The sequence below is a fragment of the Rhinoderma darwinii genome, chromosome 1 (assembly GCF_050947455.1).
Source record: "Rhinoderma darwinii isolate aRhiDar2 chromosome 1, aRhiDar2.hap1, whole genome shotgun sequence".
Lineage (NCBI taxonomy): Eukaryota > Metazoa > Chordata > Amphibia > Anura > Rhinodermatidae > Rhinoderma > Rhinoderma darwinii.
Genome location: NC_134687.1, coordinates 44905611 through 44977699, shown reverse-complemented (window position 1 = coordinate 44977699; position 72089 = coordinate 44905611). Strand labels below are relative to the sequence as shown.

Here is a 72089-nt window from a genome sequence, read left to right as displayed (position 1 = left end):
GTCTCTCCATCATCCTGTAATGGCAGGAAGGAGGTGAAGGGAAAGTGAGCCCTAATCTACCCACCGCCCTGTCCCTGCCTACTTGCAACGACCCGCCCTAGGCGACGGGGTACAACTGGGCGGCGGTCCCTACGCTGTCTAAGTGCACGGGAGAACAAACAGGGAACACGCAAGGGAAGGGGCAGTAGCCACGGAACGCCGCGAGGAAACGGAGCGGTGAATGAGTAGTCAGGACCAGGATGAAGTGGAGTATACCAAAGTGAGCACGGAGAAGGAAGCAAGCCAGGGGCAAAGCAAAGCAGGTTAAGCGGAACTGCAGCAAGGCAGAAGCACGGCAGAAGCAGGCTGGAGCAAGCAGCAGTGAGGCCAGGAATCCAGAAGAATTACAAGCACTGAGGAAGAGAACACGGCAGGTAATAAAGGACAGGGGGCGGAGCTAACTCCGACTGACCAGGCCGCGATAGGCTCTCCCACTCCTGAGCCTGCCACCCTGGTTGGTGGGAGATGGTGTCAGTCGAACAGGTCTGGCCTCAGGTGTGGATTGATTAATCCCAGGAGTATACCTAGACGTAGTACCTGGCAGATCCCTAACAGTACTCCCCCTTTTATGAGGGGCCACCGGACCCTTACTAAGAGGACCCGGTTTAGTAGGGAAGAGAAGGTGGAACCTCCTGATCAATACCCCAGCGTGAACATCACGGGCAGGTACCCAAGTCCTCTCCTCCGGCCCGTATCCTCTCCAATGGACCAGGTACTGGAGGGAGCCCTGGACCATCCTACTGTCCATAATCTTGGCCACCTCGAATTCCACCCCCTCAGGGGTGAGAACGGGAACAGGAGGTTTCCTCGAAGGAGACCAGGACGGGGAGCAGCGTTTAAGGAGGGAGGCATGGAAGACGTCATGTATGCGAAAGGATGGGGGCAGCTCCAGACGGAAGGATACAGGGTTGAGGACTTCAATGATCTTATAAGGTCCAATAAATCGGGGAGCAAACTTCCTGGACGGGACCTTAAGGCGCAAGTTCCTGGACGACAACCAGACCAAATCCCCGACGACAAATCGGGGGTTAGCAGAACGTCTACTATCCGCCTGAATCTTTTGTGCGCTCTGGGACGCCTCTAGGTTCTTCTGAACCTGGGCCCAGACAGTGCACAGTTCCCGATGAACATCCTCTACCTCAGGATTATTGGAACAACCAGGGGAAACGGAGGAGAACCTTGGGTTAAACCCGAAATTACAGAAAAACGGGGAGACCCCTGACGAGGTACTGACCCGGTTATTCAGGGAAAATTCAGCAAGGGGAAGGAATGAGACCCAATCGAATTGACAGTCAGATATGAAACACCTTAAATATTGTTCCAGGGATTGGTTAGTCCTTTCCGTTTGGCCATTAGTTTCGGGATGGAAGGCGGAGGAGAAGGACAGATCAATCTCCAACTTTTTACAAAAAGCTCTCCAAAATAAGGAAACAAATTGTACCCCTCTGTCAGAAACGATATTGACTGGGGCCCCATGGAGACGCAGGATGTGTTTCACAAACAAAGAAGCTAACATCTTGGCGTTAGGTAGCTTCTTAAGGGGCACAAAGTGGCACATCTTGCTGAAGCGGTCTACTACCACCCACACCACCGACTTGCCCTGAGATGGAGGCAAATCGGTGATAAAATCCATGGAGATATGGGTCCAAGGTCTCTGGGGAATGGGCAAGGAACGTAGTAGGCCCGCAGGTCGGGACCTAGGGGTTTTGGACCTAGCACAAACCTCACAAACGGCGACGTAAGCCCTAACGTCTTTAGGCAACCCAGGCCACCAATAGTTTCTGGTAATGAGGTGTTTGGTGCCCAAGATGCCAGGATGACCAGATAGAGCGGAGTCATTGTTTTCCCTGAGTACCCTTAGCCGGTATTGCAGGGGAACAAACAGTTTGTCCCCAGGGACGTTCCCGGGAGCTGCACCCTGATCAGCCGCGATATCAGAAGCTAAATCAGAATCCGTGGCAGAAATGATTATACCAGGGGGTAAAATACAAGCAGGATCCTTCTCGGAAGGAGGATTGGCCATGAAACTACGTGACAGAGCATCAGCCTTAATATTCTTGGACCCAGCCCTATAGGTAACCAAGAAATTAAATCTGGTAAAGAATAGTGCCCACCGAGCTTGTCTAGGATTAAGCCTCCGGGCCGATTCTAGGAAAACCAGATTCTTGTGATCCGTAAGGACCGTTACCTGGTGTCTGGCCCCCTCCAGGAAGTGCCGCCACTCTTCAAAAGCCCATTTAATGGCTAGAATTTCGCGGTTGCCAATATCATAGTTACTCTCCGTGGGCGAAAACTTCCTAGAGAAGTAAGCACAGGGGCGGAGATGGGTGAGGGAGCTGGTACCCTGGGACAAGACGGCCCCCACTCCCACCTCGGATGCGTCAACCTCCACAATAAATGGCTCCTCTTGGTTTGGCTGAATCAGCACGGGGGCCGAGATAAAGCACTTCTTGAGGGTCTCAAAGGCCTGGACGGCCTCAGGGGGCCAATGGATTACATCAGCACCCTTGCGAGTAAGGTCCGTAAGAGGCTTAGCGACGACCGAGAAGTTGGCAATAAATCTCCTGTAATAGTTGGCGAACCCTAAAAAACACTGTAACGCCTTAACCCCTTCCCGCTCCTTGACGTACTATTACGTCATGGCAGCTGTATCGTTCGCGCTCCATGCCGTAATAGTACGTCTCGGGAGTAACGGCCGTTTCGGCCGTCCTCCCGACACATACAGGAGCTGTGACGCTGCTGTCTTGTTCAGCAGCTGTCACAGCTCCTACAGCGGGGACCGATCGCTGTGTCCCCGCTGATTAACCCCTTAAAAGCCGCGTTCTATAGAGATCGCGGCTTTTTAGGGGTTAAGCTGCCATCGCCGGCCTGCTACGCGATAGCGGCCGGCGATGGTGACTATGGCAACCGGACACCAAACAATGGCGTCCGGCTATGCCATAGACGGAAGCCTAGTGGGTCCTGACAACGTCAGGACCCACTATGCTTGCTGTCAGTGAGTAGCTGACAGTTCTAATACACTGCACTACGCATGTAGTGCAGTGTATTAGAATAGCGATCAGGGCCTCCTGCCCTCATGTCCCCTAGTGGGACAAAGTAATAAAGTAAAAAAAAAGTTAAAAAAAGATGTGTAAAAATAAGAAAATAAAAGTTTTAAAAGTAATAAAAGTAAAAGTCCCACTTTTTCCCTTATCAGGCCTTTATTATTAATAAAAATATATAAACAAACAAATAAACTATACATAATTGGTATCGCCGCGTCCGTAACGGCCTGAACTACAAAATTATTTTGTTATTTATCCCGCACGGTGAACGCCGTAAAAAAAAATATTAATAAACCGTACCACAATCACAATTGTTTGGTCACTTCACCTCCCAAAAAATGGAATAAAAAGAGATCAAAAAGTCGCATGTACCGAAAAATGGTACTGATGGAAAATACAGTTCGTTACGCAAAAAATAAGTCCTCGCACGGCTTTATTGATTGAAAAATAAAAACGTTCCGGCTCTTAGAATAAGGTACCACAAAAAGTGAATGATTGTTTACAAAACGTATTTTATTGTGCAAACGCCATAAGACATCAAAAAAAACTATAAACATCTGGTATCGCCGTGATCGTATCGCCCCGCAGAATAAAGTTAATATATCATTTATAGCGCACGGTGAACGCTGTAAAAAAAAAGTATACAAAAACAATAGTAGAATTGCTGTTTTTTAGTCACCACGCCACCTAAAAATGGAATAAAAACTGATCAAAAAGCCGCATGCACCCCATGAAAACTACAATGGATTCCTCAAGGGGTCTAGTTTCCAAATTGGGGTCACTTTTGGGGGGTTTCCAATGTTTTGGCACCACAAGACCTCTTCAAACCGGACATGGTGCCTAATAAAAAAGAGGGCTCAAAATCCGCTAGGTGCTCCTTTGCTTCGGAGGCCGGCGCTTCAGTCCATTACCGCCCGAGGGTCACATGTGGGATATTTCTCTAAACTGCAGAATCTGGGCAATAAATATTAAGTTGCGTTTCTCTGATAAATCCTTTTGTGTTATAAAAAAAATGGTATAAAGAGGATTTTCTGACAAAAAAAAATGTAAATTTCACCTCTACTTTGCTCTAAATTTTTGTGAAACACCTAAAGGGTTCATAAACTTTCTAAATGCTGTTGGGAATACTTTGAGGGGTCTAGTTTCTAAAATGGGGTGTTTGATAGGGGTTTCTAATATATGGGCCCCTCAAAGCAACTTCAGAAATGAACTGGAACCTAAAAAAATAAATAAATGAGGCAATACTTCGCTTCTTACATTATACTGATAATGAGTCGTGCCCACTCCGAGATGACCCCAGTTTTGACCGTTTGTATAAACGGAGACCCCTATTAGACCGTTCCAGTGCCCGGTTTTCCCAAGCATTCACCCCCGAGAAGTGTTTTTCTATTGATGAGTCCCTGGTACATTTTAAAGGGAGGGTTCAATTCCGCCAGTACCTGCCAGGTAAGAGGGCAAGGTATGGCGTGAAGATGTATAAGCTGCGAGAGTGCATCAGGGTATACCTACAGGTTTAGGATATATGAAGGAAAGGCCACCCCCAAACCAGACTGCATCCTGGACTACAATAGGTACATGGGAGGGATGGACTTGTCAAATCAAGTCCTGAAGCCCTACAGCGCCATGCGGTGTAGTATAAGAAGCTGGCCGGGCACATCATACAGATGGCATTGTACAATGCGTATGTGCTACGTCGATGTGCAGGCCAGAGGGGAACTTTCCTGGAATTTCAAGATCTAATCTTTAGGGACCAGGAAGGGGGGGCGCATCGTACCAGGGCAACACTTTCCAGGAGAAGGTCCCCAAACCGGTGGAAAGGGAAAGAGTCAAAAGAGGTGCAGAGTCTGCTATAAGAGGGGGATAAGGAAGAACACAATATACCAATGTGACACGTGTCCCGAAAAACCAGGGCTCTGTATAAAAGATTGTTTTAAAATGTATCATACATCCCTTGATTTTCAATTTACCCTGATGCACTCCGCACAGCTTACCCCCTCATCTTTCCCTTCTGAGCCCTGCCGTATGCCCAGGCAGCTGATAACAGCCACATGTAGGGTATTGTCGTACCCAGGAGAACCCACATTACAATTTAAGGGGTGTATATCTCCGGTGGCGCATGCTGGGCACACTATATTGGACACTGAAATGGCATATACATATATAAAATTGCAAATCTCACACTGCACCATCTGCTGCGCATTATCTTTTACACAGTACCTGTGGGGTCAAAATGCTCACTACACCTCTAGATGAATGTCTTAAGGGGTGTAGTTTTTAAAATGGGGTCACTTCTCGGGGGTTTCAACTGTACTGGTACCTCAGGGGCTTCTGCACACATGACTTAGCACCAGAAAAGCTCCAGTAGGCCAAATGGTGGTCCTTTCCTTCTGAGCCCTCCCATGGGCCCAAAGGGCAGTTTATCACCACAAATGGGGTATTGCCGCACTAAGGACAAATTGGGCAACAAAATGGGGTATGTTGTTCCTTGTGAAAATAAGAAATTTTGATCAAAAATGACATCTTATTGGAAAAAATATAATTTTTTTCATTTCACAGCCCAATTCAAATAGGTGCTGTGAAAAACCTGTGCGGTCAAAATGATAACAAAAACCATAAATGAATTCCTTGAGGGGTGTAGTTTCCAAAATGGGGTCACTTCTGGTGGGTTTCCATTGCTTTGATACCTCTGGGGCTCTGCAAATGCGACATGGCACCCGAAAACCAATCCAGCAAAATCTGGACTCCAACAAACACATAGCGCTCCTTTCCTTCTGAGCCCTCCCATGGGCCCAAACGGCAGTTTATCACCACAAATGGGGTATTGCCGCACTAAGGACAAATTGGGCAACAAAATGGGGTATGTTGTTCCCTGTGAAAATAAGAAAATTTGATCAAAAATGACATTTTATTGGAAAAAATATCATTTTTTTCATTTCACAGCCCAATTCAAATAGGTGCTGTGAAAAAACTGTGCGGTCAAAATGATAACAAAAACCATAAATGAATTCCTTGAGGGGTGTAATTTCCAAAATGGGGTCACTTCTGGTGGGTTTCCATTGTTTTGATACCTCAACGCCTCTTCAAACCTGGCATGCTGCCTAAAATATATTCTAATAAAAAAGAGGCCTCAAAATGCACTAGGTGCTTCCTTGCTTCTAGGGCTTGTGTTTTAGTCCACGAGCGCAGTAGGGCCACATGTGGGACATTTCAAAAAACTGCAGAATCTGGACAATACATATTTAGTAGTGTTTCTCTGGTAAAACCTTCTCTGTTACTAAAAAAAAATTGAATAAAATTGAAATTCAGCAGAAAAAATGAAATTTGCAAATTTAATTTCCACTTTGCTTTAATTCCTGTGAAATGCCTGAAGGGTTAAAAAACTTTCTATATGCTGTTTTGAATACTTTGAGGGGTCTAGTTTTTAAAATGGGGTGTTTTATGGGGGTTTCTAATACATAGGCCCCTCAAATCCACTTCAGAACTGAACTGGCACCTTCAAAAAAAGGCTTTTGAAATTTTCTTAAGAATATGAGAAATTGCTGTTTATGTTCTAAACCTTGTAACGTCCAAGAAAAATAAAAGAATGTTCAAAAAACGATGCCAATCTAAAGTAGACATATGGGAAATGTGAACTAGTAACTATTTTGGGTGGTATAACCGTCTGTTTTTCAAGCAGATGCATTTAAATTCTGAAAAATGCTATTTTTTGTAAATTTTCTCTAAATTTTGCAATTTTTCACAAATAAAGACTGAATATATCGACCAAATTTTACCACGAACATGAAGCCCAAAGTGTCACGAGAAAACAATCTCAGAATCGCTTGGATAGGTTTAAGCATTCCGACGTTATTACCACATAAAGTGAAATATGTCAGATTTGAAAAATGGGCTCTGAGCCTTAAGGCCCAAACTAGGCTGCGTCCTTAAGGGGTTAAGGGAGGCAGGTTGGACCCATTCCGCCACAGCCTGAACCTTGGCAGGGTCCATGCGGAATTCATGAGGAGTGAGGATTTGCCCTAAAAATGGTATCTCCTGTACCCCAAAGACACATTTTTCAGTCTTAGCAAACAGATTATTCTCCCGAAGGACCTGGAGCACCTTCCTGACATGCTCCACGTGGGAGGACCAGTCCTTGGAAAACACCAGTATGTCATCAAGGTACACAACAAGAAAATTACCCAGGTAATCTCTCAGGATTTCATTAATAAAATTCTGGAAGACAGCTGGGGCATTACACAACCCAAAGGGCATGACCAGGTATTCAAAATGACCCTCGGGTGTGTTGAACGCAGTTTTCCACTCATCCCCCTCTTTGATGCGGATAAGGTTATATGCCCCCCGTAGATCGAACTTAGAGAACCATTGGGCTCCCTCAACCTGATTAAAAAGATCCGGAATCAAAGGAAGTGGGTACTGGTTCCTTACGGTGACCTTATTCAGGTTACGATAATCAATGCACGGCCTAAGACCACCATCCTTCTTCCCCACGAAGAAGAAGCCAGCACCTACAGGAGAAGTCGAGGGGCGAATGAAACCCTTGGCCAGGCATTCTTGGATATACACCCTCATAGCTTCACGTTCAGGACATGAAAGATTAAATATCCTACCCTTAGGAAGCTTGGCACCAGGCACCAAATCGATGGCGCAATCGTAATCTCTATGGGGGGGCAACACCTCGGAGGCCTCCTTAGAAAACACATCGGCGAAGTCCTGAACAAACTCAGGAAGCGTGTTTACCTCCTCCCGGGGAGAAATAGAGTTAACAGAAAGACATGACATAAGACATTCATTACCCCATTTGGTAAGCTCCCCAGTATTCCAATCAAACGTGGGATTATGCAACTGCAACCAGGGAAGACCTAATACCAGATCAGACGATAATCCCTGCATCACCAGTACAGAGCACTGCTCCAAATGCATGGAGCCAACCAGGAGTTCAAAAACAGGAGTATGCTGAGTAAAATAACCATTAGCAAGGGGAGTTGAGTCGATACCTACTACAGGGATAGGATAAGGTAAATCAATAAAAGGCATCTTTAGAGACATAGCAAATTCCACAGACATGATATTAGCAGATGAGCCAGAATACACGAAAGCACTGCCCGTGGCAGACCGGCCAGCAAACGAGACCTGAAAGGGAAGCAAAATTTTATTGCGTTTCACATTAACGGGAAATACCTGTGCGCCCAAGTGACCTCCCCGATGATCACTTAGGCGCGGAAGTTTTCCGGCTTCTTATTCTTGCGCCTGGGACAGGTGTTCAGTAGATGCTTGTCGTCCCCACAGTAGAAGCAGAGACCATTCAAACTGCGAAACTCCCTACGTTGTCGAGGGGACATGGAGGCCCCGAGTTGCATAGGTACCTCCGAGTCCTCCGTGGAGGGGCGAGGAGACGGGACCTCGGGGGGGATCGCAGAAAAGTCAGAGGGGAGCACATTGAAGCGTTCAAGCTGACGTTCCCTGAGACGTCGGTCAAGTCGTACTGCTAGGGCCATAACCTGGTCAAGGGAGTCAGAAGAGGGGTAGCTAACCAGCAGATCCTTCAGGGCGTCAGATAATCCTAACCTAAACTGGCACCTTAGGGCCGGATCGTTCCGCCGAGAAGCTACGCACCACTTTCTAAAATCAGAACAGTATTCCTCAACCGGTCTCCTACCCTGACGTAAGGTCACCAGTTGACTCTCGGCTAAAGCAGTCCTGTCAGTCTCGTCGTAAATGAGTCCGAGGGCAGAGAAAAAACGATCAACAGAGGAAAGTTCAGGGGCGTCAGGAGCCAAGGAGAAGGCCCACTCTTGGGGCCCTTCCTGGAGTCGGGATATGATGATACCCACCCGCTGGTTCTCGGAACCTGAGGAGTGGGGTTTTAGGCAGAAATACAGTCTGCAACTCTCCCGGAAGGAGAGAAACGTCTTACGGTCCCCTGAGAACCGGTCAGGTAACTTGAGGTCGGGTTCTAGAGGTGAGGTGAGGGGTACTACTAAGGCAGCGTCACCCTGGTTGACCCTCTGGGCCAGGGCCTGGACCTGTAGGGAGAGGCCCTGCATCTGCTGGGTCAGGGTCTCAAGGGGGTCCATGATAGCGTCAGCGTAGGAGAAATGGTAGACTAGGTATGGGCTTGTAATTATGTAATGGCAGGAAGGAGGTGAAGGGAAAGTGAGCCCTAATCTACCCACCGCCCTGTCCCTGCCTACTTGCAACGACCCGCCCTAGGCGACGGGGTACAACTGGGCGGCGGTCCCTACGCTGTCTAAGTGCACGGGAGAACAAACAGGGAACACGCAAGGGAAGGGGCAGTAGCCACGGAACGCCGCGAGGAAACGGAGCGGTGAATGAGTAGTCAGGACCAGGATGAAGTGGAGTATACCAAAGTGAGCACGGAGAAGGAAGCAAGCCAGGGGCAAAGCAAAGCAGGTTAAGCGGAACTGCAGCAAGGCAGAAGCACGGCAGAAGCAGGCTGGAGCAAGCAGCAGTGAGGCCAGGAATCCAGAAGAATTACAAGCACTGAGGAAGAGAACACGGCAGGTAATAAAGGACAGGGGGCGGAGCTAACTATGACTGACCAGGCCGCGATAGGCACTCCCACTCCTGAGCCTGCCACCCTGGTTGGTGGGAGATGGTGTCAGTCGAGCAGGTCTGGCCTCAGGTGTGGATTGATTAATCCCAGGAGTATACCCAGGGCCGCCATCAGGGGGGGACTGGGGGTACTGCAGTGAGGGGCCCGGGCATAAATTTTAAAGAAAGGGGCCCGCACTCTGCCGCTGGAATTAATATACTCACGGCAGTGTGACTCTTACGATTTCATTTCGGTGAAAGGAACAGGTCCCATCACGAAGCAGGGGCCCGTTCATTACATCAGAATAAAATCGTAAGGGCCCGCTGGAGAGTGACATGTGCCTGCCCCTCCTCCTCCGCAACAGTGTGACAGCGTGTGGGGAGGAGACAAGGGGTGGAGACATCACAGCAGCGGGAGTTATGAGCTCAGCCTCGGAGGATACGTCCAGCAGCAGCAGCAGTCGTCGTCTTCTTCTTCAGACACAGTGAGTACTAAGTTATGTCTGTGTCCGGCTGCTGCTGCCCGGAGACTCCTGAAAAGATCTCCTCCTGCCCCCATAGAAAGTAAATATCTTCCCCACCTCTGTATTATGTTAACACCGCAGCATAGGATTGTATCAGCTCTGCGGCTCTTATCTCCCGTCCTGTGTAACATGTGGCAATAAACCTGTCTTCTCCCTCTGTTTACACAGGACAGGAGAAAAGAGCCGTCGTGGAGCTGATAGTGATACAATCCTATGCTGCAGTGTGAACCAATACAGACGTGCTTTCTATGGGGAGGGGGTAGAGTTAGATGATAATGGGGGCAGGGAGATGATAATGGGGGCAGGGAGATGATAATGGGGGCAGGGAGATGATAATGGGGGCAGGGAGATGATAATAGGGCAGGGAGATGATAATGGGGCAGGGAGATGATAATGGGGGCAGGGAGATGATAATGGGGCAGGGAGATGATAATGGGGGCAGGGAGATGATAATGGGGGCAGCGAGATGATAATGGGGCAGATAGATGATAATGGGGGCAGGGAGATGATAATGGGGGCAGGGAGATGATAATGGGGGCAGGGAGATGATAATAGGGCAGGGAGATGATAATGGGGGCAGGGAGATGATAATGGGGGCAGGGAGATGATAATGGGGGCAGGGAGATGATAATGGGGGCAGCGAGATGATAATGGGGGCAGATAGATGATAATGGGGGCAGGGAGATGATAATGGGGGCAGGGAGATGATAATGGGGCAGGGAGATGATAATGGGGGCAGGGAGATGATAATGGGGCAGGGAGATGATAATGGGGGCAGGGAGATGATAATGGGGCAGGGAGATGATAATGGGGGCAGGGAGATGATAATGGGGGCAGCGAGATGATAATGGGGGCAGATAGATGATAATGGGGGCAGGGAGATGATAATGGGGCAGGGAGATAATAATGGGGGCAGGGAGATGATAATGGGGGCAGGGAGATGATAATGGGGGCAGGGAGATGATAATGGGGGCAGGGAGATGATAATGGGGCAGGGAGATGATAATGGGGCAGGGAGATGATAATGGGGGCAGGGAGATGATAATGGGGGCAGGGAGATGATAATGGGGGCAGCGAGATGGCATTGGGTAGGGAGGGAAATGATGCTAGAGTGGGAAGGAGATAATAATGGAGGGAGGATGGCACTTGAGTAGGGATGCACGATGCATCAAAACTTCGATACGGTTTCGATACCGTGCACCCCCAAACGGTTCAATACCGTTATTTCATGTATTTCGATACTAAGCTGTGCGGCCGCACAGCTCAATATTGTAATACATGAATGTATGAGAGCGGAGCTGCGGCTGTGTGACACAGTCACGGCCCTGCTCCGGAGTCCTGACATGTGCGCGCCGCCAGGATTATGTGATGCGGCCAGCGCTGCACTAATGAGCGGCGGCACTGAAAACAGAACATGGCGGGCGCACTACAAAACACCCCCACATCTTCTGTCTTCAGTGCCTGAACCGCCGCTCATTAGTGCAGTGCCGCCCACATCACCTCGTGCTGACCGCGTGTGGGGCGGGGCAATGGTTGTATTACACAGCCGCAGTCCCACTCTATAAAGGCAGAGATCAAAGAAACCTCTCATCTCTGTCGCTATTCCCCTGAATGCTGCGATCACAGCTGACTGCAGCATTCAGGGGAATATAAGAAGGGGGGATGCCCCTTGGATCACGTCACAGGAATCCCTGTGACGCGATTGAGGGACATACCATATATGGGCAGACAGCCCAAGGTCCAATGAAGGACCCCAGGGCTGTCTTACCATATTTCCTGTTAGGGCATACTCAGGTCTGTCCTAACAACTGCCTGTGTACTATGCGTATATAGATATATACCAGTACATTAAAGTTTCAAAAAGAAAGTAAAAACATAAAGTAATGTTAAATTTAAAAAAAATACACATACACCTTTTTTACAAAACACATTAAAATAAGTCTCAATACATAAAATATACACATTCATTATTGGCGCGGCTGTAATAACCTGCACAACAATTTTTTTGCATCATTTATGATGTGTACGTTGTAAAAAATAAAATAAAAACTTCTTTCACTTATTAATGTGAGGCACGAGGTATTATGAATTTTGAACCTCCATGTGCCTCACATTAATAGTAATTAACCCCATCATGTACCTTACACATTAACCCATTATAATTGAGGAACATGATGGGGTTAATTACTATTAATGTGAGGCACATGGAGGTTAAATTTACCATCACACCTCGCGCCTCACATAAGAAATGGAAGAACTGTTTTGTTTTTTTATTACTGTTGGCAAAGTATCGCTTTGTTATCGAAATCGCAATACTACACAAAGCATCGGTACCGAAGTCCAAATTATGGTATCGTGACATCCCTCCACTGGAGGAGGCATTATACAATGGGGGGGGGGGGTAATAATTGGGTGAAAAGTGATGATATCTGAAGGGAGGGGAGAAATTATACATGGGGAGGGGTAGAGGAAGGAGAGAGTATACCTGGGTAGGGGGAGAAAGCTTATACCGGAGGCATAGTTAGCAACAGTCCTGAATTTGCAGGGACTGTCCTGAATCTAAAGAGGCAGTCCCGGCAAATTACTGTCCCAGACGTGTCTCAGCCACTGCCATATTCAATTGTATCTGCGTCCACAGGATGCAGATACAATTGAATACTATGGCAGAGCAGGAAAGTATCAGCTTCCTGCTCTGCCATTCACCCATCCAGGAGCGAAATCCCCGGCCAGAGAGTTGCCGACACTCTGGTCGGGGATTCCTCTCCTAGAGGTAGCCCCTGAGGTCACTGTCCATATATGGACAGTGAGGTCAGGGTCTCCTCCTGGACTGGAATCCCCTGTAGTCAGCGCCGAACATACCCCCTGTAGATAGCGCCACACACACACACCCCTGTAGATAGTGTCACACACTGCCCCCTGTAGATAGCACCACACAATCCCATGTAGATAGCGTCACACAATCCCATGTAGATAGCGCCACACCCACCCTGTAGATAGCGCCACACACCCCCCTGTAGATAGCGCCTCACCCACCCCTGCAGATAGCGCCACACACAGCCCCCTGTAGATAGCGCTACACACAGATAACGTGTGTGCAGCGTGTGAAGAGAATGCAAAAGCATCATCCAGACATGCCCGTGGCGGTGGGAGATCTTAGGGACTACATTTTGGTGAGTGACTCTGCTGTGTATAGGGCTTCAGTGCAATGATTTTTGTTTATATTGCCCTCCTACACCCTGACAGATTCCACATACACACACACACACATACACACACACTCACTTTCCCTTTTTGCCCCCCACAGAGCCGCTGTCTCTTGTCTCTTCCTTGTCACTCCACAGAGCCCCTGTGAGGTTGCGTCTCCCCCCTGGGTACCACTGCTACCTTCAGTTCTCCCAGCCCTGGGACTTAGTTTCTCCCCTTTGCCCTCCGACACCCACCTCCTGTCTCTGCCCTGCTCCTCCAAAGAGTTTTATTTTTAATGTGCCCTACCTGCCGCCCCTTTACATTTCACCCCCCCTCCTAATAACGAGGGGGGCGGGGGCCCAGACTCATTGGCAGTATGGGGCCCAGAAATTCCTGATGGCAGCCCTGAGTATACCTAGACGTAGTACCTGGCAGATCCCTAACACATCCTTCCCTCATGTGCTGGGGCCTGCATTGCTGCCTTCTACCTCTCCTACAGATATGGCTATTCATCCCTCATTTCCACTGGGAGTTTCTACTGTCCTAGGGGATGATTTACAGGGCTTGAGATGACAGTTATCAGCATTACCCACTAAGCAGGACATGGAGCGTTATGTTAACCGTCTTGAGACGACGTACAAGTCAGAGATACAATCTCTTACCACCAATCTATCCCAATTGTCCGATCAAGTGCAGCGTATGGAAAGCGATGTTTCAGTTATTTCACAACAGCAAGTTTCTCATGATGCCCGATTGGATCAACACTCTCATCAGATTCATGCGTTATTTAACCTTGCTGAGGATTATGAGAATCGGAACCGCCGCAATAATATTCGGCTTCGGGGCATTCCTGAGGATATCTCTCCGGGTCAACTCATCCCTGCTTTACAGTCTCTATTTAACACCTTACTGGGGCGCCCTGCTGATGACCCATTGGAGCTGGATAGAGCCCACAGGACACTGGGCCCTCGGAACCCGGATCCTGATAGGCCTAGAGATGTGCTATGCCGTGTCCATTTATTTTCTCTCAAGGAGCAGATAATGAGGAAGGCCCGAGATAAAGGCGAGGTTTTATTACAGGGGGTCAAGATTCAGCTGCTATCTGATTTGTCCAGGATGACTCTGGATAAGCGCAGAGTGCTACGTCCTTTGCTGGATGTGTTGAGGGAGCATGAGATCTCTTATTCTTGGGGTCACCCCTTCCAGCTGCAGGTTCGCAGGGATGGGACATTACTGAGTGTTCGGGACCCAGGGGATGTTCCGGACTTCTGCGCTGCTCTCCGTTTACCTCGAGTCTCCATACCTGATTGGCCTTATGTTCCCGTTCCGCCGCCGCGTCCACGGTCGCGCAGGCGAGGTCGTTCTCCTGCTTCTCCTATGCGGCGTCATGAGGGTCGCCCCGCCGAGCCGATCTGATATCCTTCTTATGTCATCTTGCGGTCTGTTGTCAGAGTTCAATGCAACAGCTATTGTGTTCCTCATCTGAAGCAATTGCATTCTGTGTTTCTTATAGCCATTGCTGTCTGTGTTTACCTCTCGTTATAAATGATTGCTGCTGGAGATCTGATAGCTAATTGGTGTAGGTCGATTGCTGTTAATGCGCTACAAATGCGAATGCTTAATATTTCTATAAATTCCATGTATTGCTAACCTGTATGCGCACTTATGATGACATTGAATGTATCCAGGAGTGTTCTCCACTGAGGTATATTTAGGTCTATACTAATGCTGCATACCTTTGTCTCACTACTATTGGGTATCATGCGAAGTGCCTTGGTTTTCCTTTCTCTTATGTTCTATCGTTATTTGCTTTATTGTAATTTGCCGGGTTGGGGGGTGCGGGGCACTGGCTAGTCCTTGTCCTGACACTTCTCCTCTTAGGGACTCACTGGTTGACTCCGATGTCTATTAGATTGTTTCTCCTTGAGTAGCTCAAGGAGTGGGTGATTATTTCGCCCGTTCGTTTGTCTTTGTTGTCGTGTCTCCCCTCCTTGTCTGTCTTGTTCTATTCACCACTGCTTTAGCGCATTCTATTTGTGTGTTCCTCTGGTTGGAGGAAGTGATGGCACAATTGAAAGTCTGTACCTTAAATGCTAGGGGGCTTAATGTCCCGGAAAAACGCTCGCAAATTTTATATAACATGCACAAAGAGTGAGTACATATCTTGTTCCTACAGGAGACTCACTTCCAGGTGGGCCATACGCCACAATTTACAAATCAATATTTTCCGACTTGGTTTCACAGTGCCAACCCGGAATCCAAGTCCAAAGGGGCTAGTATATGTCTCCACAAGTCACTCTCTCATAAACTCATTGATGTTTTGGTTGACCCAGGAGGTCGGTATGTTTTTCTCAAATTGTCCATACGCAATAAGATTTTTACTCTGGCTAACTTGTACCTCCCCAATCAGGACCAGGCTAGAGTGGGTCGCTTGTTTTTGAAGAAATTGGAAGAGTTTACCGAGGGCATTTTAATTGTGGGAGGAGATCGTAATCTGACTTTTGATTCCAGGCTTGATACCTCCTCGGGCAGGTCTACTGTTCCTAAATCGCACTTGGGGGCACTAAAGACTATGATGCATTCCATGCAATTGATTGACGTGTGGAGGATTCTACACCCTCAGGTAAGAGAGTATACTTACTTCTCCCCATTGCATAATATGTACAGTCGGATAGACGCTTTTTTGATTAGTCACCATTTGCTTACCTGGCATCCTACTACTAATGTGGGTCCCATGATCTAGTCAGATCATGCCCCGGTGTTTCTGACTCTTACGTTTCCTGACTCGGTCCCGAATTTTCAGTCTTGGAAACTTAATGACAATCTATTACGGGATACAGTGTGTGTGTCGGCTCTTAAGGACTCGCTTTCCGGGTTTCTCGAGGTCCATGAACATGACCCTACCCCCTTGCCACTCCAGTGGGAGGCACTGAAATGTGTCATTAGAGGAGTCCTAATACAACACGGGGCACGTTTGAAGCAAGAGAATGGGGTAACTATTGCGCGTCTCCTGACTCAGATTCGGGATTTGGAATCATGTCATAAACGAATTCCATCTTCACAGGTTTTTGTGGATCTTACTACAGCGAGAGAATCCTTACGCTCCCTCATAGATCAGTCCCAAGCCCGGTTTAGGGATCGGATGAGGAAGCACTCCTACGAATTTGCAGACAAGTGTGGTAGGTCTTTGGCGCGGATATTGCATCCCCGTACACAAGCGTCCTACATCCCTAAAATTCTATCTCCCTCGGGCAACGAGGTTCATGACCCGGCGGGTATTACTGATTGCTTTAGACATTATTACTCGGCCTTATATAATATTAAAGGTCAATTTCACGATATGCAGGCTGAGGCGTTGCGGTATAAAATCGATCATTATGTGCACAATACTGCGTTGCCGTCTTTGGAGTATGGGGAGGCTTCGGGGCTCGAGGAAGATTTTGTGGAATCAGAAGTGGAGCGTGCTATTGGAGACTCACCCTTGGGCAAGAGTCCAGGGCCCAATGGGTTTAACAACAAATTTTATAAGACATTTAAGGCTCAACTGGCTCCCTTTTTGACGAAAGTCTTTAATTCTGTGTCTTCCTTGTGTCCCTTTGCGCCCCACTGTTCCTCGAGGCTCACATCACCCTTTTACCCTTTTACCCTTTTACCAAAGCCAGGCAAGGATCCAACTTCAGACCCATTTCACTAATTAATATAGATGTAAAACTTTTCGCGAAGTTGCTTGCCTCTCGTTTGTCACCGTTGTTGCCTGGCCTGATACTGGATGATCAGGTGGGGTTCGTATGTGGTCGGGAAGCGCGGGATAACACTAACAAAACTCTCCTTTTAACATCATACTGCCAATCCCGTAAGATACCGATGTGCTTACTCTCGGTAGATGCCGAAAAACATTTGACAGAGTGCACTGGGTGTTCCTCCGCAGTGTCCTGGCGCAGGTTGGCCTTGGCACTACTATGGTGGATAGGATAATGGCATTATACCATAGACCTACGGCTCGGGTTTGTGTTAATGGACTTCTATCTGATTCCTTGTCTATTGCTAATGGCACGAGACAGGGGTGCCCACTCTCGCCCCTATTATATGTTCTGGTCATGGAACACCTGGCCGTGGCACTGCGGAGCAACCCTAATGTTAATGGTGTACGTATTGGATCACAGCATCATAAACTGGTGCTTTATGCAGACGATCTCCTTGTATACATTACAACTCCCATGATTTCTTTGCCATCTTTGACTGAGGAATTTGAGCGTTTTGGTCATCTAAGCAGTTTTAAAGTTAATTACTCTAAATCTGAGGCCTTGAATATATCTCTTGATGCTCCTCTGGCTACCCATCTCGCTCGGGTTTTCCCATTCAAATGGCAAACTATGTCCTTAAAATACCTGGGGGTGCATGTTCCCACGCAACAGGCAGACCTGTTCGCCTTGAATTACACGCCTATTCTGCAGCGTACTTTGAAGGAATTGGCAGAGTATGGTGGGAACCGTATGTCATGGTTTGGGCGTATCAACGCGGTCAAAATGGATATTTTGCCCAAATTTTTATACCTTTTCCAGACCGTCCCTATTGTAGTACCATCGGGCTTTTTCAAGACCTTACACAGGGCCATAACTAAATTTGTGTGGGGCTCCTCTAAGCCTCGCATCCGTTTTGCTGTCCTTAGTCGTCTAAAAGTAGATGGGGGCGCGGGTCTTCCAGACTTTAAACGATACCATCAAGCTGCATTGATTATGAGGGTAGTGGATTGGTTCCGCTCGGAAACAGGTAAGCAATGGGTGCGCATCGAAAGAGACATGTCTCCTCTTGCATTGTCCTCTCTGCCGTGGTTGACTGTCCTACAGCGCCATATGCTATCTTTGCCTTTCCTCACACGTCAGTTTCTTGTAGTCTGGGAGCGAATCTTTGGTGCTGCGGGCCTTGTTCATCGCCCGGGTCCTCTGACTCCTCTCTTTGACAACCCCTCCTTCCCTCCGGCGGTGGGTGTTGACACATTCCTCTGTTGGGAGAGAGGAGAGGGTGGATATTTGGCTGAGACCCTTACTCCTGAAGGGGCCATCTTATCAATGAATGTTGTCTCTGAGGCCTGCCCGGGGAGACGATCAACCTGGTGGTCATACTTACAGTTGCGTTCCTATCTCTCTTCCATGGAAGACTGTCTGGTGTTGTTACAGGATAGGACTCCTTTGGAACATTATTTGTCTTTATCAACTGCCCCTTCTCATGTCTTGTCCTATTTACATGGGATTCTCCTGCCCAAATTTTCTTTCTCTCAACTGTCCTTCACTACTGCATGGGACGAAGAAATGGGGGTTCAACATTCTGAAGAGGAATGGGGTACTTCTTTCTTTTTAGCTCACAAACTACCAACGTCTTGTTTTGCTCAAGAAAAAAACTACAAAATACTCACCCGGTGGTATCGTTGTCCTGCTTTGTTGCATAGGATATTTCCTGAAGTGTCTGCTGATTGTTGGAGGTGTGGGGAGGCTCCTGGAACAATGTTGCATATTTGGTGGGACTGTTCCAGGATACGTCCCTTCTGGGGAAAGATTTTTGACTTGGGCAACAAGCTCTTTCACACTTTCACACTGAGGTTCACACTGAGGATTACTCTCCATGGTTCCTGGATCACTCCCACACCTCAAAAGGGGTGTCTTTAGGCATTTCCTGACTGCGGCGAGAACGGTGATACCTCGTCACTGGAAGTCTCATACTGTTCCTTCTTTGACGGAATGGGTAACAGAGGTGAACGGGATTATGAGGATGGAGGAATTGCTGTCCGCTGACAGGGGCAAGTCTGTGCTCTTCGTCCAAACTTGGGCAGTGTGGTCTGGATTCCGGGGTGGTACTGATCTACCTCTCTGGCTGGATGGAAGGTTCTGAGCAACTTCTGTGATCTTATGCCATGCGCTATGTCTGTCTGTGTTTCCCTTTGTTGTCTGGTGTCTTGTGTTGGTGTTATAATATATTTGTGCCACTTATACGTACCAACTCTTACTTCACTGGGGCCTGGTCCCCATGTTTATTGCACTATCTTGATGTGAACATGGTACAGTTAGTACCACTGTATTTTGATTAATACGCACTTTAGATGGCTGGGAGGTTACCTCCCATTGGTGTTCATGCATTTTATATACTGTTCATATACTATAAAAATCTGTATTTTATATTGCGTGCAATTTTTTTGGCAATGTTGTACAATGTTTTATATGCTGTAATCTTTTTTTGCAAAATAAAAATCTTGATAAAGAAAAAAAAAAAAAATGTCTTAGGACGCGTGTGCACTGCCTTGCCATTTCTGAAAGGCTCAGCGTGCGCATATACAATCTGTCCCCAAACAATCCCTGATGCTCAGTACAAATTTACAGCAACCTCACTGGTCACATGATGCCTGAGCAACGTTGGTGCAACCTTAGTTTGTTCCTGCAAAGGTTCCAGTCCATATCCTGCTACTTGCTACCAGTCTGTATCCTGCTGCCTGATAGGAGCCTGTGGCCTACTACCTGTTGCCAACCTGTATCCTGCTTCGACCCACTACCTGCTACGAATCCGTGACCTTTGAGCGATACCTGTCTTTTTACGGTATCATCTGCCTGTACCTGAACCCCACGGTGTTCTTCACTGTTGTCTACTGGCCATTGGGCCAGCTGCTACTCACACCGGGACCACCTCATGAGGTAGCGACCTGGTAGTCTCCCCGCAGAGAATTCCAGATCCCCATACGGGTGTTAAAGGCTGAATAACGGGGAGCCTACTTACACTACACCCTTAGAGTTGGCCCTAAGTCCAACCAGTTGAGTAGCACAGTGGGTCCGCAACCCGCTGGTTATTACAGTCCTAATACTTACAGTATTGTTAATGTTTCCCCATAATGTGGATATTCCACACCTAGGATTTTGTTCTTCCTTCAGTTAGGCCTTGATCTGAGATTTGGATTATCTTCCCTAAATGCTGAGTATCTGCTCTGCTCAATTTTCTCAGCGGAATTTGGCCTCAAGCTAAATTTTTTCCCAAGGAGTGGCTCATGCGGCCCCCTGTTTAGGCATCCCACTGAACCTTGGGAACTCAATTTGGTTCTTGGGGCTCTTCAGGTTGCTCTATTTAAACCCCCTGAGGGACAATTTGGTTGATTTCCTTCATGGAAGTTTGACTTTATGGAACTGGCTGCCCTATCCTGCAAGTCTCCTTTTTTGTACATTCATAGGGATAAGGTAGTTTTCTGACCTGTCCCATCCTTCCTCCCATAGGTCGTCTCGGCTTTTCATATCAATGAAGAGATTGTCCTCCCTCCGTTTTGCCTTGCCCAATCTCACGAGAGGCAACGGGTTTTACATTGCCTTGATGTGGTGAGAACAGTCGTTTTCAGCACCCCTTTTTCTTTTTTTGTCGTTCCTGAAGGGCCACGTAAGGTATTGGCAACATCTAAAGCCACCATTGTGCATTCGATCCAGTTATGATTACGGTGGCCTTTCGATCCAAGGGCAGAGTTCCTCACCTTTGGATCACGGCCCATTCTGCCAGGCATCAAGCCTCAGTTGCTCAGGTCTGCAAGGATGCTACCTGGACTTTGGTGCACACCTTCACCAAATTTTTCCAGATTCATACTTTTTTCCTCCTCAGATGCAAGTCTCGGTCGCAAGGTGCTGCAGACAGCCATGCATTAGGTGGGTCACATAGCTGTACTTTTTCTTTACGTTTTTCAAACTCTCTGGGACTGCTTTAGGACATCCTATTTTGTCCCCGATGATATAAACGAGAAAATATGTTTTTGTACTCCCTGTAAAATCTTTTTCTCGTTGTATTCAGTGTGGGACACATATCCCACCCTCTTTTTGGTTTGTTCCAGGACCAGAACTGTTGTTCTGACTGTTTGGTTAGTCTTTCTCCCAGGAATGTGGACATGTTGTTGCTTCTTTTTTGTCTTCTACTGCTTTCTGTACAAAACCGATTTAGCCACTGTCTGTGGAAAGGGTAGGGCCTGACTGGGCAGAGCCAAGACTTCTTCCTACGTAGTGTCAGCCTCCTATTGGCAAGGGCCTATACTCATCGGGCTGTCCCACCCCCAAAAAAAAACAATGAGAAAAAGCTTTTACGTTAAGTATAAAAATCCAATTATTTTGTGTATACCATTCCTGTGGACACCTAAGTGTCTCCATAGTAACAGATAACAAACAAACCTTGTGTAGTGTGATACAGCATGTTAAAGAAGATTTTGGCATTCACTGATCTGTTAAAACAAATTCTTTATTTCACTTGTTAAAAGAAACAGCGTGTTAGATACAGCTAACATAGGGGTCCACGTCAGAAGGCTGTATTTACCATGCTGTATCTTTTAACAAGTGAAATAAACTGTCTGTTTTAACGGACTGGTGAGTGCCGCAATCTTCTTTTGCACTGTATTGCTGTATTGGACTGCATTGAGTTTGTTTCTTTTGCAGAGTACCACCTGTTGATACCCCTGACTAATGGTGTTTTTTGGAGAGTACCAGTGATCTTTGAGACCTGTGTAGTCTGATCCGGCACTCACACTCCCATCTTCCCCCTACTTCTTAATAATGTACATTTGGCGGGTTAGTAAGAAGTAGGGGATAGATGTAAGTCTACACAGGTTGGTTTATAATTATAAAGATGCATAGGACTGCATGTGCTTCAGACACAAAACTAGAATAATTTTAATCAAGAGTTTTAGATGCATCGGAGCAATCAATAGAATAAACCAAAGGGGTACAAGGGGTTTTATCATCACAGACATTTTTCAGACTCCTGAAGTCCCCTTGTAAACTGCTAATTGTGTTGGCGTTAGCCATGGTCAACCAAGGGAAATGTAGTTTTACATGGCAGCCATTCAGATAAATGGCTGTCCACGTAAGACTTGGACAACCCAAGTTAACCAAAGCTAGAGCTACCGAGCCCCTTCTAAGATGTCCATATTTCGTAATAGGCATATGTCTCATCGCACCTCAACTATGTGCAGAATACCTTGGTACATGTGAAAAAGCATACAAATACTTCAATAATGCAATGCATTTAATGCACATATACATATTTTAGATAGTAAAGACATAAATATATACAATGTATACAGAGAACATTTGGATAATTATCTTAATTTCACTAATAAGCCATATCCGCCTATGCATCATCCAGGACCCACGGCATTAGTATGGGTTTCCTTTTTAACAGGGCTGTAGTCCTCACAAGTGGATACTTTTCCTTGAAAACTGGGACTGTACAGGATAAGATTTTTACATTATAGGGAAACAAGGATATGCATTCACGAGCCCTGAGATTTTAAATACACTCCTCAACATTGAAATTACAACACCAAGAAGGAAAAGTTTTGGAATTGTGGAAATCACAGGATCAATAGTCATGTTAATGATATACAAATGATAAAAAGATGGATCAAAATATTCCAAACATCTTGATTTATGCAGTATCGAGCATGAGCGCTAAGCTCAGAAATAAACGCACTTACACGCCTTGGCATGCTATAATTGAGTTTATTAATGGTTGTCTGAGGAATGTTATGCCACGATGAATGCACTTACGCAAGTCATCAAGCTTGGCTGCTGGCAGCTCACTTTGCAATTTCTGACAAATGACATCCCAGATGTGCTCGATGTGAGACGAGTCCGGAAACGCTGCAGGCCATGGTAGCACGCTTAGGCCACGCAGGCTGCTCGCAGCAGCACGAGCAACATACGGCCTGGCGTTGTCCTGTTGAAAAATGGCTTCTGGGACATTTTAGAGATGGCCGTACCACTAGTTCCACGATCAAATCAATGTAAGCCGAGCTGTTAGTGCACCTGAAATGAAGGCTAGAGTGGTCCGGCTACTGTACATTATGCCACCCCAAACCATAATCCCAGGAGTAGGACCGGAGTGACGTTCCCTTGTGAAGGCCTCTTCATGGCATTCCCCACGTGGTCTCCAGACCAATTTCCGGCTATCATTGCATCCGAGACAAAAGTGTGACTCATCGCTGAAGAGGATAGACCTCCATTCCAGCCCCCATTGACGTCTTGCTGTGCACCATGATGGCCTTTGAGAGCAGTGGCGTGTGGTCAATGGAACACCTGTAGCTGGACCTCTGGTTCGTAGGCCAATGTCGTGCAAATGCCTTCTGATGGTTTGTGTCGACACTGGTTGCCGCCTTAGGCTTGGGATGCGACATCCAATTTCACTTGCACTACAGAATTGAACACTACACGCCATTCTTCCAATCAGACGATCTGTCCATCTTTTTCAAGTACCCAAAATGCGCTAATATATTTAAGGATATCTAGAATGCAAGACGATTGTAAGTCACAAATTTCATATAAAATACTGAAGGGCTTCACAAGAATGTAGTTACAATGTAGGAAAGGACAACTTAGTCAAATGACATAGACCACAGAAAATAGAGGAGCGTTTATTGTTGAGGGTGTAAAAATGGTATTTGAATGTATACAGGATGTTGGACTGAGTAATTCATTCTCCGTATCCAATAATCTTCTGGTGATGTGAACCACTTTCTAATCTTTGCTGATACATGACCATACAGTGGGTGTAACCTGTAAGCACAAAAAGGGTAAATGCAGAAGTAATATCAAGTTATCTTTAGAGGGGGTAGTATGAGATGAGATTCTTTTTTTGGGCCTGAAGAAACAGCGCCACTCTTGTCAATGGGCTATGTGTGGTATTGCAGGTTATACCTATTTATTTAAATGGAAAAGGGGGAAGCTGTAAAACCAGACAAAGAACAGGGAATCTTGTAATTGTATATTTAACCTTTATGGTACACTAAATATAGAAATAAAAAAAAAGTTTGAATTTTGGGGTCATGATTTTTGTTCCTATTAATACTTTGGAATGGCATTGAATTTGCACACATTGCTGGAAAATTAAGACATAGCTATTTCCCTTTAGGTAGGGGCATCATAATGCCCCTTCTAATGTGATCAGCAGGAGCAATTCCACCAATCACATACTGTAGAAGGAAGCAGCTGTCAGATGACCACCACTCCATTGTCTGTGATCCTACACTGATGGAGAGATTGGCTATATGGCAGACAAGGAACAGTACAGCAGCAAGCATGTATGTCAGTACATTACAATCATCTAAATTGTGACAATTCAAATTATTTTTCTTAATTGTAATTATAGAGAATAAAAATTACAACCCTATATATTGTATCATTTATACTTACTGTAATTATCTTTTTACCTCAGTTGAGGAGCTGTGAAGAAAGTAAAAATAAAAGACAGGGTAAGAACGAATACTAAAAAAATTATGGACAGGCATCTCTATGGGCTTTATGGGGAAGACTGCATGCATCTTCCATTGGTACCTCCTTGTAAAATGAGACTCCATTCACACTACGTTTGGCAAAGTATGGCAGAAATGTGTCTAAAAAATGTGTACTTTATTATGTAGATGGCTTTATTTTCTTATTATTTTTATAGGTTATAGTTTTTTAGAATAGTTACACTATTCATTTGTAAAAATAATACAAAATATACTTTTTCAAGTTCTGGCTAATTTTACTCTAATTGCATAGTACAATCCTAAAATAAAGATATTTTTGTGTCCGTTATCATCTACAGTTAATTTTGATGTATGACACCCAATTTTACGGAATTGTACTTGGGCATGTGCTATGGCAATGATTGATGGGGCGATCTTAAGGGGGCACTACCGCTGAGCTCTACCGCTCTACCGCTTCTGTCTTCACGCCTGGGTGTACTGCAGTCTCTGACAATTGGGCACCCAGCATTCGTCTGCCAAATTACTCTCGGAGCTGACCCATGCAAAACCGCACTGTAAATGTATAATTGTTAGGATATCCTTTTCTCAAATAAATAGCCTATGGTGTTTTTATTACACTCACCTAACAGTAAGGCCCCATGCACACAAACTTATTTTTTTCCTCCCGTAAATACTGGCGTAAATACGGGTCCTTGGTCACACGTATTCGACCAGTATTGCACCAGTATTTACGGACCCGTTTTCTCTGCACTAATCGGCAGCCCCTTCTCCCTATCAGTGCTGGATAGAGAGAAGGGGCAGCTCTTTCGGGCAGAGTTTCCGCAGCGATTGAAAGTAAAAGAAGTTCATACGTACTCTGGCCGTTGTCTTGGTGACACGTGCCTCTTTTGACATCCATTCCGACCTCCCTGGATGATGCGGCAGTCCATGTGACCACTGCAGCCTGTGATTGGCTGCAGCGGTCACATGGGATGAAACATCATCCCGGGAGGCCGAACTGGAGGAAGAAGCAAGGAGTTCTGGGTAAGTTAACTTTTAATACTATTAACTCCAGCGGAAGTCACTGTCCCAGGTGCTGAAAGAGTTACTGCCGATCAGTTAACTCTTTCAGCACCCTGGACAGTGACTATCCCCTGACGTCGCCTATCAACGCTCCCGTAATTCCGGGTGCACACACGTAGCCACCCGTAATTACGGAAGCCCCATAGACTTCTATGGGCCTGCCCGTGCTGTAATTACGGCCTGAAATAGGACATGTTCCATATTTTTCAATGGCCCGGGCACCTTCCCGTAAGAAAACAGGAAGGTGCCCATGGCCAATAGAAGTCCATGGGCGCCGTAATTACTGCCGTTTTTACGTTCGTGTGCATGGGGCCTAAGTTAGACCAGAATGTTGCCATTGAAACTTGAGTATAATAAAGTAGACAATTTGCTTACCGGATCTGGTACACCCATTTCTAAGCATTGAAGCAAGTTGTTCATAATCGATGAGCACTAAAGCTTCTAAAAGCTGGTCTCTATGAGTCCTCATTCCTTCCTCGGCTTTACTTAACCAAATCTTTAGCATCTGGTATTTTTGCTCTCGTAAATTAGGGTACAGTTTACAACATAGCTCCATCTCTGAATTATCTATGCGAAGAATCCTCATCAGATGAATCCAGTCATCATTTTTAATATGTAAAATTAAAAAATAAAGCTCATCTACAGAAAAATCTAGAGATAAAAGAAACGTAGCATTAGAGTAGAATTATTCATTTCTGACTGCCTGCGTTAGGTGTCTGACAACTCAAAGCCATTGTTCCGTATTATGGATCTGCAGGCGCATTGTGGCGCTGTGTTACAGGGTTATTTACCCTTAGGGTACATTCAAATGTAGTGGCTAACGTGCGGTTACCAACCACATCTGAAAAAAACACGTGTTTCTAATCCGATATTTTGTATTTTTTCCATGAGGCGGCGATTAAAATCCCAGCTGCGTCAAAAATTGCACGCAATTTTTCAGATGCATTTTTAATGCGATTTTTCAGCTGCACCTCAACTGCTACAGAAATATAATCTTAGGCCAGGATCACACACACAGTTTTGATGCAGTTTTGGTGCAGTTTTTGAAGCCAAAACCAGAGTGGGTCTAAAAAGAAGTAAAGGTAAAAAGAAAAGATTGATACATCTTCTTTCTTTTGTGCCCACTCCTGTGGTTGGCTCATAAAACTGAGCAAGAAACGGCACCAAAAACTGCATCAAAACTTTGTGTGTGTGTATGACCCTGGCCTTAGAACAATGCTTCTAGAAGACAAAAGCTCTATAATACAGAATGAATGAAGCATGCCACAATTCTTTGCAAACAGAATCCAATTTGAAAAGTTCTCTATAAAATCCAGAGGTACATTTAGGTCCAGAATTATTTGGACAGTCACACAAGTTTTGGCATTTTAGCTGTTTACTAAAACATTTAATATACAGTTATATAATCAGTATGGACTTAAAGTGCAGACTCTCAGCTTTAATTTGAGGGTATTCACATTCTAATTTGAGGAAGGGTTTAGGAATTACAGCTCTTTAATATGTAGCTGCCTCCTTTTCAAAGGACCAAAGGTAATTGGACAATTATCTCAAAAGTAATTTAATGGGCTGCATGGGCTATTCCCTCGTTAATGCGTCATCAATTAAAGAGGCTCTGTCACCAGATTTTGCAACCCCTATCTGCTATTGCAGCAGATAGGCGCTGCTATGTAGATTACAGTAACGTTTTTATTTTTAAAAAACGAGCATTTTTGGCCAAGTTATGACCATTTTTGTATTTATGCAAATGAGGCTTGCAAAAGTACAACTGGGCGTGTTGAAAAGTAAAAGTACAACTGGGCGTGTATTATGTGCGTACATCGGGGCGTTTTTACTTCTTTTACTAGCTGGGCGTTCTGACGAGAAGTATCATCCACTTCTCTTCAGAACGCCCAGCTTCTGGCAGATCACGCTGTGATGTCACTTCCCCAGGTCCTGCATCGTGTCAGACGAGCGAGGACACATCGGCACCAGAGGCTACAGTTGATTCTGCAGCAGCATCAGCGTTTGCAGGTAAGTAGCTACATCGACTTACCTGCAAACGCCGATGCTGCTGCAGAATCATCTGTAGCCTCTGGTGCCGATGTGTCCTCGCTCGTCTGACACGATGCAGGACCTGGGGAAGTGACGTCACAGCGTGATCTGCCAGAAGCTGGGCGTTCTGAAGAGAAGTGGATGATACTTCTCGTCAGAACGCCCAGCTAGTAAAAGAAGTAAAAACGCCCCGATGTACGCACATAATACACGCCCAGTTGTACTTTTACTTTTCAACATGCCCAGTTGTACTTTTGCAATCCTCATTTGCATAAATAAAAAAATTGTCATAACTTGGCCAAAAATGCTCGTTTTTTAAAAATAAAAACGTTACTGTAATCTACATTGCAGCGCCTATCTGCTGCTATAGCAGATAGGGGTTGCAAAATCTGGTGACAGAGCCTCTTTAAGCAGGTAAAAGGTCTGGAGTTGATTTGAGGTGTGGCACTTGCATTTGGAAGCTGTTGCTGTGAACCCACAACATGAGGTCAAAGGAGCTCTCAATGCAAGTGAAACAGACCATTGTTAGGATGAAAAAAATCAAGAAATCCATCACAGAGAGAGCACAAATGTTAGGAGTGGCCAAATCAACAGTTTGGTACATTCCTGAAAACAAAGAGCACGCTGGTGATCTCGTGAACTCCAAAAGGCCTGGACTTCCACGGAAGGCAACATTGGTGGATGATCGCAGAATCCTTTCCATGGAGAAGAAAAACCCCTTCACAACATCTACCCAAGTGAAGAACACTGTCCCGGAAGTAGGTGTATCAGTATCTAAGGGTATGTGCACACGATAGCAGGCATTTACGTGTGAAAAGACAGACTGTTTTCAAGAGAAAACAGCTGCCTCGTTTCACACGTAAATGCTCCTCCTCGTAATATACGAGGCGTCTGTGACGCTCGTAAATCTTGAGCTGCTCTTCATTGAGTTCAATGAAGAACGGCTCAAATTACGTTGCAAAGAAGTGCCCTGTACTTCTTTGCCGAAGCAGTCAATTTACGCGTCGTCGTTTGACAGCTGTCAAACGACGACGCGTAAATTACAGGTCGTCTGCACAGTACGTAGGCAAACCCATTCAAATGAATGGGCAGATGTTTGCCGACGTATTGTAGCCCTATTTTCAGGCGTAAAACGAGGCATAATACACCTCGTTTACGCCTGAAAATAGGTCGTGTGAACCCAGCCTAAGTCCACCATAAAGAGAAGAGTTCATGAGAGCAAATACAGACGGTTCACTACAAGGTGCAAACCATTAATCAGCCTCAAAAATAGAAAGGCCAGATTCGACTTTGCCAAACATGTAAATAAGCCGCCCAGATCTGGAACAGCATGAAACTAAAATCAACCTGTACCAGAATGATGGGAGATAGAAAGTATGGAGAAAGTTTGGAACGGCTCATGAACCAAAGCACACCACATCCTCTGTGAAACATGGTGGGGGCAGTGTGATGGCATGGGCATGCATGGCTGCCAAAGGCACTGGGTCACTAGTGTTTATTGATGATGTGACAGAAGACAGTAGCAGCCGGATGAAGTCTAAAGTGTTCAGGGATTTACTTTCTGCTCAGATTCAACCAAATGCAGCAAGGTCGATTGGACGTCACTTCACAGCACAGATGGACAATGACACAAAACATACTGCGAAAGCAACCCAGGAGTTTATAAGGCAAAGAAGTGGAATATTCAGAATGGCCGAGTCAATCACCAGATCTCAACCCGGTTTAGCTGCATTTCACTTGCTTAAGACAAAACTTAAGGCAGAAAGACCCACAAACAAGCAACAACTGAAAACGGCTGCAGTAAAGGCCGGGCAAAGCATCACAAAGGAGGAAACCCAGCGTTTGGTGATGTCCATGGGTTCCAGACTTCAGGCACTCATTGCCTGCAAAGGATTCTCTACAAAGTATTTAAAAAAAACCATTTTATTTATGGTAATGTTAATTTGTCCAATTACTTTTGAGCTCCTTAAATGAGGTGGCTGTGTACAAAAATGGTTGAAATCCCTAAACATTTCACAGGATATTTTTGTTCAACCCCTTGAATTAAACCTGAAAGTCTACACTTCAATTGTATCTCAGTTGTTTCATTTCAAATCCAATGTGGTGGCAGCAGAGCCCAAATTATGAAGATTGTGTCACTGTCCAAATAATTCTGGACCCAACTGTATATGGCGGCACAGTAGGGTCCCAGAACAGTTTATAGGTGTAGTATTACCGCTCCATACAACCTGAAGGTTGTAAAGACACCAATAGTAAAAAGAGGGAAGGGGTAGGTGAGTGTGAAAGCTAATGGGGGGGGGGGGCGGTGCCGTTATTACATTAGTTATTACTTACGGTTTTGTGGCCCAATGGGTGAAAGGGCTAAAATGGATAAAAGCAAAATAAAAAAATTAATGATTGAGATAAAGAATTTAGAATGTATATATATTTTTATAGGAATATGATGGGATACCTGCTACTGCTTGTTTTAGCTGTTCCATTTTTAGGTAAAACTCGTTTTCAAGTTGCTTCAAGCTTCTGTTCTTTTTTATGGGGGATCGTGCTGACAAAATGAACAGAAAACAAAAATACCTGTTATGTAATCAGAAGCCAATTGTGTGTACTTTTGTTTGGAGGTACCAAGCAGGAGGTCAGAGGTGTTATAAATAACATGCGATGGGGGAGCTTGGCACAGATTTTGCATTAGTGTCCAGTAAATTGAAGCTACACCTCTGGCATGTGGACAGTATACTAGAAAAGTAATATATTGATTGTCAAATATACAAAAAAATGTATTTATTGTCCATGGGCTTCAAGAGCAACTGTATGAAAAAAATATTTTAACTGTAGCTACCCTCCTTTACCCTCATCTCACAGGGAACGGCAGGAAATGCCATTGCCTAACATTTACAGTATGCCCCGGTGCCTCCCAACCAGAGCTACCATTTAAGCAGGATCGGAGCAGATTAATAGACAATTTTGTGGGTCCGATGACGGCAGCATTCAGGCTGAGAACAAATAGGGAGGTATTCAGAATTATGGAAACAACCGAGCTCGCTGCGCTACACTATTTCCGTGAACTGTTGCTGTCACTCCGATTCACTTCTATAAGGGCGGATTTACACAAACGTGTAATACGTCCGTGCAACTCGCTTGATTTTCACGCGCCTCGCGCGGACCTATGTTAGTCTATGGGGCCGTGCAGACAGTCCGTTATTTTCACGCAGAGTGTCCGCTGCGTGAAACACACGATATGTCCTACATTTGTGCGTTGTTTGCGCAATAGGTGCGTGAAAATCACGCGCACCACACGGAAGCACTTCCGTGGCACGCGCGTGATTCGTGGAACAGCAGTAAAAAGTATGATTGAAAACAGAAAAGCACCACGTGCTTTTCTGTTTATAAACATACAAACAGAGTGTCATAACGATGCCGGCTGCGCGAAAATCACGCAGCCACGCATCATATGGTGATGACACACGGAGCTGTTAAGTGCCTTTTGAACGCGCAAAACTCTGCATTTTTTGCGCGCGCAACACGCACACGCTCGTGTAAATCCGGCCTAAGAGTTATGGAAACAGCATAGTACGACGAGTTCAGCTTTTTCTGTATTCCCAGTTAGCTCACCATCGTTCTCCATTTGGATTCCGCGGCCGCCTCACCGGGTGGGATGGAGTCAGGCGACCTCCATTCTGGAGATAGGCGCGGGTCCCAGATGTGGGACCCGCGCCTATAAAACATTTATGGAAAATCCTGTGGATATGCCATAAGTTTGTAAAATGGGAACAACACCAAGTGACATGTTTACGTTAAGTAAAATCAGACTGATACAATTTAAATATATATGAATATTACATTGCATTAAATTAATCTTTTAGTATTAAGCTATAATGTGATGGTAAGGTTTTTTTTTAATATTACAAGAATTTTATCAGATTTCGTTTTTTCTTTTTGTCGATGGAACCAGTGGTTGCCTTATAGAGCATGCATTACGCATCCCGGAGGCAAGTTATAATATAGTATTAGTTAGTATTTTCTTCCATTGATTAATTTTGACCAAATTTACTTACACCCATTTAAATTTGGTTATTATTTTCCAATATAATAAAAAAGTATAGTATTTTAATTTTGTAACTAGCATTTATAGGGGGTAACTAAACTAAGTGCAATAAGTTTGTTTGGGAGGGTTCAGTTTTCCTGCTCATAGTGATAGGTAACCACTGAAGCTCCTGGGCCCCAATGCAAAATCTGTAACAGGGTCCCAACTTATCATGTGCCAAAGATGGCAAAAGGACCCCCCAGGCACCTGGGCCCGGATGCAACTGCTACCTCTGCACCTGCTACGGCTACACTCGTATGTACATTCCAGATACTACAGCACTGTTTTTACAACACAATGGACTCTGAGGATAGCAAACAGTCACAATTTCTGCACATATACATACAGAGACAATGATTATTTACAAAAATAAATAAATGTGATTTACCCTGGGTAGGCATGTTGGAGTACTTAAGCATATTGCCTAAAAGATGATCAAGTGTCGCAATGTTCGATTCCAGAAGTGACATAATCTTCTCTACTGTGAAGGAAGCAAAAGCAACTGTTAAAGAAATTCCTAACTATTTATATTTTCCATTTAAATGGATTTTAAAATTGATGGCCTATCCTTAGCCGATCCTTAGCCGATCAGCCGTTTAAAGGGGCCCTTTTCATTGTTTACATAGATTTAATTTCTGTTCGTACTTGCACAGTGGCTGTGCAAGGTATTGCAGCACCATCCCATTCACTTGATAACTTATTAAAAAACGTATTACATATAAGAGGCTAGTATCCCTTTAAGAAAGTACAGTCTCTAATTTGCATTAACCCAATATGATGTTGTTTCTGGTGGAAAGTTTGCTGTTTTCACAAGCATTATGTAACATCATTGTGGGGTCCATATACTTACTCTTGCTTTGTAATTAAAATTATTACATACCAAAAATGCTGTAGGACCTTTTAATATATTTCCAAACAGAAGAAAGTGGAGTGATGAAGTCTGATATACTCTTAGATCTTACCTGGGGGAGCTAGTGATCTATAATCGGCATTAGTTTTTAGCTGCTCTTCCACCATCTGGTCGTTCAGTGACATAGTTGACAATAGTGTTCGGGCTGCAGAGATATATAGTTGATCCTATTATTACTAGGTTTGCAGATTTTTTTGGGCATCACATCAGTATGTATAGGGCATCTGTCTGTGCACCATGAAAAGATAGTCAGGAGGATTGTATAAAGAAGCATACTGTATAAAGCATATGTGAAAAAGTAAGGACACCCCAATGTTTTTTTATTTTTTTACATATATAGACATATCAATATTTCATTTTCAGTCTAAGGCCACTTTCACACGCCGGTATTTTGGACAGTATTTTGCTTCTGTATTTGTAAGCTAAAACTAGGAGTGGAACCTTCACAAAATAAGGATAATGCAAAGATGGGGACCTCTTCGATGTTTCGGACCCACTCCTGGTTTTAGTTGAGAAATACTGACCAAAATACTGTGGTGTGAAAGTGGCCTTATAGTATATAAAGTTATAGGTGATGTCATTGAAAAAAAAAAAACTATAACAAAATGTCTTGACTATTATTAATTAAACAAACAATTCACAGATATGCCCTTTCCTTTTGTGGAAATACTTCTAAAACGACCTCAAAAACCTAAAATTCAAATCAGGTCATGCAAACGATGAAATGATGCCATCTATTAGAACATGGTTACAGAGGACCTTGAAGGAACCCGTCTTAAGACCCTTTTACACGATGAACGTTCCTATGGACGCTCGTTCCCGATCAAACAAGAAAATCTGCTTGATCATACGGCCAATAAAATAGTCGCTAGTCGGCAGCACATCTCCTTGATGGAAATGTATGGGGACGAGGGATCGTAGTAACGATCACTGGTCCTCATACATAACCTGATCATTGCTTCTTATGAAAAGAGTAAACAAACGCCGATCAACGAGCTGTCTTGTTGATCGGCGCTCGTTTTCACAGCCCATATTCGGCCATGTAAAAGGACCTTTATAAAAACCTCAGACATTTAGATTGGTTTGCTCTCTGTTGTTCAAAAGTGTGGTATCACGATGCCTAGATCCAAAGAGATTACTGAGGCCTCGAAACAATTAGACATAAATCATTCCACTGTCCGGAGGATTTCAAACAACTGTCAACTTGCCCAAGTCAGGTCGTCCTAGCAAGTTCAACCTCAGAGCACAATGCAAGATGCTGAAAAAAGTCACTAAGGCTATGTTCACACGGAGTATTTTGGGGGAGGAATATCTGCCTCAAAGCTCCAAACGGAATTTTGAGGCAGATATTCCTCCCCCAAAACACTCCGTGTGAATAGCAATTATCGCGCCGTTTTTCGCCCGCGGCCATTGAGCGCCGCGGGCATAAAACACGCTTTCTCCTGCCTCCCATTGAAGTCAATGGGAGGTCGGACGCGGAAGCGCCCGAAGATAGGGCATGTCGCTTCTTTTTCCCGCGAGGCAGATTTACTGCTCGCGGGAAAAAGACGCCGACGCCTCCCATTGAAATCAATGGGAGGCGTTCTCGGGCCGTTTCTGCCGAGTTTTGCGACGCGGTTTCCGCGTCAATAAACTCGGCAAAAGACCCCGTGTGAACATAGCCTTAGAACCACAGAATTTCCTCACAGGACCTACAGACAGCTCTGAACACTACGGATATCAAAGTCACAAGTTTTCCATAAGAAAGAGGCTGCACAAATTATATCTACATGGGAAATGTGACAGGGAGAAATCTTTGCCTTCCATAAAAAACATCATCACAGTATTAAAGGGGTTTACCAGTCAGTAAAACTCACGCCCTATACTCAGGATAGGCCATCAACAGCTGATCGGTCGGAGTCCGACTTCTGGGACCCCCGCCGATTAGCTGTTTTGAAGGAGGAGCAGCGCTTGTACGTGCGCTGCTTCCCCTTCATTTCTACATGCTCACTGTGAATCATCGACATGCATTTAGAGGCGATTCACAGGTATTGCAGCATTTCCTCACATTCACTTCAATGGGAGACGAAGGCTGCAATACCTGTGAATCGCCGCTACATTAGTGTCGACGATTCACAGTGAGCAAGTAGAAATGAAGGGGTGGCAGCGCTCGTACGACCCATCAGCTATTGATGGCCTATCCTAAGGATATGCCATCAATTTTTACTGGCTGGAAAACCGCTTTAAAGTTTGCCCATGAAGACCTAGGCAAACACCAGGACTTCTGTAATAATGTACACAGACAAGGCAAAGAAAGAGTTAAACAGTGAAACAACATTTCACCAGTCGAACCGGAGCTGAAAAGTCCACTGGGCCTAGGCATTGCAATCTGGGTAAACATGCTTGTCAAGCCCAGTGTGAGATACACAAGCGCCCACATATATATGGACAAAGTATCGGGACACCTACACATTACACCTACAGCAGCTTTTATGACATCCCATTCTAAATCCATAGGTATTAATATGGAGTCGGTCCCTCCTTTGCTGCTGAAACAGCTTCCACTCATCTGGGAAGACTTTCTACAAGATTTTGGAGTGTGTCTGTGGGAAGTTTGGCCTATTCATCCAGAAGATCATTTGAGGGGGCAGACACTGATGGAGGAGAGGGCCTGGCTCACAATCTCCGTTCTAGTTCATCCCAAAGGTGTTGGATGGGGTTGAGGTCAGGGCTCTGTGCGGTCAGTCAAGTTCTTCCACATCAAACTCACCCAACCACGTCTTTATGGACCTTGCTTTGTGCACTGGGGCACAGTCATGCTGGAACAGAAAATACCCTTTTCCAAACTGTTCCTACAAAGTTAGAAGTATGCAATTGTTCAAAATGCCCGGGTATGCTGAAGCATTAGGATTTCTCTTTATTGGATCTAAGGGACATAGACCACCCCTAAAAAAACAACCCCATAGCATTATCCCTCCTTCACTAAACTTTACAGCTGGCACAATGTAGTCAGGCAGGAAACGTTCTCCTGGCATTCACCAAAACCAAGACTCATCCATCAGACTCCCAGATAGAGAAGCGTGATTCATCACTCCACAGAACACGTTTCCTGTGCTCCAGAGTCCAGTGGCGGCAGCTTTACACCCCTCCATCCTACGCTTGTCATTGTGCTTGGTGGCAGAGCTGCTGCTCGGCCATGGAAACCCATGCCATGAAGCTCCTGGGGCAGTCTTTGTGCGAATGTTAATACCAGAGGAGATTTGGAGCTCAGCAGCTATTGAGTGTTGGAGACTTTTATGCACAATGCCCCTCAGCACTCGGCGACCCTGCTTTTTAACTTTACGTGGTCTGCCATTTCATGGCTGATTGGCCGTATTCCCTAAACGCTTCTACTTTGTCAACTCACAGTTGATCGTGGAATATCTAGGAGATATCTTCTCAAACTGACTTGTTACAACGGTGACGTCCTATTACAGTACCACGCTGGAATTCAGTAGCTCTTTAGAACGACCCATTCCTTCACAAATGTTTGTAAAGGCGACTGCATGGCGAGGTGCTGGATTTAATACACTTGTGGCAGTAGGACTGAATGAAACACTTGATTCAATGATTAAGAGTTGTGTCCAAATACTTATGTCCATATAGTGTATGTCTGGAATCAGCCACGCTTCTGATAACCTGGCATAATATGTCACATTGATATTCCGATAATGCTGAATTATCAGATTTTTACTTTAACTGGAATTTTGGAAACCAGAAAAAAAGGCCAGAACCCAGAATGAATATTACATCACTTTTTAATGTATAAAGCAAATCTGTCAGTCAGTATGAGGCTTCGTTCGCAACTTTCTTCAGATTCGACTTGAAGAATAGTACTGCATGCAGCGCTATTCTTGGAGTCAAAACTATGGAAATCATGATGGAACCCAATGAACCTTACTATAAGTCACTGGGGTTTGCCTGGCGCCTGTGGTATCAGTTGCACAACAGATTTGGCACTACATTGTGTCTTTTCATTATAAATGGGAGACATGTAACAGATGTGAGTAGCGCTTACCATGCTCCTCTAGTTAAAAGCAGCATATTATAAATCCAGGTCCAAAGGATTATGTCATCATACAACGAATACAGTTAACTCTAGTTCATGAGGAGAGCGCTGCCCCTGCCTCTCTCCACCTCCTCCTACCGTCCCCACACTTGAGTGATGGCACCCGCTGTATGAATAATATTCTACTCTTAACTAGGGCAGTCTACTATACTGACAGATCCGCTTTACAGTGTGCCTCTACTTGAGATCTGTGATCTCCCTCCCGACCTGACATCCGCCATGGAGAGACACACCTGCATGCTGGGTGGTACTATTGCCATAGAAACCATACAACTCCAGGAGAGTATCGTGCACAGGTCCAATTCTACCACTGTACCACCCAGCGTGCAGGAGCGTCTCTCCACATCCATTGTCAGGTTGGGCAGGAGATTACAAGTGAAGGAACACTTTAAGAAGGAATGACTATTGTAGCAGAATAACGACAGTACTTACGTCCTTCTTCTACGTCCGTCGGGGTACCTGAAAATCAGACATATTAATGTAGTTAAATAACATGCAGACAGTAGTTCATTATTGAAAACACAGTTTGTCTTTACAGGGCATTAAACTTATTTTGTTCATTCCATAAATTTATTCCAGTCAAGTTGCCAATGTTTCAAATACAGACTTATGTAATAATGCAGAGTAATGTATGATCCGTGATTCCTAATCAATACACAAGCCGTGTTTCGAAACATCTGATCCATAAAAGCAGACTCAATATACTAGAGAGTAGCTATGATTAGGAACTGAAAAGTTCGAAACGCGTAGGCGTTCTCTCCCTGGGATTTTTAAGTTCTTGTTTTAATTTTGACTTAAAAAACATTTTTGTATTTTTTCATATCATATCGTGTGCTGGACCTCTAACTTTGTTCCCTGGATTTCTACCTACTCCCGACGTAGCTCTCTTGCCCGTGTACCGATCAAACATGGAATGTGGCATCCTTACTTCAAATGAGTGGTGAGCCGACCAATTTCTTTTGTATATTTTCTACTTGCAGGTCTAATTAGACCCAGCAAAGCCCTAACAGCGATGACTGTCATGTCTCATGCACACAACCATAATTTTTATCCGCAATTACAGATTCGTAATTGCGGATAAAATACTGACCCATTCATTTCTATTGGCCATGGGCACCTTCCCATATATTTACACATGTGTCTCCGGCCCGTAGAAATTACCCGCAAAAAAATAGGACATGTGCCTGCGGCCCGTTCGTGCAGTATTTACGGTCAGTAAATACCGCACGGTCGTGTGCATCAGGCCTGACAGAGCAGATTTCCCCTGTAACTGAAAAGTATAGTGTAAAAAAAATAAAAAATAATAATAAAGTCCCCCTATGGTCTTTCCTGACCTTTGGGGGACAGACCATAAAAATCTCACCAATCGCTGTCATATCGTTAGCCGAAACCCAGTCACCCCAAATAAGACATGTAGTACATCAAAATTTATGGTAGACAATGACAAATACTAATTAAATTTAGTCTATTAAAACTAAAATAAGTCTATTATAGGGTAATGCTATATTATTATCAGAAAAAAATTGCTAAAAAGTTAAACCGCATATTTATTTACTATTTTTAAGTATAAGTATATGCCTAAAAAAATAAAATAAATAAAAATTATTTGTATAAACATGATAAGAAGGGAAACCTGCAGTGTTCACAAAAAAAGCTCAAAAATTGACGTCGCTAGCCGTACAAATAAGAAAGTTAGAGCCGTTAAACTAACGCATGCTAAAAATTGGTAAACGGTGTCTGGTCCTGTAGGTTCAAAATCACCTGGACCTGAACTGTCAAAACCATACATGAATTAAGGTGTGACCTACTTGATTAGTGGCGTTTAAGACCCAGTTCACACAAGTTTTGTGGCGCTGATTTTGACGCGGAAACCAAACATAAGCCAAAGAAAAAGCGGCAAAAAACGCTGCCGTTTCAAAATCTGCCTCAAAAATCCCGAAAGAATTTTGAGGCAGATTTTTTCTACCTGACCAAAACCCCCGTGTGGACTTACCCTAAGGTGCCAGACAATCTGTGCCTACAGGCTCCTGACATCTAAATCTGGGGCTGCATGTCCGCGTAGTTATTTATATTATTATACACAAACAACAAGAAATTCCTCCCATTTCCCTGGAACTACACCCCCTCTTTTAGGCATGCTCAGGTTTCAAAGCAATATTTTTTTTATGTTTTTCACAACAGATATATACTGTGTGTGTATAAACATATATCTAAATATTATTTTACTTTTAAATATTACATTAGTTGGGGTCCCGTTCTAACTTTCGACTACGCTATTGCTTTTGGAAAAACAACGGGTCCGGTGCACAACAGACACAAACGGAAACCATGGGCACCGGATCGGTCACTATTGTCAATGGTGATGGAAACGGAAACGTTCGTGTCAGTTTGTGTCTGTTCAGGGTCCCGTTCTGACGGAAACCTCCGATGGAACGTCAGAACGGTACCCCAACGCAGATGTGAACAAAGCCTAAAGGGTAATTGTATGACAGAAAAATAATACTTTAACATCTTTACTCCTTATTTTTTTAGGTCTTAAAATAACCCAAAAGGTGTGTGTTTTAATAGGTTCACCAGTGTATTGATTAACGAAGCACTGATTGCTAATGTGGATAGTATGTGGATAGTTTGCTGTTTTCACCAGTATTATATAAGTAACATAATAGTCTTGGTTTGTCGTTTATAATTATTATTTACCAAAATGGCAATAGGACCTTGGGTCCCATTAGACTTTTAGACAGTGGGCAGTGCAGTGATATATCTAGTAGTTGTGTGCTATGCTCTTAGATATCACTTGGGGAAGTTAGTATACTATTATTACTTTAGTATATTGGATACATCACAGGACCCAGTGTACAGTCAATCCACTACTGACTATTCAGATGGCAGAAAACACTTCCCTACTCATTCTTCACAGTATGATTTCTTATACCTACTTGTACCAAAACCCCATGAAGCCATTTATCCTACTGGTGTTTATCTGAAAAAAGAAAACAAAATAAATTATACAAACTTGGCATGAAGACAATCCTGTAAAAAGAAGCCAAAGCTCCGGTGATCAGCTGGAGAAATGTAGTATCACCTGGCGACCATTTGAATGATGGGCCAGGCACAACAGACTTTGAGTCACTATTTGTGAGCAGCTTTCCAATATGGCTCATAGAGAGGGGTACCGAGCAGGACACCTCCCCCATGATGTCCATATGCCCCAATAGGGCATATACAATGGGGCTTTCATCATTAGACAACCTCTTTAAGTCTGTGTTGCACCTTTATTGGTTGGGGAAAATGGGTCTTGTCTGGGGTCTGAATAAATTTAAGGGTCTGGTTGTAAGGGTTGTATGCCTGTTGTTAGGGCATACTTTGGTATACTTAGGTATGCCCTAACAACAGCCTGAGTATCTATTTCCATGCAGGCTAAAGTACTTGAATTTATGTATGGGGTGTATAATGTTGTATATTGTTTCAATTGCTAGGGGGCACTGTGATGGCAACAGCTTCTAGCGCAACATGTGAACGCCTTCGGCACGTACATTCCCCTGGTGTAGTAGTTTAGGTTATAAGAGGGTGTGTTTTGGCGTGTATAGAGGTGTGAGAGGAAAGAGTGGGAATCGAATGGTGCAGAACTGACGGAGTGTGTGCAGAGCAACGCTAGTGACAGGCCAAGAAGTCGGGGATGGTCACTGAGTGGTGGTCACTGTCGTTTGCCAGGCAGGGTAGAAATTGTAGTTTGCCAGTCATGGCGGAAGCTGTCAGATGCAAGGCAGGGCGGAAGCTGCCAGGAAAGTGTTACTTAGCCTGCCCCCTCAGAGACTTTGATTACCCGGGTTGTGGTTACGTGGTCGCAGTAGCATGGATGGCCACCCGCAGCTTATAGGCCGGACATTGTCACACTGCAAAGATTACAATAATTTCCGTCCCATTGGCGAGGTTACCTGATATACCAAAGCAAAGTTAAAGTTGTGTCTCTCCCTCTTGACTGAAACCATTATGCTGCATGTACCACTTAGTGGGAATCGCCATTTCAATTGGATGGAGCTTAGCTGAAGGGGCATGGCCATTTGTAGCCTGATGGATTTACTATAATTTATGCCAGAAGCCACTGTGAGTTTATAGCGGAAATCAACGCCAGCTGCTGGCTGCTGTAGATTGCTCTAGTAGCGCATGGAAAGCCGAAGATGTGACAAATTTATTAAGAGTCATGTGCCTCTTAAAAAATTGTTTCATCTTCCCCCAGCTTGTTTCCCTTTAAGGTTGGCGTATGAAGCGCAAATCTTAATAAATTCCCCCAGTCTCTACACAGAGAGGATTCTGTAGCCATCTGAGATGAAGAGGAAGACAGAAAACAAAAGAAAGAACTGTACAGACATGTGAGAAGAGGGGGAAGCAAAGGCTGCCCAGAAGATAGGACTCTGCAGACGGCAGGCAGCTGACGGGAAGGGCGGCAGATATACAGTAGGAAAGAGAACTCTACCACCTCTCTAGAACAGAGCTGAATGTAAATTACAGTGGTTACCTATTTTTCACTGACTGTATTTCTAATGAAAACTACTACTTGTATTATATTGTCTAAACAGAAATGATGTATCTACATATTATAACCTAAAGCAAACACTTGAATCCAACATTGTACTTGTATAGAAGCAATGCATAGGAAGATTGAGTCTCTGCAGAAAAATGAGAAAAACCCTTCTAATCCCTGCTGCCAGGGTACAATAACTCCCAGCACACCCTGTCTAAGCAGTTATCAGTTATTAGATTATTCACTGCTTACACTTTTGAGGTGCTTGTCTTAGAATACGTTCAAATATTTTACATACCACAGATGTCAGACTTACTGGATGATAGTTACTTGGTTCCACTTTCTTGCCCTTCTTTAATATTGGTACAGCCGTCCCCCAAATCATATGGTCGAGATACAATGGTCTGTCCATTACTGAGCTTAAGGCCCTGTTCACATGGAGTTTTTTTGCCGAGTTTTTTGATACGGAAACCGCACTGCAAAACTCGTCAAAAACCGCCCGAAAATGCCTCCCATTGATTTCAATGGGAGTTGGACGAGTTTTTTGCCGCGAGTAAAAAAAACGCGTCGCGGTAAAAAGAAGCGTCATGACCCATCTTGAGGCGGTTTCCGCCTCCAAAACCCCATTTCAATCAGTCAGAAAGAGGAAAAAAACGCCTTGACGAGTGTTTTGACGAGTTTTTGTCAAACCACTGTGCAAAAACGTCTGGAGCAGTTTTTGCAGGAGGAATTTTCCTCCTGCAAAAAACTCTGTGTGAACATAGCCTTATTCCCTTAATACCCGTGGATGAATGCCATCTGGGCCAGGGGCTTTATCCATATTTAATTTGCCCAGACGTAGCTGTACTTCCTCCTGTGTTAAGCAGGTAATATTAGGTGGGGAAACTTTATTACTGTCCCCCTGAATATCTGCCACTGGCAGCTCATCAGTAAACTCAGAGCAAAAGTACATGTTTAATATCTCAGCCCTCTCTTTGTCCTTTACAATTATATTCCCGTGCTTATCTTTAATTGGCCCAATATTATCAGATTTTTTCGTTTTGGCATTTATATATTTAAAAAAAATGTGGGATTAATTTTAGCGATTTGTTTTTTCGTGTATAACTACTAACTTGATTACATTTTTACATTTCCTATTGAGATCTTTGTAAGGGCTTATTTACACGAACGTTATATACGTCCGTGCAACGCGCGTGGTTTTCACACGCCTCGCACGGACCTATGTTAGTCTATGGGGCCGTGCAGACAGTCAGTGATTTTCACGCAGCGTGTGTCCGCTGCGTGAAACGCACAACATGTCCTATAATTGTGCGTTGTTCGTGCATCACGCACCCATTGAAGTCAATGGGTGCGTGAAAATCACGCGCACCACACGGAAGCACTTCCGTGTGACGCGCGTGATTCGCGCAACAGCAGTCAAAACTATGATTGAAAACAGAAAAGCACCACGTGCTTTTCTGTTTACAAACATACAAACTCAATAACAGCATGCAGTGTCAAACAGCTGCTTCAAAGGCCAGCAGGATATTGTCGTGTATTAAAAGAGGCATGGACTCACGGGACAGGGATGTAATATTACCACTTTACAAAGCATTTGTGAGGCCTCATCTAGAATATGCAGTTCAGTTCTGGGCTCCAGTTCATAGAAAGGATGCCCTGGAGTTGGAAAAAATACAAAGAAGAGCAACGAAGCTAATTAGGGGCATGGAGAATCTAAGTTATGAGGAAAGATTAAAAGAATTAAACCTATTTAGCCTTGAAAAAAGACGACTAAGGGGGGACATGATTAACTTATATAAATATATTAATGGCACATACAAAAAATATGGTGAAATCCTGTTCCATGTAAAACCCCCTCAAAAAACAAGGGGGCACTCCCTCCGTCTGGAAAAAGAAAGGTTCAACCTGGAGAGGCGACAAGTCTTCTTTACTGTGAGAACTGTGAATCTATGGAATAGTCACCGCAGGAGCTGTCACAGCAGGGACAGTAGATGGCTTTAAAAAAGGGTTAGATCATTTCCTAGAACAAAAAAGTATTAACTCCTATGTGTAGAAATTTTTCCTTCCCTTTTCCCGTCCCTTGGTTGAACTTGATGGACATGTGTCTTTTTTCAGCCGTACTAACTATGTAACTATGTATAATGATGGCGGCTGCGCGAAAATCACGTAGCCACGCATCATATGGTGATGACACACGGAGCTGTTAAGTGCCTTTTGCGCGCGCAAAACGCTGCGTTTTTTGCGCACGTAAAACGCACACGCTCTTGTAAATCCAGCCTAAGTCTGGAATGCTGCTTTTGCTGAACTCAGCCTTCAATCTCATAAATGCTTTTTGTTTTTGTCTTACTATATTCAGTAACTCCATATTTATCCATATTGGTCTCCTTTTATTCCTAGACATTTTGTTACCAGAGGATATAAACTTACCACTCGATTCATGTAATATGTCTTTAAAAACCTCCCCATTTATCTTCAGTATTCCTATTTACCGTTACATGATCCCAGTCTACAAGAGTAAGTGCATCCCCTCAGTCGATTTAATTTTGCTTTCCTAAAGTTCCAGGTATTTGTTGCTCCCCTTCATAGTTTTTTTTTTAATATTATTTTGAAACTTACCATATTGTGGTCACTGTTGCCCAAGTTCTCACGGACTTCCACATCTGATATTGTGTCTGGTCTATTAGATAAGGTCAGATCTAGCACATTATCCCCTCTGGTTGGTTTATTAAACAACTTAGCGAAATAATTGTCTTGAATTGTGGATAAAAACGTCCAACTTTTAGCGCATCCAGCGTCCTCTTTGTCCCAATTAATGTCATGATCGTTTAGATCCCCCATAATAAGTACCCCATAAATATTTGCTGCCATTTCTATTTGTTGCAGGATTTCATCCTCAGCCTGTTCCGCTATTACCGCAGTTTACCGTTATTGCCCTCTCCATAAATATTTACTCATAATGACTCCACACTGTCACATTCTCCCCCAATGTCTTCTTTCAGCACTGGTCTTAGGCTGACCATACACTTTAGATAGCTGCGGACAAAGGGGGCAACATTGTTATTTGGCCCGTAAATTTATACGAAAAGGAGGTCTTTAGGCAACTTAAAGATAAACAAACCTACTCTAAATTGACACATAACCCAGTGGTGAATTTTTCCTCAGAATTGGGGAAGATCTTGAATCTGGCTGTGGATAAGGGGATAATTCCCAAGAATGTATGTGAAGGTTTAATCGTCACTTACCCTAAGATCCCAACCTTTTACTTATTAAGGTCCACAAAAATTTAACCAATCCCCCCGGAAGACCGATCGTGTGCGGAATTGGAGGACTTTCCGAACCAATTTGCAAATTCATCGACTATTATTTAAAGCATATGGTCGAATGCCTGCCCTCTTATGTAAAAGATACTACGGATGTACTTACCCGTATTGATGGAATTGTTTTGGAATCTGATATGCTTTTAATAACAGCCGATGTAGAGTCTCTCTACACTTGCATCAGACACAAAGATGGAATCGCAGCGGTCCGCCTCTTCCTCGGAATGGGCAACTGGGACAGCCAAATATGTGATTTGATTGTAGAATTGCTGGAGTACATCCTGACGCACAATTTATTTGTGTTTAGGGATGTGTTCTACCTGCAGAAACAAGGCACTGCCATGGGGGCGGCGTGTGCGCCGTCATATGCGAACCTGTTTCTCGGAGCTTGGGAGAGGCAGGTTCTGCATGGTGGCGGCGCTCACGCCGTGGACCATGTGCAGTGCTGGCTGCGCTATATTGATGACCTATTGATCATCTGGCAGGGGACCGAGGTGCAGCTTTCACGGTTTATGCAGGAATTGAATATCAATGAGTATAATATCAAACTCACGTATGTGGCCGACAGACATAGGGTCAATTTTCTGAACATATCCATTGAAACGGATACCAAAGGGGTATTGCAGACGTATGTGTTCAGGAAGGAGACATCTACAAATTCTTTACTACATGCCACGTCGGCACACATACAATCCACTTTCAAGGCTGTCCCAGTTGGACAATTTCTGAGGATGAGGCGGATCTGTTCTTCAGAAAATAAATTCGAGACACAGGCTAAGGATTTACAAATTAGATTCCAAGAAAGAGGTTATAGCCAAAGATGTATTAGAAATGGCTATAGACGAGCCAAAAATATTGACAGAAAAATCTTGTTACATCCTGCTAAGACTGTAAAAAAGACAAAAGACAACAGTGTTGTCAGATTTATATTGACTTATAATAGCCAATGGCAAGAGATGCGTTCAATTTTGCAAAAACACTGGCCGGTTTTACAGACAGAACAGGCTTTTTCGGCCGTACTGTCAGCAAATCCTCAGATGACAGCAAGGAGATGTAAAAATCTGAAAGATATTCTTATCAAGAGCCACTACGTCCCAAAACAATTATGCCCCTTTTCAACAAGAGGTCCCACCCAGGGTTGTTACCCGTGTGGTGACTGTAGGGCTTGTGTAAACATTGTTCGTACGACCACTTTTGAATCAACAGGAGGTGAGCGTACGTTTAAAATCTTGGACTACATATCCTGCAGTACTACATTTGTGGTTTATTATGCCACCTGCAGTTGTTCCAAGATTTATGTGGGGCTCACAAGTAGACAACTGAGAATTTGTGTCCGTGAACAAGTCAGGGACATTCTGGCCGCAAAAGATATTGAAGATTTGACACTCACTAATACCATTCCTAAACACTTCAAATTGTGTCACGGGGGAGACCCTAAAAGTTTTAAGGTTAGGGGAATCGATAGGGTGCATTGTGGTGTCAGAGGTGGAGATGCGAGGACATTATTCGCCCAAAAGGAATGTAGATGGATTATGACCTTGAATACCATGACTCCTCTGGGTCTAAATGAACAACTAAGCCTCATAGCTTTCCTTTGATGTCTCTTCCCTATTCTATTTTCTTATTTTTAAATATGTTTTTATTTCAATATTAAAGTGTTGTTCATTCTTTCCAGTTATATTTATATCTAGATCTGGATAATCCTTTCGATTCTCATCCTCATTTGGTTCTTCTGAACATATATCTACGTCACTATGGCCGATCTAAGAGAGAAAGCAAAGGGAATACTATGGCACCTTCTTCTCTTTCACTTGCTCCTGTGTTTTATATTATGTTATATGTATTTTAATATTTGTATCTTGGTGGATGTAATGTAACAGACACAATGGCTGTGTCTTACCAATGTGGTAGTCACTTTATAAATTTTGTATATATAGAATGTATTTATTGTCGATTCAATTTTTCATTTACTAATATCATGCTCAATGGTCTTCTTTTATGTATGTATATATATATTTATTATTTTTCACTTGAGATATTATGTGCCTCTTTTTATTCTTGGCACCGTAATACTATTTTTTGCATACTTATGTACTGCCTTAATCACACTTTTTTGTTTTTTCCTTGTACATATTGGCAATGGTAATATTATTGGGTATTTTTTATATTTATTTTTATTATTTTTATTATAATTTTGTATACTATTTTTGAAAGATGTAGTTGTATGGCAACAAACTTCTGCTTTATATATGAATGATTTTTGTACTTTGACACATTGTTCTATACTCTTTTTCACATTTTCCTTCCATTACTTTATTTTCATTGCTATATTCAAATAATCCACAAGATGCCACCAACATACATTTTTTTCATACATTTTTACATATTTGTACATAAGCACACACATATTTATTATATTTTTAATAGCACACGAGACAAGAGGGGATTTCGTCCCTTTCTCTCTCTATACATATATTGGTTATACTCACATTTCTGTATCCTCACCGGGGTGCGCATGAGCTGCGATGGGGGGGGGGGGGGACGGGTCCTCTCCGGCCAGTGCTTCCTAATGATATGATGTGCCTATAAGGTACATCATATCATTAGGAAGCACTGGCCGCTTCTCAAAGAAGCTTATCCAAAGGTCTTAGAGTTCCAGACTCCATTCCTTCCATGCTCCAAGAGACCCCAGAATCTCAGAGACAGGTTAATAAGAGCCGATATAGGATCAGTTAAAAGACCATTAAGACAAACCTTCCTGAATACCCCAAGGAAAGGGACGTTCCCATGTCGGTCGTGTCTACAGTGCTCCCATATAATTAAAGGTGACACATTACAGCATCCCCAGACTGGCGAGCGCATACCAATAAAGGAATACTTCACATGCAATACGAACTTTGTCATCTACTTGATAAAGTGCCCATGCGGGCTAGCGTATGTGGGAGAAACGACGCAGCGGATACGTGATAGAATAGGTCAACATAAGAGCAACATTCGATGCAACAAGACCCTACTACCGATCCCAGCGCATTTCTTGTCCAGAACACACAACATCTCACAGTTACAATTTCATGTAATTGAGCATATACCCGCCCCACGAAGAGGAGGAGACAGGGTTAGGACACTTAAGCGCAGAGAGGCGTATTGGATTCATAGATTACAAACGTTGGAACCTAGAGGACTGAATAGGGAATACGAAGTAAGCAGTTTTTTGTAAACATGTTATAACAACCATCATTTAATGTGACTAATGTCTCTCTTTGCAGACACGCTGACTTATCACTAGGCATAAAAGCCCACTACATGCTGAACAAGGTATCCTTTAGAACATTGGTTCTCCTACATGGTAGGGAATATGATAACTCAAACTAAGGTATTCTAACAACAGAGATAACTATATTCTTGTACACATAGATGCCCTGTACTCTACCCAATTGCATCAGCTAGCTATGTGCCACCCTGCAAATGTATGATTGTCCAAAGTCACATTACGTCCGGGTTTACTCTTTATTCTTTGAACTCTTATGACATCTACCTGTACCTTCCCTTGGTGATCGGCAGGTAGTGGACCTGGATTGATGGTGACACTGACCACCACCAGCTCCACTCCTTCATATATTACTTCTAGAGGTGTTGCCCTGTCGGGCACTGACAGGAGAGGACACGAGCGTCCTCTATTTTCATAGTAACACTCAGAGCATAATAGAAACGCCCAGAGCGTGACGTCACAGCCAGACGCACGCCAGATACGCCCACTGCCCGCCCTGATATAGGGCTTTCACAGAAGGGGACACAAACGTCCTCTAGCCAACAGGAAAGCACAGAGTGCGACACACACACCCATTGCCCGCCCCAATATAGGGCATGATCAGGATAGGACACGAGTGTCCTCTAACCAATAGGAAAGCCGAGTCATGTGCAGACACAAGCTGACCACGCCCACTACCCGCCCCTATACAGGGCACTGACTAAAGAGGACATGAACGTCCTCATACTAGGAACGCCCATAGTGTGACGTCACAAGCAGACGCGCGCCGAACACGCCCATTGCCCGCCCCAATACAGGGTTATTTAAAGGAACAGTGTCATCACAAATTATTTTTTTATATGTTAAAGATGTTAGTGCTTTATTAAAAACGTTTATATTCATTTGTGTGTTTGTGTTTTACTTTTTCTTATTTTTACACTTTTTCTTCCCTATGGGGGCTGCCATTTTTTGTTCCATTTCTGTGTGTGTCGATTAACGACACATACAGACATGGAATACGGCAGCCACAGTCCCATAGGGACTGTGAACGGCTCCCGTCCCATTGACTTCAGTGTATGGCGTCTGTGTGGGAACTGCGCATGCGCCGCTCCCACACAGTCCAATTCGAAATTGGCGCCGTCCGGCACCATTTTCCTGTGGACCGGAAGTCGCGGCCGGACAGTAATATTACTACTTCCGGTCGCGGCTTCCGGATTTGTGCACTTGGACCAGCGGCAGCAAACGGAGCGGACGGGCCGGAGGGAGCCGCGGCGGCAGGAGCAGGTAAGAGATTTCAATGTATGTTCTTGTTTGTGTGTGTTTACTACTGTATGTAAACCTACTACGCTGTGTGTTAGCTCAAAAAATGGCGACACACAGCGTAGGAGGTTACACCGTTCAAACCCCTCGTTTATCCCGGCACTAGCCAGGATAAAGGAGGGGGGGATGCTGAGAGCTCACTAGAGCGAGGGCTTTTAACCCATTGTTGCAATGCTGCAATTTTGGGAATAGCTCCATCTAGTGACCAAAAATGGGTAGAATTATAAATTAGAATTAATTTATAATATTTCCTGACTATTTCCTGACTCGTGAAAAAAATAAAAAAAATTTGAACCATGTTTAATCACCCACACACTAAATGTTTAATTTTTTAAAAAAAAACATGTTTTTCTGGCAACACATTCCCTTTAAACCAGGAGTATATCTCCTGAATTTAGCGCCAAAAGGAGCGGAAATCCGCCATTCTGACACGCAGCGCCGATCATCTGGACATACCAGTAACCAGGGAAACGAGGTATGTTTACTACAATCCTACACTACACTACGACTGAGCTTTTGTAATATGCCTGCCAGCACTATACTGTCAGATTACTGCTAGAGATAGCAATGTATGAGTCACCTGACCCCCAACAGACTTTAGACACTTAACATGTTGTCTTGCTGTTTTGTTGTTAATTATATCCACAATATAACCTGTATTAGAGACGAAGCTTGGTCTTTTTCCTTAATAACGTATAGTTAGATATTTCTAGTTTAAACTCAGCCTAAGGACCGTCCACTCTGCTTATATGAGGAACTCATTATATAATTGCATACCTGACTATACCTTGTACCTGGATTGAGAATGTCATCTGCTCACTGTTCTTGGTTGATTATTATTATTTTGTGATATTTTATAGCACAATTCATTTTCTGTCTGATTTTTGTAAAATGTAATTTGTCCTTGTGTATGTCGTATTTTATTTTATTTTAATTTCTACGTGGTTTTGAGATTCATGAATGTATATGATGCTAATATACCAACGTATAATGTTCTGTGTACCTATAGTGCCTGACGAAGGTCCTTTGACCGAAACGTTGCACCAAACCCTTGGCATCAAATATAAATAAAAATTTCAAGAAATTGATACTCACGACTCAGTGTGCCGAATACTTTTTCACAATACGATTGGGTTGGGACCCTATTCGTGCACCTACTTTGATCTAGTGCATTCCGAACCAAGCTCTACCAGTCATGGCTCTCAGCCAGCCAGGTTTCTGTTATGGCCACTGCATCATAATCTATGTCTTTCATTAAATCTCCAACTCGTACATTTTATTGTCAGCATACATTTGATTTTACCAACACCTTTATTTTTCTTAGACAACTTTCACACGTCAGTATTTGGTATCAGTGTTTCTTAGCCAAAACCAGGAATTGAAAATAAACAGAAGAAATATAATGGAAAGATTTGTACCTCTTCTGTGTTTTGGACCCACTCCTGGTCAAAACACATACCAAAATACTGACAAAAATACTGCTGTGTAAAAGTGGCCTTTGGTCTATATTAAATCCTGGTCACCACCCTACTTGGCTTGCTAACCCCAGCCTCCACTAAATCCCTATTAACCCCTGCTATATCCCACTCCCTATCTACTCTATCTAACCCCGTTTGTGTATCTCCACCCTCCCTACCCCAGATTCAAGTATAAATTATGTCTCACCATTCTTTCCCCCAGCACTGCTGCACCCGTCCCATTTATGTGCAGCTTGTCCCCACAATAGAGTCTGTAACCGACAGAGAAGTCAGCCCAGTTCTCCATGAACACAAACCCTTCCTTCCAGCACCAATTTCTAAGCCGCTTATTTAACTCCCCAATCTCCCACTGTCTTTCTAGTGGCGCTCGTGGCATCGGTAATATTTCTAAAAAAAAAACAATTCTTTGGAGGTCCTGGACTTGATCTTCTCCAATAGATCCCTAAAATAATTTTTAGGACCTCACTGACCGATGTATACCACGATAACTAGGTCTTCCCCAGCCCCACCTAACAATCTGTCAAACATGAGCAGACAACACACTGTTCGGCATCTACGGTCTCGGTGACAGATGTCCCTATCTGTCCGCCTAATTGTAGAATCCTCTACCACCAGCGTCTGTCTGAAATTTATTACACTCCTACTCTCAAGCTTCCTACAGCAGTCATTGTCCTAGTTGCTAGGAGCAATGCCCTGCTGTAGTGATACTGACCCTGGACTTGCATCCCTAATAACAGACAAACAGCCATATTTACTAGGTTATGCCAGCTCAGGACTAGCCTCCCTGGCACTTTTCCCCCTGTCCTAAGCAGGGCCGGCGTTAGAGGGGGGCAAAACTGGGCAATTGCCCAGGGCCCCATCCTCTTAGGGGCCCCTGCCCATGGCTGCTACGGGGCACACGCCGCATTTCCCATAACATTTATTGGCCGGGTGGCATGGGCCCCCTCATGCCGGTGGCGTTGTGAGCACCGGAAGGGGCCCCGGTGCTAGAAGCAGCCACATTCACTTATATCTGCATCCTCAGGATGCAGATACAAATTAATATTTTAGGCTGCAGGCCACATTAGGCCTGCAGCCTAAAAAGCGCTGGGAAAATCCCTACGCAGGCTGGCGTGATGACATCAATGCATCATGCTGGTCTGCGCATGCGTCCCTCCGGAGGCTGTGCATCGCTCCATCCTTTGCGGAAACAGGGCAAGGTAAGTAAAAAAATTTTTATTGTTTTTTGGTTGCTGCCTGACAATATATAGGGGGGGGGGATTGCGGTGTAGCACTATATATAAGGGGGGGCACTTTGTAGCGCTACATACAAGGGGGGGCGCTGTGTAGCACTATATAAAAAGGGAGGGGCGCTGTGTAGAACTATATACAACAGGGGGGTGCTGTGTAGCACTGTATACAAGGGGCGCTGTGTGGCACTATATACAAGGGGGGGTTCTGTGTGGCACTATATACAAGGGGGGGTTCTGTGTGGCACTATCTACAAAGCAGGAGGCTGTGTGGCAATATACTGGGGGGATTGCTGTGTAGCACTATATACATAGAAGGGGGGCTGTGTGGCACTATATACAAAAAGGGTTCTGTGTGGCACTATATACAAGGAGGGCATTGTGGCACTATATTCAAGCAGGGCTGTGTGGCACTATATACAAGGGGGGGCTGTGTGGCAGTACATACAAGGGGGGGTTCTGTGTGGAACTGTATACAAGGGGAGGGCATTGTGGCACTATATACAAGGGGGGGTATGTGTGGCAATATATACAAGGGGGGCGGGTTGTGTGGCACTATATACAAGGAGGGTTCTGTATGGCACTATATACAAGGGGGCTGTGTGGCACTATATACAAGGGGGACTGTGTGGCAATATATGAGGGGATTGTTGTGTAGCACTATTTACAAGGGAGAGGGTGCGGCATTATACATAAGGGGGTGCTCTGAGGCACTATATACAAGGGAGGGCTGCTGTGTGACACTATATACAAGGGAGGGGGCTGTGTGACACCTTATACAAGAGGTGTGTGGCACTATATACAAGAGAGGGGGCTGTGTGGCACTATATACAAGTGGGTTGTATGGCACTATATACAAGGGGGGCTTTGTGGCACTATATACAAGGGAGGGGGGCTTTGTAGCACTATATACAAGGGGGGTTCTGTGTGGCACTATATACAAGGAGGGGTGGTGTGGCACTATATACAAGGTGGGGTGGTGTGGCACTACATACAAGAGGAGGGCATTGTGACACTATATACAAGGGGCGGCTGTGTGCCACTATATACAAGGGAGGGGGCTGTGCGGCACTATCTACAAGTGAGGGGGGCTGTGGGGCACTATATACAAGGGGGACTGTGTGGCACTATATACAAGGGGAGGGCATTGTGGCTCTATATACAAGGGTTCTGTATGGCACTATATACAAGGGGGCTGTGTGGCACTATATACAAAGGGGGCTGTGTGCCAATATATGAGGGGATTGTTGTGTAGCACTATTTACAAGGGAGAGGGTGCGGCATTATACATAAGGGGGTGCTCTGAGGCACTATATACGAGGGAGGGCTGCTGTGTGACACTATATACAAGGGAGGGGGCTGTGTGACACCTTATACAAGAGGTGTGCGGCACTATATACAAGAGGGTGCTGTGTGGCACTATATACAAGAGAGGGGGCTGTGTGGCACTATATACAAGGGTGGCTTTGTGGCACTATATACAAGGGAGGGGGCTTTGTAGCACTATATACAAGGGGGGTTTTGTGTGGCACTATATACAAGGAGGGGTGGTGTGGCACTATATACAAGGTGGGGTGGTGTGGCACTACATACAAGAGGAGGGCATTGTGACACTATATACAAGGGGCGGCTGTGTGCCACTATATACAAGGGAGGGGGCTGTGTGCCACTATCTACAAGTGAGGGGGGCTGTGGGGCACTATATACAAGGGGAGGGCATTGTGGCTCTATATACAAGGGGGCTGTATGGCACTATATACAAGGGGGGGCTGTGTGGCATTATATACAAGGTGGCTTTGGGAGCACCAGAAGGGGCCCCGGTGCTAGCACCAGCCACATTCACTTATACCTGCATCCTCAGGATGCAGATACAAATTAATATTTTAGGCTGCAGGTCACATTAGGCCTGCATCCTAAAAGGCGCTGGGAAAATCCCTACGCAGGCTGGCGTGACGACATTGGTTGCTGCCTGACAATATATAGGGGGATTGCTGTGTAGCACTATATATAAGGGGGGGGGGCACTGTGTAGCACTACGTACAAGGGGGGCGCTTTGTAGCACTATATACAACGGGGGGCGCTGTGTAGCACTGCATACAAGGGGGCTCTGTGTGGCACTATACACAAGGGGGTTCTGTGTGGCACTATCTACAAAGCAGGGGGCTGTGTGGCAATATACTGGGGGGGATTGCTGTGTAGCACTATATACAAGGTGGGTGCTGTGTGCCACTATCTACAAAGCAGGGGGCTGTGTGGCAATATACAGTGGAGATTGCTGTACATACAAGGTGGGGCGCTGGGTGGCACTATATAAAAAGGGAGGGGCGCTGTGTAGAACTATATACAACAGGGGGGGCGCTGTGTAGCACTATACAAGGGGCGCTGTGTGGCACTATATACAAGGGGGGTTCTGTGTGGCACTATATACAAGGGGGGTTCTGTGTGGCACTATATACAAGGGGGGTTCTGTGTGGCACTATATACAAGGGGGGTTCTGTGTGCCACTATCTACAAAGCAGGGGGCTGTGTGGCAATATACTGGGGGGGGGATTGCTGTGTAGCACTATATACAAGGAAGGGGGGGCTGTGTGGCACTACAGACAATGGGAGGGCATTGTGGCACTATATACAAGGGGGGCTGTGTGGCACTATATACAAGGGGTCTGTGTGGCACCATATACAAGGGGAGGGCATTGTGGCACTATATACTAGGGGGGGCTGTGTTGCAGTACATACAAGGGGGGGTTCTGTGTGGCACTATATACAAGGGGGGACTGTGTGGCACTATATACAAGGGGGGCTGTGTGGCACTATATACAAGGAGGGTTCTGTATGGCACTATATACAAGGGGGCTGTGTGGCACTATATACAAAGGGGGCTGTGTGGCAATATATGGGGGGATTGTTGTGTAGCACTATATACAAGGGAGAGGGTGCAGCATTATACACAAGGGGGTGCTGTGAGGCACTATATACGAGGGAGGGCTGCTGTGTGGCACTATATACAAGGGAGGGGGGCTGTGTGGCACCTTATACAATAGGTGTGTGACACTATATACAAGGGGGTGCTGTGTGGCACTATATACAAGGGAGGGGGCTGTGTGACACTATATACAAGTGGGTTGTATGGCACTATATACAAGGGGGGCTTTGTGGCACTATATACAAGGGAGGGGGGCTATGCAGCACTATATACAAGGGGGGGTTCTGTGTAACACTATATACAAGGAGGGGTGGTGTGGCACTATATACAAGGCGGGGCTATGTGGCACTACATACAAGGGGAGGGCATTGTGACACTATATACAAGGGGCGGATGTGTGCCACTATCTACAAGGGAGGGGCTGTGTGGCACTATCTACAAGGGAGGGGGCTGTGGGGCACTATCTACAAGGGAGGGGGCTGTGTGGCTCTATATACAAGGGGGCTGTGTGGCACTATATACAATGGAGGGGTGCTGAGTGGCACTATATACAAGGGAGGGGGACTGTGTGGCTATATACAAGGGGAGGGCATTGTGGCTCTATATACAAGGGGGCTGTGTGGCACTATATACAAGGGGGGGGCTTTGTGGCACTATATACAAGGGGTCTGTGTGGCACTATATACAAGGCGGGGCTGCGTGGCTCTATATACAAGGGGGCTGTGTGGCACTATATACAAGGGAAGGCTGCTGTGTGGCACTATATACAAAGGAGGGGGCTGGGTGGCACTATATACAAAGGGGTTGTATGGCCCTATGTACAAGGAGAGCTTCATGGCACTATATACAAGGGAGGGAGGGTATGTAGCACTATATACAAGGGGGTTCTGTGTGGCACTATATACAAGGTGGGGTGGTGTGGCACTATATATATAAAGCATGGCTATGTGCCACTACATAGAAGGGGAGGGCATTGTGCCGCTATACACAAGGGACAGCTGTGTGCCACTATATACAAGGGAGTGGGCTGTGAAGCACTATCTACAAGGGAGGGGGCTGTGGGCACTATATACAAGGGGGACTGTGTGGCACTATATACAAGGGGAGGGCATTGTGGCTCTATATACAAGGGGGGGAAGTGTGGCACTATATACAAGGGGGGCTGTGTGGCACTATATACAAGGGGGGCTGTGTGGCACTATATCACTATATACAAGGGGGGGGGGTGTGACACTATATACAATGGGGGGGGTGTGGCATTATATACAAGGGGGTGCTGTGTGTCACTATATATACAAGGGAGGAGGGCTGTGGGCTGTGAAGCACTATCTACAAGGGAGGGGGCTGTGTGGCACTATATCATTATATACAAGGGGGGTGTGACATTATATACAAGGGGGTGCTGTGTGTCACTATATATACAAGGGAGGAGGGCTGTGTGGCACTATATATGATGGGGGAGGGCTGTGTGGCACTATATACAATGGGGGGCTGTGTGGCACTATATACAATGGGGGGCTGTGTGGCACTATATAGAAGGGGGGCTATGTGGCACTTTATACAAGGGGGGTCTGTGTGGCACTATATATAAAAGGGAGGGGCGCCGTGTGGCACCATATAGAAGGGAGGGGGCTATGTGGCACTATATACACGAGGGGCTGTGTGGCACTATCTACTAAGGTGGTTGAGTGGCACTATATATAAGGGGGAGGATGTGGCGCTAACTACAGGGGGGCTGTGTGTTGCTATCTACAGGGCGCTGTGTGTGGAGTAATCCAAAGGGGGCACAAAGGAGGCATTACTGCTATGGGGGCACAAAGGGGGCACGGTTACTGATGGGGCACTTTTATTGTGTTAAGCACTGAGGGATTACGAGTTTGTTTAGGGGATGGGGTATAGGTGTAGAGGGTGTTTGAAAAGCGAGAAACCAACATGTCAGTGTGTCAAATTCTTTAGAAACTATTCGTGGCTGCAATATGTCGTCACAGTCGTCTGGGCCAGATGGAGAAAAATAAGGGAAAGTGAACGACTCTAATCGGAGAAAACAGCCCCTGTGAGTCACTAGATATAAATGTGCTGTAATCACTTATAGGCTGGGTTCACACGACCTATTTTCAGATGTAAACGAGGCGTATTATGCCTTGTTTTACGTCTGAAAATACGGCTCCAATACGTTGGCAAACATCTGCCCATTCATTTGAATGGGTTTGCTGACGTACTGTGCAGACGACCTGTAATATTATGCGTCGCCGTTTGACAGCTGTCAAAAGACGACGCGTAATATTACAGCCTCATAGACTCTATTGAAAACAGCTCCAAAAATGGCCGAAAAAACGGCGCGAAAAACGCAGCGAAAAACGTGAGTTGCTCAAAAAACGTCTGAAAATCAGGTGCTGTTTTCCCTTGAAAACAGCTCCGTATTTTCAGACGTTTTTGGCTCAGCGTGTGAACATACCCATATAGTCTGCAGAGCTCCTGTGTATAACTGCCATCTACCACTATATGGTCACATGGTTGTAATATTGGTCTTTGTATAGTGGTTTATATTCAGCAACAGTATGTTTGATTCTGGGTATCCACGAACTTGTACTTATGTGATGTACTCCATGTTTCCCCCTATCTAACTTGCATAATTACCTACAAGCTGTTTCTATGTCTATCACATACTATGTAGTTATTTCTCTAATTCTTGGTCATCGTTATGCACACCAGTGCCTAGGGATTTCTTGTCTCAGGATATCTTAGAGTTCATTTATGTGAAGCCAACCACACTGCTCTTTTTTAGATCCCCTTAATTTTATATATGTTACTTTGTGTTGTATGTCCCAATAAAATTAGTAATTTCTTATTACTTATGGCGCAATAGCTTCTTTTTCTCTAAGTTTTCTAGTACTTATGAAGTATGCTTTGATATAAATATATAGTGGAGGTGCCCAGACATTTGTTATTGGCACCTAACCCGTTACTTTACCTGCTGAGTCTTTATATTTAAACTATGTGATTATAGTGTGGCAGTATTATTTAGCAACAGTATGGGGGTATTATTCAGTCACTATGTGGTTATGGTCGGGCGGTATTATTCAGTAACAGTATGGGGGTATTATTCAGTCACTATTTGGTTATGGTCGGGCGGTATTCAGTAACAGTATGGGGGTATTATTCAGTCACTATGTGGTTATAATGTGGTGGTATTATTCATTAACAGTATGGGGGTATTATTCAGTCACTATGTGGTTATGATGTGGTGCTATTATTCAGTAACAGTATGGGGGTATTATTCAGTCACTATGTGGTTATAATGTGGCGGTATTATTCAGTAACAGTATGGGGGTATTATTCAGTCACTATGTGGTTATAATGTGGCGGTATTATTCAGTAACAGTATGGGGGTATTATTCAGTCACTATGTGGTTATGATGTGGTGCTATTATTCAGTAACAGTATGGGGGTATTATTCAGTCACTATGTGGTTATAATGTGGCGGTATTATTCAGTAACAGTATGGGGGTATTATTCAGTCACTATGTGGTTATAATGTGGCGGTATTATTCAGCAACAGTATGGTGGTATTCAGTCACTGTGGTTATGTTGTTGTGGTATTATTCAGTAACAGTATGGGGGTATTATTCAGTCACTATGTGGTTATAATGTGGCGGTATTATTCAGTAACAGTATGGGGGTATTATTCAGTCACTATGTGGTTATGGTGTGGCGGTATTATTCAGTAACAGTATAGTGGTATTATTCAGGCACTATGTGATTATTGTGTGGTGGTATTATTCAGTAACAGTATGGGGGTATTATTCAGTCACTATGTGGTGATGGTGTGGTGATATTATTCAGTAACAGTATGGTGGTATTATTCAGTCACTATGTGGTGATGGTGTGGTGATATTATTCAGTAACAGTATGGGGGTATTATTCAGTCACTATGTGGTGATGGTGTGAAGGTATTATTCAGTAACAGTATGGGGGTATTATTCAGTCACTATGTGGTTATGGTGGGGCGGTATTATTCAGTAACAGTATGGTGGTATTATTCAGTCACTATGTGGTGATGGTGTGGTGATATTATTCAGTAACAGTATGGTGGTATTATTCAGTCACTATGTGGTGATGGTGTGAAGGTATTATTCAGTCACTATGTGGTGATGGTGTGGTGATATTATTCAGTAACAATATGGGGGTATTATTCAGTCACTGTGGTTATGTTGTGGTGATATTATTCAGTAACAGTATGGGGGTATTATTCAGTCACTATGTTATGTTGTTGTGGTATTATTCAGTAACAGTATGGGGGTATTATTCGGTCACTATGTGGTTATGATGTGGTGCTATTATTCAGTAACAGTATAGTGGTATTATTCAGGCACTATGTGATTATTGTGTGGTGGTATTATTCAGTAACAGTATGGGGGTATTATTCAGTCACTATGTGGTGATGGTGTGGTGATATTATTCAGTAACAGTATGGGGGTATTATTCAGTCACTAAGTGGTTATGGTGTGGAGGTATTATTCAGTAACAGTATGGGGGTATTATTCAGTCACTATGTGGTTATGATGTGGTGCTATTATTCAGTAACAGTATGGGGGTATTATTCAGTCACTATGTGGTTATGGTGGGGCGGTATTATTCAGTAACAGTATGGGGGTATTATTCAGTCACTATGTGGTGATGGTGTGAAGGTATTATTCAGTCACTATGTGGTGATGGTGTGGTGATATTATTCAGTAACAGTATGTGGGTATTATTCAGTAACAATATGGGGGTATTATTCAGTCACTATGTGGTTATGATGTGGTGCTATTATTCAGTAACAGTATGGGGGTATTATTCAGTCACTATGTGGTTATGGTGGGGCGGTATTATTCAGTAACAGTATGGGGGTATTATTCAGTCACTATGTGGTTATGATGTGGTGCTATTATTCAGTAACAGTATGGGGGTATTATTCAGTCACTATGTGGTTATGGTGGGGCGGTATTATTCAGTAACAGTATGGGGGTATTATTCAGTCACTATGTGGTGATGGTGTGAAGGTATTATTCAGTCACTATGTGGTGATGGTGTGGTGATATTATTCAGTAACAGTATGGTGATATTATTCAGTAACAATATGGGGGTATTATTCAGTCACTGTGGTTATGTTGTGGTGATATTATTCAGTAACAGTATGGGGGTATTATTCAGTAACAGTATGGGGGTATTATTCGGTCACTATGTGGTTATGATGTGGTGCTATTATTCAGTAACAGTATGGGGGTATTATTCAGTCACTAAGTGGTTATGGTGTGGAGGTATTATTCAGTAACAGTATGGGGGTATTATTCAGTCACTATGTGGTTATGATGTGGTGCTATTATTCAGTAACAGTATGGGGGTATTATTCAGTCACTATGTGGTTATGGTGTGGAGGTATTATTCAGTAACAGTATGGGGGTATTATTCAGTCACTATGTGGTTATGGTGTGGAGGTAATATTCAGTAACAGTATAGGGGTATCATTTCATCTGGTACAGTGGTATGAATTAATAACTGTATATGTATATAGATAATTTTTTTTCGTATGAGAAGGGGACATATGCTTTGGGACTTGCAACACTCCTGGTTGCGCTAGAAATCAGTGATGCAGTTCTCTACACACCACCTTCTGAATTGACTGCATTATTGATACAGTAAGGGTGTGTTCACATCTGCGTCTGGGTTCCATTGATGGCTTCTGTCAGACCTTTCAGTCAGGGAAACAAATAGCGCAGTCTATTGTCTGCGCTATAGTTTCCGCCAAATAAAACAGAAACCTTACGGAACGGAGACAGATGGAAATAATTTGCAACTAAAACATTACTATTCAAATCAATGGTAATGCAAACGGAAGCTGTGGTTTCCGTTTGGTTTGCGTTCGTGGTTTCCCCTGATGGAAAGGTCTGACAGAAGCCATCAATGGAACCCTGACGCAGATGGGAACAGGCCCTAATTCAGCATTTGTGGCACCACATTTATCCTTGCCCGGGAGCCACATTTTGTCTAAATCCTAAGTCTTCTTTTGACTCTTACCCAGCTACTGATCTCTAGGTTCTGAGCAAGGGTTTCTGGTTTGCTGCCCTCCAGTGGTCATAAGTGGAATGTGTGTAGTATTAACGCTTAATTTGTCAACACTTCAGTGTAAAAAAAAACTATTGAAATAACATGCACAAAAAAATTTGAGTAATAATAATAAACGTTTTGCCTAGTCATCTAATTATTTTTTTCCTCCACATGATGCATTCCCTTTAAAGCGGTTATCCGGTACTCTAAAATTGATGGCCTATCCTTAGGATAAGCCATTAACATAGTTGGGGGGTTCAACTATTGGCATCCCCACCGATCAGCTGTTTCAAGTAGCTGTGGTGCTCACAGGAGTAAGTACAAACAGCAATAGTGCCCCACACACTTTCATAATGCCCTTTTTGTGTGGCATACAGTAATATTGCCCTCTGACAGTAATGATTCTTCCTTGGGACATCACACAGTATGATGCCCCTATAGTTCGCCACACAGTATTATGCTCTTATAGTGCCCCCTGGGACTGTCCTGCTGGATCTGAGATGGTTGGGAGGCATGTTATCTCTGTACTGTGACATCACTGTGTTTATTATCCCTGTACTGTGGCATCTTTGCGTTTACTGTCTCTGTACTTTGACATCACTGTATGTATTATCTTAACAGTACTGTTTATTATTTCTGTACTGTATTTATTATCTCTGTTCTCTGATCTCTGTACTGTGGCATCTTTGCGTTTACTGTCTCTGTACTTTGACATCACTGTATTTATTATCTTAACAGTACTGTTTATTATTTCTGTACTGTATTTATTATCTCTGTTCTCTGATCTCTGTACTGTGGCATCTTTGCGTTTACTGTCTCTGTACTTTGACATCACTGTATGTATTATCTCTGTTCCCTGATCTCTGTACTTTGGCATCTCTGTGTTTATTATCTCTGTACTGTGACATCACTGTATGTATTATCCTCATATTGTAAGTTACACTTCTGCTTACTACCATGACATTGACAATCAAGAAAAAGAATCCAACGACCCTCCCATGAGCCAATTGTGGAAAGCTTGTTGTATAGGCCAGTCCCAGAAAATAGACTAGACGTGCCCGTCACTAAGGCCTGATTCACACGAGCGCTGCGCATCTCGGACATGAAAAACAGCAGTTTTTCACGTCCGAGGTGCATCCGTGCTCAGCGCTGCGGGACGCGATGTCACGCATCCACCATAGTTGAGAGTCTGTGGAGGGATGCGTGATACGTGAAAAGAACGGACAGGCCCTATTTTCCCACGGACCCTTCACGCGGTCCGTTGAAACAACGGCTGTGTAAACGGCCACATTGAATTACATAGGTCCGTGGGACGTCCCACGGACGTTTAACACGCTCGTGTGAATCAGGCCTGAAACAGCAAACAAAAATAGTAGAAAATAAAGCCAGAAAATCGATAAGTTTTCTTCTCTAAATCTGCATCTTTTCTTGAATTTTGTTATCAAATATTTACATATACTCCAAAACATTGAAATAATTCTTAAAGCAAAATATCAGACACAAATGTTTATTTATTATATTGTAATTTCATATTATTTATTATGTTATGTAATTTTGATGTTGTAAATTCTAGGGCAAGATTTAGCAATATCAAAATCCACTAGATGGCCGTAGGGGCACAGTTTTCTCTCCTCTCTATACTTGTTTACACAACTAGCAATAGCAAACTATAGACTATATCAGACTTGACAACTTTTGAGAATGGATATTAGGGAAATCCTGTAAAGGGCCAGCCAAAGCAGCACACCGTCTAAAAATATTTCTATGCACCTCCAAACTATGACATTTAAATCACAAACAGTGTATATGACCCCCTGCATTACACCCCAAAATTAATACATACCCGCCCTAAACAAATACAGACCCCAAATCAGTCCCCTAAACTAATACAGACCCCAGACTTTCTAAAGAAATACAGACCCCCCAGACCAGATCCCCTAAATACAGACCTAATCTTATTCTTCCTTATCTACCCATACTTTTCTATCCTTTTATACCATATGCCATAACAACAAATGTATCTGGACATAAAAGAGAAAAAAAAAACGTACAATACTTTAGGCTCACAAGTCCACTAGTCCGCTTCTCTGAGGTTTAGTAGCTGGTTGATGAACGACTCCAACGCTGTATACAGTATATTCACCAGGGCTGATATTTTTACAACCAGAAGCAGCAAATAAATACTGCTGCCAAGTACAAAAATGCAAAACCTTTTGTAGAAACTGAAAGCACAACATGTATGTGTGCTCCTACTTATATACGTCAGGTCAAGGAAGTAGAAATCCCATGCAGAGAAGCCTCCACCTGATTTGCATACAGTCGCTGCTAGAAGCATACGTTCAGGTAAAGTTATGTCTGGTTCTGTACAGTTTTAAAGGGAGATGCTTCAGTCATGAAATTCATACAGATGTAGCTGAGCTGATTTTGTCATATGACAGGTTTTTTATGTGCACTGCTGGAATTCCCAGTTCTGACAAAAGAGTAGATTACAAACATATTAACATATGAAGTAAGGTCCTTAAACAGGAAATATATAGAAAAAAAGAATAACAATAAATGGGGTTAACCCCTTCTTGACATCTGACGTATATGTACAGCACGCGTAAAGTGTGGCAGGATGATGGCACAGGTTCAGCAGCTGAGAATGCACCATCAGCAGCGGGTGTCAGATGTAACCAGCCTTGGACTGGCCCTCGGAATCCCCCGGCTAACCCAAGACTCCAGTGTGCCTCTCTTTACACTACTGCTTACACTCCCCTCTCATTTTCCTGTAGTTTATTACCCTGGTGGCCTAGAATTCAATTGCTGCCCGAAAGTATTATTTAGTGAGATGGCTGGACCCCTACCGCAATGCTACTTTAATAATACAATGGGGGAATATATCAATAGGTTTACATCAGTTTTTCTGCTGTATCAAAGTTGGAAATTTTGGCGCATGTCATAGTTGCGCTAAAACTTGTGACTTTTTAATTTTCTATACAATTTCCAGAAGTGGCAACAAGTGGTGGCGGGGATTAGTCAAAGGGGGCAAGGCCTCCCCCGAAACGACAAATTTGCCATAATTGGCTTAAGTTATGGTGCAAATCTACACTTGCTCATAGCAGAAGTAGAGTTGCATTTCTTTCGCAAGGACAGCCAAAGATGTGCCAAATTTCTTATGAGGTGAGCACCACTTAACAAATTTGGCGCATTTTCCACTGACGTAAATATGTTTATGACTGGCGTTCGAAGTACCAGCCTGCATATATTTCCCCAAATATGTGTAGCGCTTTCCATGCAATGCTTGCCCTGCTATCCTTCATATAGTGTAGCCAGGGCAGACATATCTAGCCAGGGGCAGCCGCAGATCCTCTAGGCAACGCTCTGCTTGTACCATCATTAGCCAGTCCAGGCTGACTGCAGGATCCGATAGCAGCAGGTGGTCAGGGGCAAGTCCAGGGCCGGCTTCAGGTTTATGTGGGCCCTTGGGCGACACAGACTTAGTAGGCCCCTTTGCTGGGAACTCACGGCGGCAGTAAAATGGCAGAAAACTTCAATTGGTTCCCCCATATAGACGTTGGACCCTGTTTATGACCCCATATAGAAGTTAGGCCCTCAGTTTGTAACCCCATAAATTGAGTGCCTTCTGTAGATAGTGCCACACAGCCCCCCTCCCAGGTAGTGCCACACAGCTCCCCCTCCCAGGTAGTGCCACACAGCTCCCCCTCCCAGGTAGTGCCACACAGCCCCCTCCTCCCAGGTAGTGCCCCACAGCCCCCTCCTCCCAGGTAGTGCCCCACAGCCCCCTCCTCCCAGGTAGTGCCCCACAGCCCCCCCTCTCAGGTAGTGCCATTTAGCCCCCCTCCCAGGTAGTGCCACACAGCCCCCTCCTCCCAGGTGGTGCCACACAGCCCCCTCCCTGGTAATGCCACACAGCCACCCTCCCTGGTAGTGCCACACAGGCACCCTCTCTGGTAGTGCCACACAGCCCCTCTCCCTGTAGGTACAGTCTTTGGGGTTCCCTCTAGGTGTGGAATCTCCAGCCATAGCATTGCCAATGCTCTGGCTGGGGATTCCGCTTCAGGAGAAGACCCTGACATCACTGTCCATGTATGGACAGTGTTGTCAGGGGCAACCCCAGAGCCATAATCCCGGGCAGAGCACTACTAGCACTCCGCCTGGGACTCCTGCTCCTACCTGCCTTACTGTCCATATATAGATAGTAATGTCCGGAGCAGAGCTGAAGTCCTGGGCAGAGCACTAGAAAAGGCTCTGCTCCAGTTCTCTGGCTCAGAGGGAAACCCCTGACATCCCTGTCCATATACGGCTAGTGATGTCAGGGGCAACCCCAGAGCCAAAGTCCCAGACAGAGCGCTACTAGCACTTTGCCTGGGACACTGCTCTGCTCCTGACAACACTGTCCATATATGGACAGTGACGTCAGGAGGAGAGAAGCGACTCAGGCAGAGCACTAGAAGCGGCTCTTCTAAGGAACCCCGTCTCTGGGGAAGCCACTGACGGTCAGGGGCTCCCCCAGACATGCTTACGGGAAGGTGCCCGTGCCTTTGAAAAATATGGAACATATCCTATTTCAGGCCGTAATAACGGCACGGGCAGGCCCATAGAAGTCTATGGGGCTCCCGTAATTACGGGTGGCTACGTGTGTGCACCTGTAATTACGGGAGCGTTGCTAGGCGACATCAGGGGATAGTCACTGTCCAGGGTGCTGAAAGAGTTAGTAACTCTTTCAGCACCCGGGACAGTGACTACCGCTGGAGTTAATAGTATTAAAAGTTAACTTACCTGCTTCATCCTCCAGTCCGTCCTCCCGGGATGACGTTTCATCCCATGTGACTGCTGCAGCCAATCACAGGCCAAACACAGGCTGCAGCGGTCACATGGACTGCCGCGTCATCCAGGGAGGTCGGACTGGATGTCAAAAGAGGGACGCGTTCCCAAGACAACAGCAGGGGTACGTATGAACTTCTTTTACTTACAATCACTGCTGAAACTCTGCCCGAAAGGGCTGCCCCTTCTCTCTTTCCAGCACTGATAGACAGAAGGGGCTGCCGATTAGTGCAGAGAAAACGGGTCCGTAAATACGGGTGGAATACTGGTGACACCGGACCCGTATTTACGGGCACGGGTCCGTAAATACTGGTGGAATACGGGTCGAATACGTGTGACAAAGGACCCGTATTTATGCCAGTATTTACGGGAGGAAAAAAATATGTTAGTGTGCATGAGGCCTTACCCTCATTATTACCCCGGTACCCACCACCACCAGGGGTATCGGGAAGAGCCGGGTACGATCCAGTATCCGACCATCTGTAGCGATGGTTGGTCACTGGCGCGGCCGCAGGCTGGTATTATTAGGCTGGGAAAGCCCAAAAACTGTGACCCTTCCCACCCTGGTAATGCTAGCCTGCTGCTGCTATGTTTCACCAGAAGAAGGTGGCCTGGTCTGATGAATCACATTTTCTTTTTTATCATTTGGATGGCCGGGTGCGTGTGTGTCTTTTACCTAGGGAAGAGATGGCACCAGGGTCCACTATGGGAAAGGGGCAAGTTGACTTGAGGCAGTGTGATGCTCTGGCCAATGTTTTGATGGGAAATCTTGGGTTTTGGTATTCATGTGGATGTTACTTTGACACGTGTCACCTACCTAAACATTGTTGCAGACCAAGTACACCCCTAAATAGCAACGGTATTCTATAATGGCAGGATTCTTTCAGTAGGATAATGCCCCCTGCCACACTGCAAATATCGTTTAGGAACATAACAAAGAGTTCAAGATGAAAGAAAATAGGGTAAGGTACAGCACCAAATGATCTATTGTGTTGTCAATTGTAAGTCCGTCCCAAATGGACATAGTTTAAAAATAAGATTAGACATCCGCATTTCTGAAGTTCCAAATTTACCATGGAAAGTACATCGAGAAAGAGTTCAAGGTGTTGACTTGGCTCCAAATTCCCCAGATCTCAATTTAACCGAGTATCTGTGGGATGTGCTAGAAAAACAAGTCCAATTCATGGAGGCCGCACCTCATAACTTACAGGACTGAATCTGCTGCTAACATCTTGGTGCCAGATACCACAGGGCACCTTAAAGGGGTTTCCCTATCAGAGACATTTATGACATATCCACAGGATATGTTATAAATGTCAGATAGATGCGGGTCCCATCTCTCGAAACCGATGTAGTCCAACAACCGAACCTGTAAAAAAAGCACAAACACAAAAAAAACCTTTAGTAATACATGCTTAGATACAGGGCCCATGTGTGATACTCTCTCTTGGACCCTGTATCTAAGCCTATCACATGTTAGGCTTAAGCCTACTATATGGTAGTGTTAGATACAGAGCCCCTCAGACAGGATCACACAAGGGCCATGTATCTACGCCTACCATGTGATAGGCTTAGATACAGGGCTAAGCACACAGAATCACACCATATGTGATCCTGTCTGCTGGGCCCTGTATCTAAGCTTATCACATGGTAGGCTTAGATACAGGACCCATGTGTGATACTGTCTGTTAGACAATGTATCTAAGCCTACTACAAGATAGGCTTAGATACAGGGCCCCATAAGACAGCAACGTTCTACTTACCCTCCTCTTTTACTCTGGACGCAGCAGAGGTCCTGATGCCATCCAGCATCGAGACGTTGTGTGCAGCACACAGCATCATGACGTGATGATGCGGGAAGAGGTCAGGACTTCCGCAATTGAGACCGCTGCAACCCTTATAGCTACGCCATTATGTGGCAGTCGCCTGGGGATCTGGGGCACTAGGCTAAAAATCTGGGGCTTTGGCCCCGAAAGCCCAGTGCTAGCGACGCCACTGGATTACAGTACATTTATATCCAGTGACTCACAGGTGATGTTTTCTTTGATTAGAGTCATTAACTTTCCCTTTTTTTCTCCATTCGGTCCAAGACCACTGTGATGACTTATTCCAGCCATAACTTCTCTCTGAAGAATTTGACACACAGATATGATGGTTTCTTGCTTTTCCAGCACCCTCCAAACCTATACCCCATCCTCTAAACAAACTCGTAATCCACATTGCCCTAGATGGTAATAATGATCCCTCAGTGCTCTACACAATAGAAGTGCCCCATCAGTAACCGTGCCCCATTTGTGCACCCACAGTAATAATGCCCCCTTTTGTGCCCCCTGTATATAGCGCCACACACAGCTCCCTGCAGATAGCTCCACAGACAGCACCCTGTAGATAGTGCACACAAACATCCCTCCCGTCCTTGTATATAGTACCACACAGACCCCCTTAGTAGATAGTGCCACACAGCCCCCTTGTAGTTAGTGCCACACAGTCCTGCCTTAGTAGATAGTGCCACACAGCCCCCCTTGTATATAGTACCACACAGCCCCCCTTGTATATAGTACCACACAGCCCCCGCTTGTATATAGTGCCACACAGACCCCTTGTATAAAATGCCACACAGATTCCTCCGATAGTAAATCTAAATATATGTAAGGGAGGGCCTGGGTGTATTACATCCTGGTCCAGGGGTCTAACAGCAAAGATGGTACGTAGACAGGAGATTTTAACTCATCTTTACTAGGCGAGTGTTCATGGCACACCCAGCCACTGCAGGAAAAACAAAAACACTTCCCAATATGAGAGGCATGGGAGGGGGAGGTGGAGCGATCGCCTGAACCAAATGTCGATGCAATCCGTGCTTTCAACGACCTGCTAATGTAGCTAACAATAGCCTGAAATATGTTGGTGGTAAACAAAGAGGCACTTTTTGACTGTCCAAAATCTCAGGTTCCCAGGGGGATCTCGACAACTATATGAAGAAACAGCCTGTGGTGTGAGATACCAGAGATTCCAAGATGGTACTGGTAGCCGCCGCAAGCATAGAAGACGCCCCCGCTCTGAAGCTTCTGATGGTGAGCATAGGTCAGAGGGGGCAAGAGGGTTTGGGGACTTACCTTTCTCTAGACCCTTTTTCAAGCAAGTGCTCACTAAGGCACTCAAGCCACTCATCAAGAAGCTGATGGATATTAAACAGGAGTTGAGGCAGATAGGCCATAGAGCGGAGACGCTAGAGCAGAATTTCCCAACCTATTCGGACTCAAGGCACCCCTGGAAAAAATGACCAACAGCCCCTCACTCTCACTAAAATGACCATCAGCCAGCCACTCACTGATGCCCCTTGTAGATAGCGCCACACATCCCCCTGTTGTAGATAGCGCCACACACAGCCCCCTGTTGTAGATACCGCCACACACAGCCCCCCCCCTTGTAGATAGCTCCACACAGCCCCCTGGTAGAAAGTGCCACACAGCCCCTCTTGTATACAGCGCCACACCCCCCCTTGTAAATAGCGCCACACTGCCCCTGTAAATAGCGCCACGCTGGCCCCCCTTGTAAATAGCGCAACACTGCCCCTTTGTAAACAGCACAACACAGCCCCCCTTGTAAACAGCGCCACACAGCGCCCTTGTAAACAGCATTACACAGCCCACCTTGTAGATAGTGCCACACACAGCTCCCCTTGTAGATAGTGCCACACACAGCCCGCTCCCCTCCTTGTAGATAGCGGCACACTCCACCCCTTGTAAATAGCGGCACATTTCCCCCCTTTTAAATAGCGCCACACTCCCCCTTGTACTTAGCTCCACACTGTAAACAGCTCCCCTTGTAGATAGTGCCACACACAACCCGCTTCCCTCCTTGTAGATAGCGGCACACTCCACCCCTTGTAAATAGAGGCACATTCCCCCCTTTGTAGATAGCTCCACACACAGCCCGCTGCCCCTTGTAAATAGCGCCACACTCCCCCCCCCTTGTAAATAGCACCACATTTCCCCCCTTTTAAATAGCGCCACACTCCCCCTTGTACTTAGCTCCACACTGTAAACAGAGCGGCGAGCGGTAGCCTACCGCTACCACTTTCCGCTCTGCCTGACGCGACTTACCAGAAGCAGCCGAGTAGGTCATGCGGCGCAGGCAGCGGCGGAGTCCCTTCTGACTAGGATCGGTGACAGCCCGGGAGTGGACCAGTCCAGTCATCTGACCTGAGTCATCTGACCTCATGTCACTGACGTGAGGTCAGGTGCCTGGACTAGTCCACTCCCTGGCCATCACAGACCCCAGTCAGAATGTCGCTGCATGAACTCCTGGCTCCTAAAGCTGATTGCTGTTGCAGGTGTCCGACATACAGGGCACCTATCAGCATATATCAGCTGCTCTGCAGCACCCCCCCCTCCCTACCACCTAGTTGCGCCTGCCTGCCCCCTAGCTATGTACCTGGCCACACAGCCCCATTGTAGTGCCACATACCCCCTTGTAGGTAGTGCCACAACGCCCCTTTGTAGGTAGTGCCACACCACCCCCTTGTAGATAGCAACCCCCGCCTCTGTAGATGGCACCCCCATACCCCTTCCTATACATAGCGCCACTGTAGCTTCCTGAAGGAACGTAATTCCCCTGTGGCCGGGGATTCCGCCACTTGATGGAGCACTTGATGTCTCTGTCCATATATAGACAGTGACATCAAGGGCGACTTCTGAAGCGGAATCCCCATCCACAGCGTTGCTGATGCTGTGACCGGGGATTCCACTCCAGGAGAAGCCCCTGATGTCTCTGTCCATTTATGGATAGTGATGTCAGGGGCTTCTCCTGGAACTGAATCACCAGCCACCGTTCCGAAAAACGCTGTGGACGGGGATTCCGCTTCAGGAATTGCCCTTGATGTCACTGTCCATATATGGACAGAGACATCAAGCACTCCGTCCATGAGCGGAATCCCCAGCCATAGGGGGATTCCGCTCCTTCAGGGAGCTACAGTGGTGCTATGTATAGGAAGGGGGGAATGGGGGGTGCTATCTACAGAGGTGGGCGCACTATCTACAAGTTGGCTGCAAAAAATCTCCTCCTCCTCACATGCACTTAGCTCTGTGAGGAGGAGGAGAGAAAGCACGGCCACAGTACAGAGGAGTGTCGCGGCACCCCTGGAGGGTTCTCCACGTCACCCCAGTGTGCCGCAGCACCCCGGTTGGGAACCACTGCGCTAGATTCTACATAGGCCTGCCTCCTTGATAACAACATGGCTGCCACTAACAGCTTTTCGACTTGCCAAGAATACCTAAACTCCTTATACAAGGTTATTGAGGACCAAGAAAACCAGGGGAAGAGAAATAATTCACGTATTCGAGAGTCGGTGGCCCCGGCAGCAGTTTGCCAGCTGTACATCAAATATGTCTCTTAATTGTAGGACCTGAAAAGGCGGCCACATTTGTCATAGGGAGAGTGCACTGAGCGCTCCAAGACCCAAACCTACTGATCTTATCATATTCCAGTTCCTTCATTTCAGGGATAAAGAGCTGGTCCTAACAAAGTTAAGGGACATTGACAATCTACGCTATGAAGGTGCCACTAAGGCCATTTTTCAAGATCTCTCATCAGTAACTCTTCAGAAGAGAAGGATGCTAAAACCTCTGAGACTGGTTAAGGAGCAATAAACTTGTTTACCAATGGACATTCCCTTTTGGCCTGTCTTTTATACATCAAATTCGCAGAATGACAGTCTCTAAATTTGCTGGCTTGGATGTCTTCCAACATCTGGATATCATTCCTTTGAATGTAAAGAACTGGGGCATGGTTCTGGACTTAACATCCTTACCGGTGGTGACACTGGCAACTCCATGGGTGCAAGCTGTAACTCCAAAAGAACAAAGACTGAAAAAACGTGCCAGTCGCCTAACCCCTGAGTGGATTATCCCAGAAGACACTTGAAGATGTGGAAGAACTGGATATAAATGCTGTACCCAAGTGCGGGGAAGTCTTGGTCCCGCTAAGTTATCTGGAAGGTTTGCATACTCCTCGTAACTATGTGATATGTTAACCCACTCATTTCTACCCCTATGGTCTTACGAATCTGACTCTCACTGTGTACACACCTGCCAAAGTTTAGTTCAGACCTGCACTCTCATAATGCATTGTTATGTTTAATAAGTATGATAAGTATGTTTCAGGTCTTGTACTTTGACCGATTCGTTACATACCTTTAGAGGTTCAGTGGGAAAAACATATACCCCCCCACACTATCTTGAGATACATCATTAGTAGTGGCGGATTAAGTAGACCACAGGCCCTGGGCTGTTCCACACACTTGGGCCCCCCTTTCCCACTGTCACGTTGGGTTCATGGACCCACTGGGCCGTACCACCTTGACGGTATGGCAAC

The 72089-nt window shown here is 45.0% G+C and overlaps 1 protein-coding gene across 5 annotated transcripts; it reads right to left on the bottom strand.

Annotated features, from left to right (window-relative positions):
- Positions 1–23618: 23618 nt before the first annotated feature.
- Positions 23619–63062, bottom strand: LOC142729245 (uncharacterized). 5 transcript variants are annotated; one of them, XM_075849251.1, is made up of 10 exons: positions 62942–63062; positions 39704–39747; positions 37200–37226; positions 32733–32825; positions 32159–32251; positions 30145–30234; positions 30027–30053; positions 26037–26312; positions 24541–24570; positions 23619–23904 (listed from the first exon to the last, which is right to left on the bottom strand). In XM_075849251.1, the coding sequence occupies exons 2-9, from the start codon at positions 39726–39728 to the stop codon at positions 24554–24556; spliced, it is 648 nt and encodes a 215-aa protein (XP_075705366.1). In that variant the 5' UTR covers positions 39729–39747; positions 62942–63062; the 3' UTR covers positions 23619–23904; positions 24541–24553. The 5 variants fall into 5 exon arrangements, with proteins under 5 accessions (XP_075705366.1, XP_075705364.1, XP_075705365.1 ...); XM_075849249.1 differs by lacking the exon at positions 62942–63062 and adding an exon at positions 48142–48399; XM_075849250.1 differs by lacking the exon at positions 62942–63062 and adding an exon at positions 48148–48399.
- Positions 63063–72089: the final 9027 nt, after the last annotated feature.

Coding starts and splice junctions, on each gene's coding strand:
- LOC142729245 (XM_075849251.1), bottom strand. CDS start 39,728: ATGGCTTCATGGGGTTTTGGTACAA. Junction 37,227..39,703: donor TTCATGGGGTTTTGGTACAA/GTAGGTATAAGA, acceptor TCTGATTTTCAG/GTACCCCGACGGACGTAGAA. Junction 32,826..37,199: donor GACGGACGTAGAAGAAGGAC/GTAAGTACTGTC, acceptor ATATCTCTGCAG/CCCGAACACTATTGTCAACT.